General features: G+C 45.5%; 1 protein-coding gene across 2 annotated transcripts; it reads right to left on the bottom strand.

Annotated features, from left to right (window-relative positions):
- Positions 1-56932: 56932 nt before the first annotated feature.
- LOC142209900 (maternal B9.10 protein-like) lies at positions 56933-63927 on the bottom strand. 2 transcript variants are annotated; one of them, XM_075278940.1, is made up of 5 exons: positions 63892-63927; positions 60448-60658; positions 59328-59465; positions 58764-58965; positions 56933-57399 (listed from the first exon to the last, which is right to left on the bottom strand). In XM_075278940.1, exons 2-5 carry the CDS (start codon positions 60618-60620, stop codon positions 57202-57204), a joined length of 711 nt encoding a protein of 236 aa, XP_075135041.1. In that variant the 5' UTR covers positions 60621-60658; positions 63892-63927; the 3' UTR covers positions 56933-57201. The 2 variants fall into 2 exon arrangements, with proteins under 2 accessions (XP_075135041.1, XP_075135042.1); XM_075278941.1 differs by lacking the exon at positions 63892-63927 and having other exon boundaries at positions 60448-60721.
- Between the last annotated feature and the right edge of the window lie 8162 nt (positions 63928-72089).

Here is a 72089-nt window from a genome sequence, read left to right as displayed (position 1 = left end):
GCTACAGCGCCCCATAACAACATCAACCACGGCGCCCCCATAACAATACCAGCTACAGCGCCCCCATAATATTCCATGAGGTCATTATTAGTCACACCCCGGTGCAGTTTTTGGTTATTTTCCAGTGCGGTGACTATATACACCCGGGTAACTTTCCATCCCCAGTAGCGCTGGCAGTGATAATATAGAGACGCGTTCACACTTGGCGCTGCCAGTCCCGGCTCTTATCTCACCGCCCGCACCTACAAAGCCTCATTCATAGCCGAGCGGGCACGGAAACCTAGAAGTGGCCAATTAGTCATCCCAGAGCGGGCAATCAATGGCAGCCATTCATCCAGAGCGCTCGCTGGGGCAACCGCATGTTTCTGGGAGCGTGAACATTCCCACGTCCTACAAGTCCCCATTGTGTATAGAATGCAAGAACGGCAGTGAAGACTGACACTTAAATCATGCCGTACAAAAGACAGGTGAAAGGATGCATGTACAAACAGATCTAAGTGCCAGTCAGGGTCTGTGTAAAGCAGGGTGACAACTCCTATGGCAATGATGACCGTTCTATTGTCCTATATGCACAAATATAATGCGAGAACTACAGTGAAGACTGACACTTAACTTGCACCATAGAAAAGATGGGGTAAAGGATGCATGCATATACAGATCTATATGTCAGCAGGAGTCTATATAAAACTGGGTGACACCTCTTATCCTGAACCATGAATAGAATGCCAGAACTGCAGTGAAGACTGACACTGAAATTGGGTTGTAGAAAAAATATACGCAAAAAGAATGCGCATACAGACAAATCATCAACAGCAGTAATCTATTGGAGTGACACATACATCACCATTTATCCTGACCCATGAACAGAATGCGAGAATTACAGTGAAGACTGACACACAGTAAGATCGGAGGAAGGGAACTGTCCATAAATATGCAGATCTGTATGTCAGTATCCGATAAACCTCTATGTTAATGACGGACGGTAGTGGGTGGAGTCTACACGTGGCATAATAATAACTCATGAATAGAATGCCAGTACTACAGTAAATACTGACACACAGATAAGACAGTAAAGAAGAAGGATCAGAGGGAAGAAGCTATCAATGTCAATCAGGATCTGGTAAAGCAGGGTGGCAAACTCTGGTAATGTCCATGGTAATGGGTTGAAGCCTGTGATGTGATAATCCTGAACCGTGAATAGAATGCCAGAACTGCAGTAAAGACTGACACACAGACAAGAAAGGAGGGAGGAGACTTTGCATAAATAAACAGGTCTATGTGCCAGTCAGGATCTGGTAAAGCTGGGTGACATTTTCTACGGTAATGATGGCCATGCAGCGCTCATCTAGTGCCCTGGTCTATGAATAGAATGCCAGAAACACAGTGAAGACTGAAAATTAATTCATGCAATAGAAAAGATGAGTCACATGATGCATGCGTAGACAGATCTATCTGCCTGCCAGGGTCTGTGAAAAGCTGAGTGATATCCTGTACGGCAATGATGAGTAATATCAGCCACACAACTCTTATTTATTGGAGTGACACATATAACGCTGTGTATAGTCATCTGTGAATAGAATGCAAGAACTACAGTGAAGACTGACACACAGGCAAGAGAGTAAACAAGGATCAGAGGGAGGAAACTGTTTATAAATGTACTGTCAGGGTCTGGAAAAGCTGGGTGACTTACTATACAGTAACGATGCTCATTTGTGGGGTGAAGCCCACGAACAGAATGCTAGAACTTCAGTGAAAACCGACACAGACTAGAGAGTAAATAAGAAGGATAAGAAAGAGGAAGCTTTAAATAAATCTAAATAAAACTGGAAAAGCTGGGTGATGATCTCTATGGCAATGATGGCCAATGAGTAGAATGCCAAAACTACAGTGGAGACTGACACACGGACTAGAGAGCAAACAAAAGGAATCGGAGGGAGGAAGCTGTGCATAAATAAGCAGGTCTGATGGCCATTAGTGGGGTGGAGCTTCTAGCCATGAGAATCCTGACCCATGAATAGAATGGCAGAACGGCAGTGAAGACTGACACAATGACAAGGCAGTAAACAAGCAGGATCAGAGGGAGGAAGCGGTGCAGATCTGTAGGTCAGAATCTTTGTCCATGAATAGAATTCCAAAACTACAGTGAATACTGACACACACACAGACAAGTTGGCAGGTGAGAAGGGTAAGCGGGGTTAGAGTCAGTCCAGGTCAGGTAATGAGGATATATATAGCAGCGTCACAATGTGTCAGCGTCTTATCTCCTGTCTACCGCAGATATGACACCTTAGAGCGATAACTCGCTGTCTCCACATCTCCTTGTCCCTGACTTTGGCCCGTGTTCACACTGAAGCTTTGATGTTCTATTTGCCACTCTATTATAAGACTTCTTATCGATCCCCTTGTGTTTGCTCAGTTTTTATTGGACGTCTTTGTAGAATGTTATGTGTTTTGTTACATTGTATCCTTCTTGTGTTTTGTTACATTGTATCCTTCCAAAGAACCTATAAACAAGCCCCGCCCCTTGTCTCGCCCCCTGACCTTATTACTACAAAAAGAAGAGGAAATGGAAAAAAAAATAGAGAGGAAAGAGGAAGGGTCACCTGTAGAGGGCGACGTACTGACACCGCTACCTGCTGGCCTTAAAGGGGCGGCTAAAGAATCTACCAGGGGGCGGGCCCCAGCAAATGACAATAGAAATAGTAGGTGTGTCCAGGTAACTTTTCTGACCAATAACGTACAGTTATTCGCTATAACGCCCTGTGATGTCACAGCAGTTTTCTGAAACTTAGTTGTGATGTCACAGTAACTTACCTAATACACCGTGATGTCACAGTAACCTACCTAATAGCCCTGTGATGTCACAGTAACTTACCTAATACACCCTGTGATGTCACAGTAACTTACCTAATAGCCCTGTGATGTCACAGTAACTTACCTAATACACCCTGTGATGTCACAGTAACCTACCTAATAGCCCTGTGATGTCACAGTAACTTACCTCATAGCCCTGTGATGTCATAGCAGTTTTCTCAAACTTAGTTGTGATGTCACAGTAACTTACTGGACTCTTGTGACATCACAGCAGGTTAGCCGATTCAATCCAGTAGTGACGGTTGGGTAAATCACATGACAGTATCTTACTCAGGGGTGGAGACTAAGAACAGAGGACAGCCCCTGAGTAAGATCTGTAGGGGGCAGTACTATGTTTTCTGGTTGTCCTTTTGCTGACTGTGGGGCGGCCATAATCCAGATCAGTCGGGTCTCTCCAGACTCATGAGACGGATAGCAGTGTGGCCCCTGTGGTCAGACCTTAACAGAAATCTTGGCCCCCTGTATGGAGAGACTACCATCTAATACACCTGCACACCCGGACGAGCGGGGGCGGGGTTATTGCATTTCATTTAGGTTCTGAGAATTGTATATTTTGTTACTATTTACGTTATTTGGATTCTTACAGTCAGTGCTCCAGGGAGCGAATAGTTAACTCCCTCTCTGCAGTTCTGCTGCCCTCTGCTGGTCTTACTTGGTAATGACACACTAATAGTCGTCTCCAGTACCAGGACCTGATGCCGATGTCCCCCCTCCTGTTGTGCACCCCGATAGACTATGTGAGAAAACAAGACGACAGACTGTCCTGAAATATAAGGGTCAGCCCGTAACCTTCCCATCCCCCCAAATGTCAGCGCGTCACCCCCTTACCATGACCTGTAATTTCATATCACAGGAGAGGACAGGGTTAAAAAAAAAAGTAGAAAGAGTTAGATTTGGACAACTCAAAAACAGTGCGTATTACTAGAGGTGAGGGGCGCCGGGCAGTTTGGACCCCTATCAAAGAGATCTAGAAGTAAAAGCTCATGTTCTAGAAGAGCAGCCCATAAAATCTAATGGATTGTGATGGGAAATGGCGCCCCATGGTGGCCTATGGTGGGCCGTACACCCAATACACCAGTCAGATGGGCTATCGGGGCTGACTAGTCACCGTATACCCAGGAGAGAGGCCAAACCAGGGTCTGACCCCCAAACCCCTCTGAACATACCCAAACATACTGCAGTGTTGGAGAAGATCGACCCCGATATTGTAGGGCGACCGGGGCGCAGCTGGATTTTTGGGAGTTCATAGTGGACGGGTGTATTAGGGTCACCGACTATTAGACACCTGCAGAAGAAAAGCCTTGGCCAGCGCTGTATCTAAAGGTCTACGTATCTCAGCCACTTAGCCCACCGTATCTCTGACCGTGTCCGGGGGCTTCACCCTGCTGTGGACAAGGACAAGGCGGGCCAGGGCTGAAAACTCGGCATGTCATAGAATAATGGCATTCCTATACGGTGAAAGCTTATTATATAGTATGCAAATTGTATGTAAATTATTAATAAATAAAGTTAATCACGTTTATCCTAAATAAAAATATCCAAAATGTATCCAATGAAAATATCATCAGTATAATCCTGTGATAATGGCTGATACCAGAGGACAACAGAGAGCAAGTCCTGCCAGGATGACGGACTGACACTCGGGGTACAGGATAAGGCCAGGCTGCAAGGGTTAATATTGACCATCACTGTTGTGGTAGTCGGGGCGGCTCCTAGAAGTCACTGAACTATTAACCTGTGAATGGCCGCAGTTATCTGCCTGATCTGTCTTTACTGTCTCATAGATTTGCCTGCCTTGTCATGTAGGCTCAGTGTGCAGAGAGGGTATAGAGGGTGTATACAGTACTTGTAGTGGGTGTATATAGTACTTGTAGAGGGTGTATACAGTACTTGTAGAGGGTGTATATAGTACTTGTAGAGGGTGTATACAGTACTTGTAGAAGGTGTATACTTGTAGAGGGTGTATACAGTACTTGTAGAGGGTGTATACTTGCAGAGGGTATAGAGGGTGTATAATTGTAGAGGGTGTAGAGCAGGGGTAGAGAACCTTTGGCTCCCCAGCTGCTGTGAAACTACATCTCCCATCATGCTCCATTCACTTTCATGGGAGTTCCAAGAACAGAAGAGCAAGTATGCATGCTGGGAGTTGTAGTTTTGCAACAGCTGGAAAGCCGTACATTCCCTACCCCTGATGTAGAGGGTGTATACTCGTAGAGGGTGTATACTTGTAGTGGGTGTATACAGTACTTGTAGAGGGTGTAGAGCCGCCCTTTGTTCCTCCTCTCGCCCACCCCCAGACCTCCCCCAGAAGTGCAGCCTCCATTTTGCCTCCTTGTTGTTGTCCGGGCTCCAGGATGAGCATCTTTGCGAAGCGTCGCCTGGCCATAGAGATCTTGGAGCACATCATCGATCTGGAGGAGAAGAAGGGGGAGAAGCGTCGCAGGAGTTGTTGGTGCAAACAATGTGTGGACCCGAGAGAGAGCGCGTCCGAGAGCGGACCCGCAGCGGAGGTCAAGGAGAGCAAAGTCGACGACTTTCGGAATTATTTACAGATGTCGGAGGAATCTTTCAAAAATTTGCTGTCTGCCGTGAAGCCATTGATTGAAAAGAAGGACACGGTGATGCGGGCGTCCATTCCTGCCGAGCAACGCCTCGCCGCCACGCTGCGCTTCCTCGCTACGGGGAAGTCTCTGCAGGATCTGAAGTCGACCACCGCCATCTCCGTCCCGGCCTTAAGTTCAATCATTCCGGAAACATGCGAGGCCATCGTCGGAGCCCTCAGAGAGGAGTATTTGCGGGTGCGTAGGGGGCACGAGATGTCTGATTAACCCCTTATTGTCTCAGCCAGTTTTGCACCTTCTTTTGCTTTTTGCTTTTCCGGCCATGTTGCTCTATAAGGGCTTGTTTATTGCGGGACAGGTTGTAATTTTCAATGTCATTATTCTGGGGTGCATGTAATGAATTGAGGAAACCGCTAATTTTTTCTTTCTACTGTGTCCACCGCGTGACCTGAGAACCGGATCCTGTAGGGTGACAACGAATTTATAGAATTTTTCTGTCTTCCTACTAGTTTCAGAGACGACTAACTTTTTTATTTTTCTGTCTGCGCTTTTTGAGGGATTACTTTTTTTAAGAATTTGTGACTTACTTTAATGTTTTTATGATGTTCTCAGTCTGTGGGCGAAAGGGCGCAATAACTTTATAGCTCAAATAATTGCAGGGTTGCAGAATGTTTGTTACATAAGGGGTGCAGTCAGGGTGTTTTTGTACTTTGTTTAAACTTATTTCTTCTGGGGTTCTTTTTTGGTTGAACCTTTTGTTTTTCACACTGGTTTCAACTTGGGGGTCATATGATCACATCCAGGACCCGTATCCACCTCCTCCCTCCTCCTCTCCCTGTTCTATGGGGTCTGATTTGGGGATCACATGATCTGATCACAACCAGGACCCGTATCCACCTCCTCTCCCTGTTATATGGGGACTGACTTGGGGTCATGTGATTATATCCAGGACCCGTATCCACCTCCTTCCCTCCTGGTTCTCTGGGGTCTGACTTGGGGTCACATGATCACATCCAGGACCCGTATTCACCTCCTCCCGCCTCTTCTTGTCCCATGGGGTCTGACTTTACTATATAATATAATAAATATTCTTACCAGCCTCCATAGTAGAGGGGACCACTACCTGTGAACCAGAGAGAGAAGGGAGGAGTCGGATTGACTTGGGTGTCGGGTACTGGTTCCGACCACGTGACCCAGACTGGTAAGAACCCACCAGGTAAAAAAAATTGATATGCCCACATTGCCATTTTTAAAACTCCCTAAATTAAAGGGGTTGTCCAATTATTTTTCTATTGATGACCCTGATTAACCCCTTAATATTTCATTAACCCTATGTGTTTTGGTCCCACTAGTGGATGTTACTGATCTCTTTATAATACACCACCATATCCCTGTCATTGTAACACTAGCGGACATCCTATTAGGCCCTGCCTCTGGCATGCACTAATAGGAATACCAATGGGACAACCATGGAGGACATTATTAGGCCCACACCTGTCCTATCATCAGCCTCATGTGATCACATTGTGGAGTCAAACCACGACCCGCAGCATCTAAGGGGTTGGATGGCCAGGATCGGCATTCTCTCCAGTCCCATCCATGGCTGTCTATTACAGCTGGGTCCCGCTGCAGATAGTCAGGGGCCTGTACCACTAGAGTGCTCTATATAGGAGTAGGACATTGGGACACCTGCGGTACATTTAGACATGTAGTCCACTCAAGAGCTAAGCGGGCACCATACACGTGAGGTTGTCCAAAACATGGCGCCTGTGATCAGCGACCTCTATGTTAACCCTTCAGATACCATAGTTGGATGTGACCGTGGCATCTAAGGGGTTAAGAAGCTTTTCACTTAATACTCTTGCACGGCGAGATTGTGGGACTTGCTGCACCTTTGAGGCGCCATTGTCATGTGACTATTGTGGCACAGCTCAGTGGTAATACAGGGATTTCACCATAGACTGCAGTGCAATTCACTCTATAGGATCAGAGGTGACTAAAGTATATATCCAACCAAATTGTGTCCCTCCCAAAGCAAAAAAATAAATAAAATATAACTTTTATTGGTATATTAAAATTTTCTTAAAATACTGTGTTGTTCCCTATAAAAGAGAGCACCAATCCAAGAAGAACTCCACACTAGTGCTAACTGGTCAAGTATATCAATATTCGTTTCCACACTAAACCATATGAAGCACTAAGGGGTTAAAGACTGCAGTGCAGGTGTATTGAAGTCTATGGTACAAGGTTGCAGGGTCGTTTCCATTAATGACCTGAAATTACCGAATTACTTTAATTACCTTACTGCAAATTTCCAGCTAAAAAAAACCTTCAAAAGTTTCCATCAGGGTGTTTTTGACCTCTGGGGTCATAAATGTTACTTTGTTACTTTTTCTTATCGTCCTAATAGAGTTTGTTGCTTATTTTTTGTTACAGTTTCCGAAGAATCCGCAGGAGTGGAAGGAAGTCGCTGATGATTTCGAGTGGCTGTGGCAATTTCCAAACTGCGGCGGTGCCGTGGGCGGGAAACACGTGCGGATCTCGAAACCGCCAAACTCTGGGTCGAATTATTACAATTACAAAGGTTTCTGCAGTATAATCCTCGTGGCCCTGGTCAACGCCAACTACGAATTCCTCATGGTCGATGTGGGAAAGCGCGGTCAAGCCTCGGACGACGGAGTTCTAGAACAAACTAGATTTTACAATTCGCTAGAAAGCGATGACCTGAATTTGCCCAAAAATGAGGACACGAAGCAAAACCTCAATTTTGTCTTTCTTGGGGACGAGGCCTTCCCGTTGCACCGACATCTCATCAAACCCTTCCCATCGAGGCAGCTGAGCAAGGAGAGGAAAATCTTCAATTACCGTCTGTCCCGGGCCCGACAAGTGGCGGAAAACGCTTTTGGTGTCATGGGCCACCGATTCCGCATTTTCCATACGGCCATCAACCTGCTTCCGGAAAAAATTGACAAGGTTGTGTTGGCCTGTTGCGTCCTCCATAATTACTTGCTGCGCCATGACTCCCAGTCGTACTGTCCGCCGAGTATGATGGACGCCGAGGATATCAAGAGCCACGAAATGACCTACGGGGAGTGGCGCTCCGAGTCGGAAGGGGTCGGGTCTCTTCAGCCCGTTTACAATCGTTGCGTGTTCGATGGCGCCGTCCATTGCCGAGAACAGTATAAAGAGTATTTTAATGGCGCCGGCGCCGTCTTGTGGCAGGACGCCATGATGGAACTCGTGAACTGAATTGCGACTTGGGAAAGTTTTTGCCGCACTTTGCACATATTTAAGTGAACTCTCGTTGTCCATGGAATAAATGTCTAATATTTGTAGAATAATATTTTAGAAACTGCTTTTTATTGTTGTATCGGCCTCCTCAAAAACATCCTCCTCTGGCCTCCTGGGAGACATCATGCGCCCCGAGGTCATTACCGAGACCTATGATAGGTCCTTAGCGGTCACATGGGGTGCGCCAATGTCATGACATTTACATGTGACCACTAGGACCCAACCACAGGTCTCTGCAGTGACTCTGAAGGGCATCAAATAACCCAGGAGGCCAGAAGAGGACCAAGAGGGAACACGGAGGCCACAAGGGTGCCCAGAAGAGGGCAGGGAGGGTGACTGAGTATTTGGTAAGTGTTGTATTTTAGTTAATGCAATTCTATAAGCAGGACTTTTCTCTCTGAGTTTTTCAAGCGGACCCCATTATAGTCTCTGAGGTCTGCGGGTCTCCACGACTGAACACTTTGTAAGGCAATTGGGTATTTTGTTTTTCGGGTCCCCAAGTGCAAATGCAGGTGAGAAACAAATGTAGACTGACAAATGTCTGGAAAGGGCAAAAGGGAAATATCTTTTTATCTATTTACAAACAAATTAGTATCTAGTCCACCATTTATCTAAGAACTGTCTATACAAAATCATAAACAAGGGGGGAACTGCAGACCCCAATATCAGATAAAGGATGGGGGGGGTAGGGGGTCTGTGGTGTTTCCCTTGTTTACATTTTTGTCTAGAACAACAGATATTACAGAGAGAGAGAGATAGATAGATAGATAGATAGATAGATAGATAGATAGATAGATAGATAGATAGACAGACATGAATGTGATAGATGACTTAGATAAAATTGGTTACAGTTCTCCAGACATGTCAGATTATTCTTATGGAAAGTGAGAAGACACTTGGAGGAATCTTCCATTGTGAGATGTTTGGGGTTAGATTCTCTCTGGTGACTGGACTTGTGTTATATAAATGATATTTCCCCTCTAATAGAAACAATAGTGGGGGAGACAATCACTGGGAACAACCAAGACCCCCCATCAGGAATATTCTGTATGTCAGCTTCACCTATTGAATAGACTTGTGTTATGTACATGGTGGAGGAGACAATCCCGGCAGGTTGTCCACTTCTTATCTGGCTTTTGTTCTCCGAATATCTGATCTTCTCCAGACATGTCAGACTATTCTGATGATAAGTGAAAAGACACTTGGAGGAAACTTCCATTGTGAGATGGATACAAAGTATCCGATGTGTTACTCCGAGTTACAAATTATCTATACGCCAAAAAGAGACAAATAGATAGATAGTGGCCCCAATGTTGTTCATAGCAAAAAATTGGGGCTCAGCAGAACCTGTAATTTTTGGGGTACACCTCCCACAACTATAACACTCTGGGGTGTATAATTATCAGACCCCGGGAGACGTGACAAACACCAGCAGTGGTCCTCTCCTCTCCTGCGCTCAACTGCGGTCACAGACGTGGGTTACACCGGTCTCATTGTGCCCAACAAATACACTTGCCCTGGACCAACTGCAAATCTTACTGAACCTCTCTCCTGCACTTCCTCTTCTTCCCTCAAGAGGGCGCCAGTATGGATGCATGGAGGGGCCCCCTGGAGGGCAGAAGGGAACTAGGGGTGAGGGTGAGCCGGAATGGGGATCAGTCAGGAAATGGGGCCTGTTATCTGCTGGGATTACTCCACCGGTCAGGGCCTGACTAAATATCAGCAGCGGGGCTTCCTAAAGTCGGGGGCCCTGCGGCAGATGCAGCAATAATCATACACTGACATCTGGGGGTCCTGGTATAGAGGGGCCCCATTATAAGCCTGGGCCTGGGGTCTCTGGGTAACTTGTTCTGCCCCTGTGATGTCATTACGATATAGACGTTGGCTCTTCCAGTATAGAAAACCGACCAGGGAGCAGTGACCCGAATTCTCTAGAGGGGCCCCCGATATGGAATAAACCTTTGTACCACTCAGGGGCCACAATAACACAATGTGAATGGCAGTGCGGCCCCTGTAAACATGGAGACGACATATTGGAGAATAGTTTTGATTTTAAGAATTTTATTCACAAAATTTTACAATGTACAGAAGATCCGAGAGCCCAAACCCCCATATTTACAATGACCTCCTCCCTATAGATACTCCCCTTCCCCATATATACAATACCCCCCCCCCCCCCCATCATATATAATGTCCATGTGTCGCTCTTTGGGCTTCTTAGAGGTTTCGTTTCCCGATGTAAATACAACAAAGTCTTTCTCAGTTTTCTTTGATCCCTTTTGGTCACATCCAATTTCTAGTCTTTGCCTGAGTGCGGCCATTGTGCCTGTGGAGAGAAGAGAGGACGTGTTATATCTCTGGATTCGAGCCCAGGACTCCAGCGCTGCAAGGCTTTAGTACTAACCCCTGAGCCCCCTATAATAACTCCAATAACTGGACCCCCCAGGATATATTCAGCCCCCTCCTCATACACATCAGTCCCTGGTCACTATATGGGACTATATTATAGGATTTGGAGCTTCAACCCAAAATCCCAATAAGGAGAAGTCGGAATCTCTATAACATTGAGTTAGTCGTTCCCCTGTTGTCCCCAGAACAGATAGGACTAAGATTCGGGGACTCTTACCTTTTCCTGTTTCTCCTGTTTCTTGGTCTTAGCTCCGCCTGGTCCTGGAGGTCACCGATGGTGTTCTGACCTAATGTTGTAAAGTCCAATCCCATCTTAAGCTTCTGGTCTTTTCTGGTGAGTCCCATCTCATAGTCGGCCTGTGACAATTCTGTATATGTAAGCAGGGCCTGGGTGCCCCCCAAAGAACATCTATGTGGAAGGTGCTGGAGACCATCAGATGAGTAGGGGTCTTTCCACAGTCGGACCACCACACACCAGTTTCCAGTCCAGAAGCCAAAGCTGTTGGGGACCTTGATAGGACCTTCCACCACGGTGCAGAAGAGTTCTAAGGAGGCGATGATGTCCTCCACTGGGGTACGAGAGTCTCGGATGGATATGGTCACTTCTCTCTCTTCATTTTGAGGAGAATATTTGGACCAGTAGGTTTTGGATCGGTTCTTCCTGGTGACAACTGCAGAAGATCTTTGATTTCGAAGGACTCTAAACTCTGCCATCATTACAGCTGGAGGAGATGGAGCAGGAACGTCCAACACGGCCTTCACCAAGAGTGTATGGACAATGAGACAATCCCTGCTTTATAACAGGGTCAGTGGTCTCCTGGAATGGTCTCCCCCCACCATTTACATTAAATTACATTAGTCTCCTGTGGATCTGCCCCCACTATTGTGTATATCAGGTGGTGGAATATCATTTACATAACACAAGTCTATTCACTAGATCTCGTCTACACCCAAGACAGGCAACAGAAACTTCCATCCAATTATTTCAATGACATTTTGGTTTCTACCCAAATTACTACAATGTCTGGAAAACTTCCTATCTTCTATCCATCCGGCCATCTTGTCATATCTGTCTAGGTTGTATCTTTATATCTTATGTCTATCTATAGATCCAGTGGTATAACTACCAGGATAGAAGGGGTGGCCGCTGCGCTTTTTTTCTTTTCTTAATGGGGCGTTACTGGCCAGAGTCTTGGTCTCCAATTATTATACTCTGGGGTCTAAAAAGATAATAATTGTTCATGGGAGTCCACAGTGGGCATAATACTGTGTATAGAGGCCACTATGGGGACATAATACTGTGTGCAGGAGCCACTATGGGACATAATACTGTGTGCAGGGTCACTATGGGGACATAATACTGTGTGCAGGAGCCACTATGGGACATAATACTGTGTGCAGGAGCCACTATGGGACATAATACTGTGTGCAGGGGCCACTATGGGACATAATACTGTGTGCAGGGGCCACTATGGGATATAATACTGTGTGCAGGGGCCACTATGGGGTATAATACTGTGTGCAGGGACCACTATGGGGTATAATACTGTGTGCAGGGACCACTATGGGACATAATACTGTGTGCAGGGGCCACTATGGGGTATAATACTGTGTGCAGGGACCACTATGGGACATAATACTGTGTGCAGGGGCCACTATGGGGACATAATACTGTGTGCAGGGGTCACTATGGGGGATAATACTGTGTGCAGGGGCCACTATGGGGTATAATACTGTGTGCAGGGGTCACTATGGGGGATAATGCTGTGTGCAGGAGACACTATGGGGGATAATACTGTGTGCAGGGGCCACTATGGGGACATAATACTGTGTGCAGGAGACACTATGGGGGATAATACTGTGTGCAGGGGTCACTATGGGGGATAATACTGTGTGCAGGGGTCACTATGGGGGATAATGCTGTGTGCAGGGGCCACTATGGGGGATAATACTGTGTGCAGGAGTCACTAAGGGACATAATACTGTGTGCAGGGGCCACTATGGGGGATAACACTGTGTGCAGGGGACACTATGGGGGATAATACTGTGTGCAGGGGCCACTATGAGGGATAATACTGTGTGCAGGGGCCACTATGGGGGATAATACTGTGTGCAGGGGCCACTATGGGGGATAATACTGTGTGCAGGGGTCACTATGGGACATAATACTGTGTGCAGGGGCCACTATGGGACATAATACTGTGTGCAGGGGCCACTATGGGACATAATACTGTGTGCAGGGGCCACTATGGGGGATAACACTGTGTGCAGGGGACACTATGGGACATAATACTGTGCGCAGGGGCCACTATGGGACATAATACTGTGTGCAGGGGCCACTATGGGACATAATACTGTGTGCAGGGGCCACTATGGGACATAATACTGTGTGCAGGGGCCACTATGGGGGATAACACTGTGTGCAGGGGACACTATGGGACATAATACTGTGCGCAGGGGCCACTATGGGACATAATACTGTGTGCAGGGGCCACTATGGGACATAATACTGTGTGCAGGGGCCACTATGGGACATAATACTGTGTGCACGGGCCACTATGGGACATAGTACTGTGTGCAGGGGCCACTATGGGGGATAATACTGTGTGCAGGGGCCACTATGGGGGATAATACTGTGTGCAGGGGCCACTATGTGGGATAATACTGTGTGCAGGGGCCACTATGGGACATAATACTGTGTGCAGGGGCCACTATGTGGGATAATACTGTGTGCAGGGGCCACTATGGGGCATAATACTGTGTGCAGGGGCCACTATGGGACATACTACTGTGTGCAGGGGCCACTATGGGGGATAATACTGTGTGCAGGGGCCACTATGGGACATAATACTGTGTACAGGGGCCACTATGGGGCATAAAACTGTGTGCAGGGGCCACTATGGGGGATAATACTGTGTGCAGGGGCCACTATGGGGGATAATACTGTGTGCAGGGGCCACTATGGGGGATAATACTGTGTGCAGGGGCCACTATGGGGGATAATACTGTGTGCAGGGGCCACTATGGAACATAATACTGTGTGCAGGGGCCACTATGGGACATAATACTGTGCGCAGGGGTCACTATGGGGGATAATGCTGTGTGCAGGGGACACTATGGGGGATAATACTGTGTGCAGGGGCCACTATGAGGGATAATACTGTGTGCAGGGGCCACTATGGGACATAATACTGTGTGCAGGGGCCACTATGGGGGATAACACTGTGTGCAGGGGACACTATGGGACATAATACTGTGCGCAGGGGCCACTATGGGACATAATACTGTGTGCAGGGGCCACTATGGGGGATAATACTGTGTGCAGGGGCCACTATGGGACATAATACTGTGTGCACGGGCCACTATGGGACATAATACTGTGTGCAGGGGCCACTATGGGGGATAATACTGTGTGCAGGGGCCACTATGGGGGATAATACTGTGTGCAGGGGCCACTATGTGGGATAATACTGTGTGCAGGGGCCACTATGGGACATAATACTGTGTGCAGGGGCCACTATGGGGGATAATACTGTGTGCAGGGGCCACTATGGGGGATAATACTGTGTGCAGGGACCACTATGGGGGATAATACTGTGTGCAGGGGCCACTATGGGGCATAATACTGTGTGCAGGGGCCACTATGGGACATAATACTGTGTGCAGGGGCCACTATGGGGGATAATACTGTGTGCAGGAGCCACTATGGGGGATAATACTGTGTGCAGGGGCCACTATGGGACATAATACTGTGTGCAGGGGCCACTATGGAGGATAATACTGTGTGCAGGGGCCACTATGGGGGATAATACTGTGTGCAGGGGCCACTATGGGGGATAATACTGTGTGCAGGGGCCGCTATGGGGGATAATGCTATGTGCAGGGGCCACTATGGAACATAATACTGTGTGCAGGGGCCACTATGGGGTCAGGCCATCGGTATCTATCTATCTATCTATCTATCTATCTATCTATTAGATATGAGATACATGTCAGATTATTCTTATGGAAAGTGAGAAGACACTTGGAGGAATCTTCCATTGTGAGATGTTTGGGGTTAGATTCTCTCTGGTGACTGGACTTGTGTTATATAAATGATATTTCCCCTCTAATAGAAACAATAGTAGGGGAGACAATCACTGGGAACAACCAAGACCCCCCATCAGGAATATTCTGTATGTCAGCTTCACCTATTGAATAGACTTGTGTTATGTACATGGTGGAGGAGACAATCCCGGCAGGTTGTCCACTTCTTATCTGGCTTTTGTTCTCCGAATATCTGATCTTCTCCAGACATGTCAGACTATTCTGATGATAAGTGAGAAGACACTTGGAGGAAACTTCCATTATGAGATGGATACAAAGTAGCCGATGTGTTACTTTAAGTTACAAATTATCTATGCGCGAAAAAGAGACAGATAGATAGATAGTGGCCCCAATGTTGTTCATAGCAAGAATTCGGGGCTCAGCAGAACCTGTAATTTTTGGGGTCCACCTCCCACAACTATAACACTCTGGGGTGTATAATTATCAGACCCCGGAAGAGGTGACAAACACCAGCAGTGGTCCTCTCCTCTCCTGCGCTCAACTGCGGTCACAGACGTGGGTTACACCGGTCTCATTGTGCCCAACAAATACACTTGCCCTGGGCCAACTGCCAATCTTACTGAACCTCTCTCCTGCACTTCCTCTTCTTTCCTCAAGAGGGCATCAGCGCAGGTGCATGGAGGGGCCCCCTGGAGGGCAGAAGGGAACTAGAGGTGAGGGTGAGCCGGAACGGGGATCAGTCAGGAAATGGGGCCTGTTATCTGCTGGGATTACTCCACCCGGTCAGGGCCTGACTAAATATCAGCAGCGGGGCTTCCTAAAGTCGGGGGCCCTGCGGCAGATGCAGCAATAATCATACACTGACATCTGGGGGTCCTGGTATAGAGGGGCCCCATTATAAGCCTGGCCCTGGGGTCTCTGGGTAACTTGTTCTGCCCCTGTGATGTCATTAGGATATAGACGTTCCAGTATAGAAAACCAACCAGGGAGCAGTGACCCGAATTCTCTAGAGGGGCCCCCGATATGGAATAAACCTTTGTACCACTCAGGGGCCACAATAACACAATGTGAATGGCAGTGTGGCCCCTGTAAAGATGGAGACGACATATTGGAGAATAGTTTTGATTTTAAGAATTTTATTCACAAAATTTTACAATGTACAGAAGATCCGAGAGCCCAAACCCCCATATTTACAATGACCTCCTCCCTATAGATACTCCCCTTCCCCATATATACAATACCCTCCCCATATATAGAATGCTCCCCCCCCATATATATAGTCCCCTCCCCCATATATAATGTCCATGTGTCGCTCTTTGGGCTTCTTAGAGGTTTCGTTTCCCGATGTAAATACAACAAAGTCTTTCTCAGTTTTCTTTGATCCCTTTTGGTCACATCCAATTTCTAGTCTTTGCCTGAGTGCGGCCATTGTGCCTGTGGAGAGAAGAGAGGACGTGTTATATCTCTGGATTCGAGCCCAGGACTCCAGCGCTGCAAGGCTTTAGTACTAACCCCTGAGCCCCCTATAATAACTCCAATAACTGGACCCCCCAGGATATATTCAGCCCCCTCCTCATACACATCAGTCCCTGGTCACTATATGGGACTATATTATAGGATTTGGAGCTTCAACCCAAAATCCCAATAAGGAGAAGTCAGAATCTTTATAACATTGAGTTAGTCGTCCCCCTGTTGTCCCCAGAACAGATAGGACTAAGATTCGGGGACTCTTACCTTTTCCTGTTTCTCCTGTTTCTTGGTCTTGGCTCCGCCTGGTCCTGGAGGTCACCAATGGTGTTCTGACCTAATGTTGTAAAGTCCAAGCCCATCTTAAGCTTCTGGTCTTTTCTGGTGAGTCCCATCTCATAGTCGGCCTGTGACAATTCTGCATATGTAAGCAGGGCCTGGGTGCCCCCCAAAGTACATCTATGTGGAAGGTGCTGGAGACCATCAGATGAGTAGGGGTCTTTCCACAGTCGGACCCCCACACACCAGTTTCCAGTCCAGAAGCCAAAGCTGTTGGGGACCTTGATAGGACCTTCCACCACGGTGCAGAAGAGTTCTAAGGAGGCGATGATGTCCTCCACTGGGGTACGAGAGTCTCGGATGGATATGGTCACTTCTCTCTCTTCATTTTGAGGAGAATATTTGGACCAGTAGGTTTTGGATCGGTTCTTCCTGGTGACAACTGCAGAAGATCTTTGATTTCGAAGGACTCTAAACTCTGCCATCATTACAGCTGGAGGAGATGGAGCAGGAACGTCCAACACGGCCTTCACCAAGAGTGTATGGACAATGAGACAATCCCTGCTTTATAACAGGGTCAGTGGTCTCCTGGAATGGTCTCCCCCCACCATTTACATTAAATTACATTAGTCTCCTGTGGATCTGCCCCCACTATTGTGTATATCAGGTGGTGGAATATCATTTACATAACACAAGTCTATTCACTAGATCTCGTCTACACCCAAGACAGGCAACAGAAACTTCCATCCAATTATTTCAATGACATTTTGGTTTCTACCCAAATTACTACAATGTCTGGAAAACTTCCTATCTTCTATCCATCCGGCCATCTTGTCATATCTGTCTAGGTTGTATCTTTATATCTTATGTCTATCTATAGATCCAGTGGTATAACTACCAGGATAGAAGGGGTGGCCGCTGCGCTTTTTTTCTTTTCTTAATGGGGCGTTACTGGCCAGAGTCTTGGTCTCCAATTATTATACTCTGGGGTCTAAAAAGATAATAATTGTTCATGGGAGTCCACAGTGGGCATAATACTGTGTATAGAGGCCACTATGGGGACATAATACTGTGTGCAGGAGCCACTATGGGACATAATACTGTGTGCAGGGGCCACTATGGGATATAATACTGTGTGCAGGGGCCACTATGGGGTATAATACTGTGTGCAGGGACCACTATGGGGTATAATACTGTGTGCAGGGACCACTATGGGACATAATACTGTGTGCAGGGGCCACTATGGGGTATAATACTGTGTGCAGGGACCACTATGGGACATAATACTGTGTGCAGGGGCCACTATGGGGACATAATACTGTGTGCAGGGGTCACTATGGGGGATAATACTGTGTGCAGGGGCCACTATGGGGTATAATACTGTGTGCAGGGGTCACTATGGGGGATAATGCTGTGTGCAGGAGACACTATGGGGGATAATACTGTGTGCAGGGGCCACTATGGGGACATAATACTGTGTGCAGGAGACACTATGGGGGATAATACTGTGTGCAGGGGTCACTATGGGGGATAATACTGTGTGCAGGGGTCACTATGGGGGATAATACTGTGTGCAGGGGACACTATGGGGGATAATACTGTGTGCAGGGGCCACTATGAGGGATAATACTGTGTGCAGGGGCCACTATGGGGGATAATACTGTGTGCAGGGGCCACTATGGGGGATAACACTGTGTGCAGGGGTCACTATGGGGGATAATACTGTGTGCAGGGGTCACTATGGGGGATAATACTGTGTGCAGGAGTCACTAAGGGACATAATACTGTGTGCAGGGGCCACTATGGGGGATAACACTGTGTGCAGGGGACACTATGGGGGATAATACTGTGTGCAGGGGCCACTATGAGGGATAATACTGTGTGCAGGGGCCACTATGGGGGATAATACTGTGTGCAGGGGCCACTATGGGGGATAACACTGTGTGCAGGGGTCACTATGGGGGATAATACTGTGTGCAGGGGTCACTATGGGACATAATACTGTGTGCAGGGGCCACTATGGGACATAATACTGTGTGCAGGGGCCACTATGGGGGATAATACTGTGTGCAGGGGCCACTATGGGGGATAACACTGTGTGCAGGGGACACTATGGGACATAATACTGTGTGCAGGGGCCACTATGGGGGATAACACTGTGTGCAGGGGACACTATGGGACATAATACTGTGTGCAGGGGCCACTATGGGGGATAACAGTGTGTGCAGGGGACACTATGGGACATAATACTGTGCGCAGGGGCCACTATGGGACATAATACTGTGTGCAGGGGCCACTATGGGACATAATACTGTGTGCAGGGGCCACTATGGGACATAATACTGTGTGCACGGGCCACTATGGGACATAATACTGTGTGCAGGGGCCACTATGGGGGATAATACTGTGTGCAGGGGCCACTATGGGGGATAATACTGTGTGCAGGGGCCACTATGTGGGATAATACTGTGTGCAGGGGCCACTATGGGACATAATACTGTGTGCAGGGGCCACTATGTGGGATAATACTGTGTGCAGGGGCCACTATGGGGCATAATACTGTGTGCAGGGGCCACTATGGGACATAATACTGTGTGCAGGGGCCACTATGGGGGATAATACTGTGTGCAGGGGCCACTATGGGGGATAATACTGTGTTCAGGGGCCACTATGAGACATAATACTGTGTGCAGGGGCCACTATGGGGGATAATACTGTGTGCAGGAGCCACTATGGAGGATAATACTGTGTGCAGGGGCCACTATGGGACATAATACTGTGTGCAGGGGCCACTATGGGGCATAAAACTGTGTGCAGGGGCCACTATGGGGGATAATACTGTGTGCAGGGGCCACTATGGGGGATAATACTGTGTGCAGGGGCCACTATGGGACATAATACTGTGTGCAGGGGCCACTATGGAGGATAATACTGTGTGCAGGGGCCACTATGGGACATAATACTGTGTGCAGGGGCCACTATGGGGCATAAAACTGTGTGCAGGGGCCACTATGGGGGATAATACTGTGTGCAGGGGCCACTATGGGGAATAATACTGTGTGCAGGGGCCACTATGGGGGATAATACTGTGTGCAGGGGCCACTATGGGGGATAATACTGTGTGCAGGGGCCACTATGGGGGATAATACTGTGTGCAGGGGCCACTATGGGGGATAATACTGTGTGCAGGGGCCGCTATGGGGGATAATACTATGTGCAGGGGCCACTATGGAACATAATACTGTGTGCAGGGGCCACTATGGGGTCAGGCCATCGGTATCTATCTATCTATCTATCTATCTATTAGATATGAGATACATGTCAGATTATTCTTATGGAAAGTGAGAAGACACTTGGAGGAATCTTCCATTGTGAGATGTTTGGGGTTAGATTCTCTCTGGTGACTGGACTTGTGTTATATAAATGATATTTCCCCTCTAATAGAAACAATAGTGGGGGAGACAATCACTGGGAACAACCAAGACCCCCATCAGGAATATTCTGTATGTCAGCTTCACCTATTGAATAGACTTGTGTTATGTACATGGTGGAGGAGACAATCCCGGCAGGTTGTCCACTTCTTATCTGGCTTTTGTTCTCGAATATCTGATCTTCTCCAGACATGTCAGACTATTCTGATGATAAGTGAGAAGACACTTGGAGGAAACTTCCATTATGAGATGGATACAAAGTATCCGATGTGTTACTTTAAGTTACAAATTATCTATGCGCGAAAAAGAGACAGATAGATAGATAGTGGCCCCAATGTTGTTCATAGCAAGAATTCGGGGCTCAGCAGAACCTGTAATTTTTGGGGTCCACCTCCCACAACTATAACACTCTGGGGTGTATAATTATCAGACCCCGGAAGAGGTGACAAACACCAGCAGTGGTCGTCTCCTCTCCTGCGCTCCACTGCGGTCACAGACGTGGGTTACACCGGTCTCATTGTGCCCAACAAATACACTTGCCCTGGGCCAACTGCCAATCTTACTGAACCTCTCTCCTGCACTTCCTCTTCTTTCCTCAAGAGGGCATCAGCGCAGGTGCATGGAGGGGCCCCCTGGAGGGCAGAAGGGAACTAGAGGTGAGGGTGAGCCGGAACGGGGATCAGTCAGGAAATGGGGCCTGTTATCTGCTGGGATTACTCCACCCGGTCAGGGCCTGACTAAATATCAGCAGCGGGGCTTCCTAAAGTCGGGGGCCCTGCGGCAGATGCAGCAATAATCATACACTGACATCTGGGGGTCCTGGTATAGAGGGGCCCCATTATAAGCCTGGCCCTGGGGTCTCTGGGTAACTTGTTCTGCCCCTGTGATGTCATTAGGATATAGACGTTCCAGTATAGAAAACCAACCAGGGAGCAGTGACCCGAATTCTCTAGAGGGGCCCCCGATATGGAATAAACCTTTGTACCACAACAACACAATGTGAATGAGATTGTGGCCCCTGTAAAGATGGAGACGACATATTGGAGAATAGTTTTGTTTTTAAGAATTTTATTCACAAAATTTTACAATGTACAGAAGATCCGAGAGCCCAAACCCCCATATATACCATGCTCCCCCCATTATATACAATGCCCCCCCCCAATATATATAATATCCCCCCCCCATATATAATATCCCCTCCCCCATATATATAGTCCCCTCCCCCATATATAATGTCCATGGGGTCATCGCTCTTTGGGCTTCTTAGAGGTTTCGTTTCCCGATGTAAATACAACAAAGTCTTTCTCGGTTTTCTTTGATCCCTTTTGGTCACATCCAATTTCTAGTCTTTGCCTGAGTGCGGCCATTGTGTCTGTGGAGAGAAGAGAGGACGTGTTATATCTCTGGATTCGAGCCCAGGACTCCAGCGCTGCAAGGCTTTAGTACTAACCCCTGAGCCCCCTATAATAACTCCAATAACTGGACCCCCCAGGATATATTCAGCCCCCTCCTCATACACATCAGTCCCTGATCACTATATGGGACTATATTATAGGATTTGGAGCTTCAACCCAAAATCCCAATAAGGAGAAGTCGGAATCTTTATAACACTGAGTTAGTCGCCCCCCTGTTGTCCCCAGAACAGATAGGACTAAGATTCGGGGACTCTTACCTTTTCCTGTTTCTCCTGTTTCTTGGTCTTGGCTCCGCCTGGTCCTGGAGGTCACCGATGGTGTTCTGACCTAATGTTGTAAAGTCCAAGCCAATCTTAACCTTCTGGTCTTTTCTGGTAAGTCCCATCTCATAGTCGGCCTGTGACAATTCTGCATATGTAAGCAGGGCCTGGGTGCCCCCCAAAGTACATCTATGTGGAAGGTGCTGGAGACCATCAGATGAGTAGGGGTCTTTCCACAGTCGCACCACCACACACCAGTTTCCAGTCCAGAAGCCAAAGCTGTTGGGGACCTTGATAGGACCTTCCACCACGGTGCAGAAGAGTTCTAAGGAGGCGATGATGTCCTCCACTGGGGTACGAGAGTCTCGGATGGATATGGTCACTTCTCTCTCTTCATTTTGAGAAGACTATTTGGACCAGTAGGTTTTGGATCGGTTCTTCCTGGTGACAACTGCAGAAGATCTTTCGAAGTGACCCCTGCACACCGTATTATGCTCCATAGTGACTTTTGTCTGACCAAGATTCCCAATGGCCTTGGAATCTGGACAGGGGTCATTGTCAGGTTATGGAAAGCTCCATCCTCATCTGATGTCTCCTTCACTGACCAAATAGATGCACCTTGGGGAACTCCGAAATACTGATCAGTTACTGAGACAGACCTCATGTGGATGCTGAGATGGACCTCAACCAGAACGTCTGCAAGGACTAGAAGAGATCTTCTTACCTGAACAGCACAATAATAGGACATGAATCAGAGGAGACATCTGTGACCTCCTGGACCATCATGTGTGACAATCCCCATCACATATAGACCACTAATCCCTCTATACTAGGCCCAGGCAGCCCACCACCTCCATATGGGGATGACCTCCATGATGTTGTCCTGCATTGCACAGACTTCTATCCTAACAAACCTCAGATCAAGTAAAGGGGTTTTCTGGCCGATTGAGACCCGGACCCCACACAGATCAGCTGTACTAGAAGCTCCCAGGCATAAGTCCAGGGTAACCATTATTGGGGGGGGGGGGTGACTTATAAAGGAGGATCTATTATTACAGAAAGCTCCAGGCTGAGATCTGGGGGCTGTTTGTGGGGTCCTTACACTGTAGAGCTGCAGATCCAGCAGGGGGCAGCCATGAGCATGAAGAGTTCAGAGAGAGAGATCAGTCAGTACAACATCGCCCCCTGCAGGTAGTGGAGATACAATACAGGCTGCAGCCCCTGTCCTAGACCTTTAACCCCTTAGTGACAGAACGTATTATAGAGCCACAACCTTCTCTCCATAGTACCAGGTCTTCATTGGGGACCTGGAATCTATTAGACCATTTTATTTAGGGGGTGTCTATAATAAATCCAGTGATTCCACCATTGTGGGGCTACTGGTTGGTTATTTATGACATTTTCTGTATAAATATCTTCCCTATATCCTACATGTCACATCTTCTAGATCTACAAGACAACCAAGGACTTTCCTCTAGATAAGTTGATCTTGGTTGGGTCTGAGCAGATCCCTGGATATTGTTACAGGGGATCTTCCATTGGGCCATGTTTTGGGTGTAGACTAGATCTAGTGATAGACTTGTGCTATGTAGATGACCTTACACCACCTGATATACACAACAATGGGAGTAGATCCACAGGGGTCCACCAAGATCTCCACATGATGAATTCTTCCTCTGGGTGGGGTCTTTACCTTTGGAATAAACCTGTTATGTAAATGGTGGGGGGAAGACCATTCCAGGAGACCACTGACACTGGGATTGTCACATTGTCCATACACTCTTGGTGAAGACCCTGTTGGACGTTCCTGCTCCATCTTCTCCAGCTGTAATGATGGCAGAGTGTAGTGGCCTTCAAAACGAAAGATCTTCTCCAGTTGTCCCAAGTAAGAAACGATCCAAAACCTTCTGGTCCGAATGTTCTTATCAAAATGAAGAGAGAGAAGTGACCATATCCATCCGAGACTCTCGTACACCAGTGGAGGACATCATTGAATCCTTAGAGGACTTCTGCACCGTGGTGGAAGGTCCTATCAAGGTCCCCAACAGCTTTGGCTTCTGGACTGGAAACTGGTGTGTGGTGGTCCGACTGTGGAAAGACCCCTACTCATCTGATGGTCTCCAGCACCTTCCACATAGATGTACTTTGGGGGGCACCCAGGCCCTGCTTACATATACAGAATTGTCACAGGCCGACTATGAGATGGGACTCACCAGAAAAGACCGGAAGGTTAAGATGGGCTTGGACTTTACAACATTAGGTCAGAACATCACCGGTGACCTCCAGGACCAGGCGGAGCCAAGAAGACCAAGAAACAGAAGAAAGAGGAAAAGGTAAGAGTCCCCGAATCTTAGTCCTACTGATAGGAATATATATATATATATATATATATATATATATATATATATATAATATTGCGGAGCACAAGTATAGGAGGAGGGGGCACCAGAGCCATCATCTATACCCCGTCCTATCTTATACAATCCGCACTATGAGATATAACACGTCCTCTCTTCTCTCCACAGACACAATGGCCGCACTCAGGCAAATACTGGCAACAAAGTCTCTAAGAAGTCCAAACAGTGATGACCACAGGGATATTATATATGTGGGGGACATTATATATGTGGGGGACATTATATATGTGTGTGTGGGGGGGGCATTATATATGTGGGAGTGGGGGTTGGGCTCTCGGATCTTCTGTACGTTCTGAAACTTTTTGAATAAAATAAAATCCTTAAAAACAAAAATTTTCTCCAATGCAGGGGCTACAATCTCATTCACATTTTTCTATCTCCTATCTATCTATCTATCTAGCTATCTATCTATCTATCTATCTATCTATCTATCTATCTATCTATCTCCTATTTATCTATCTATCTCCTATTTATCTATCTATCTATCTATCTATCTATCTCCTATCTATCTATCTATCTATCTATCTATCTATCTATCTTTCTCCTATCTATCTATCTATCTATCTATCTATCTCCTATCTATCTATCTATCTATCTATCTATCTCTTATCTATCTATCTCCTATCTATCTATCTATCTATCTATCTCTTATCTATCTATCTATCTCCTATCTATCTATCTATCTATCTATCTATCTATCTATCTCCTATCTATCTATCTATCTATCTCCTATCTATCTATCTATCTATCTATCTATCTATCTATCTATCTGTCTATCTATCTATCTGTCTAGGAAATGGAAAAAATGGCAGCACTCCAATATTTAGAAAAAGTGTGGCTTTATTCCAGGCAGCGACGTTTCGGTTCTTATCTGAACCTTTTTCAAGCAAAGAAGTGAGGAAAACCACCAGTGTAAATAACAAGCACATCATATGGTGCATAATTACAATTAATTAGTTAGCATGTGGAAACAATGTATCACATCATCAAAACACAATAGGTGGAGTGAAAGATATAGTGTAACAAAGTGTTATAAATATATGATGATCTAGTAACATCAGATCAATATAAGTGACACATATATATAAAAGATCACACCATATATAAAATATAAATATGAGGAGGAGGAACATCCACTTACTTTCACTAGTATCATGGGCGTTTATTCATACATTGCAGTGTCCAAAAGTGACTACTGTGCAAAATCAGAAAAAAACAGAAAAAACATGCCTTCCCAGGCTGAATATATCAATCATAGTATATCCCTGCACGCACAGAGGAAACTAAAGTCATGTGCGGCATACCAAAAGCTGGTATCCACCCAGACTACCCAGTGCACTTGTGTAAACCTGCATGTTAAAAAACAAGCAGCAGACACAGCGCATTTACATAATCAGGTGTTACTATAGCCACAAAAAGAAATAAAAAACTATAAAAAACAAAAAACAAAAAAAAAATAAAAAAAACAATTTTTATTTTTTTTTTTAAGTAAAAAAATAAAATAAATGAAGAAGTAAATAAATCAAAAATAATTTAATCCAAACCATAAAGTATAAACATAAATAATAATATGGCCCAAAATGAAAGAAATATTTTAAAAAAAAAAAAAAAAAAAAAAAAAAAATTTTTAGCTATACTCCAATTGAAGGATAAATTATGGCAGACCTACATCAGCGTCGCGCAAACGACCCAGATATATTACCGCCCAAGAGGTCAACCAGACTGAAAAAGAGGACCGAGGGTATACCAATATCTATCTATCTATCTATCTATCTATCTATCTATCTATCTCCTATCTATCTATCTCCTATCTATCTATCTATCTATCTATCTATCTACCAATCTATCTATCTATCTATCTCCTATCTATCTATCTATCTATCTATCTATCTATCTGTCTGTCTGTCTGTCTGTCTATCTATCTATCTATCTATCTATCTATCTATCTATCTCCTATCTATCTATCTATCTATCTCCTATCTATCTATCTATCTATCTATCTATCTATCTATCTCCTATCTATCTATCGATCGATCTATCTATCTCCTATCTATCTATCTATCATCTATCTATCTATCTCCTATCTATTATATATCTATCTGTCCCCTATCTCTATCTATTTTTCTATCTCCTATCTATCTATCTATCTATCTATCTATCTATCTATCTATCTATCTATCTATCTATCTATCTCCTATCTATCTATCTATCTATCTATCTATCTATCTATCTATCTCCTATCTATCTATCTATCTATCTATCTATCTATCTATCTCCTATCTATCTATTTGATATGAGATATATAGAAATAATTTTGATAGATGACTTAGACATACCTTCCAACCATCCTTATTTCCGCGGGACATTCACGGAATGTGGGAATGTGGGTCGGCGGGAGGTATGCTATCTCCTATCTATTTATCCATCTTCTATCTATCTATCTCCTATCTATCTATCTATCTATCTATCTATCTATCTATCTATCATCTATCTATCTATCTATCTATCTATCTCCTATCTATTATATATCTATCTATCTCCTATCTCTATCTATTTTTCTATCTCCTATCTATCTATCTATCTATCTATCTATCTATCTATCTATCTCCTATCTATCTATCTATCTATCTATCTATCTCCTATCTATCTATCTATCTATCTATCTATCTATCTATCTCCTATCTATCTATCTATCTATCTATCTATCTATCTATCTATCTCCTATCTATCTATCTCCTATCTATCTATCTATCTATCTATCTATCTATCTCCTATCTATCTATCTATCTATCTATCTATCTATCTATCTCCTATCTATCTATCTATCTATCTATCTATCTATCTATCTATCTATCTATCTCCTATCTATTTATCCATCTTCTATCTATCTATCTATCTATCTCCTATCTATCTATCTATCTATCTATCTATCTATCTATCTATCTATCTATCTCCTATCTATCTATCTATCTATCTATCTATCTCCTATCTATCTATCTCCTATCTATCTATCTATCTATCTATCTATCTATCTATCTATCTCCTATCTATCTATCTATCTATCTATCTATCTATCTATCTATCTCCTATCTATCTATCTATCTATCTATCTATCTATCTATCTATCTATCTCCTATCTATCTATCTATCTATCTATCTATCTATCTATCTCCTATCTATCTATTTGATATGAGATATATAGAAATGAATTTGATAGATGACTTAGACATACCTTCCAACTATCCTTATTTCCGCGGGACATTCACGGATTTGGTGTCCCGGTCGGTGGGAGGTATGCTCCGGTTTCAACTCATCCAAAGAGTTGAATACATAGACGATAAAAGCAGGAGCTGTCACAGATCAGCTCCTGCCTTACCGCTGCCCTCCGGCTCCTGCATCTGAGTGAGTGAGACTGCAGAGAGAGCGGCGGGGGAGCGTTGGAGGTGAGTATAAGTGTTTTTTTGTGTTAAACATTGAGGGGAACATAATGTAGGAGGCCATGAAACTGAGGCCAGAGGTGGGGGGCCATGAAACTGGGGGCAGATGAAGGGGGGGGGGGAATGGCATGACACTGGGGCAGATGAAGAGGGGGGGGACAGCAGAGATGGGGGGACATGAAACTGGGGACAGATATGGAGGGGGGACAAGAAAGTGGGGGAGAGATGGAGGGGGGACATATAATTTACAGGTGACTGTAGGAGGATTATACTGTATGGGGGCACATGAAAAATGAATGAGAATGGGCGGAGTCAACATAAAAATGGGTGGGGCTAAATTAGTGGCGGCGCATGCCACACGTTTTGCCCGCTTTCAGTTTTTCAAACGTTGGGAGGTATGCTTAGATATAACCGGTTACAGTTCTCTGGACATGTCAGACTATTCTGATGGAAAGTGAGAAGACACTTGGAGGAAACTTCCATTGTGAGATGGATACAAAGTAGCCGATGTGTTACTCCAGGTTACAAACTATCTATGCGCCAAACAAATATACAAAACTAACCCGGGTGAATAAATATCCGGCATTATTCTGCAGCACAGACACTTCCAGACTTTCCTCTAGATAATTAGATCTTGGTGGGCTCAGAGCAGATACCTGGATATTGATACAAGGAATCTTCCAATGTCTTGGGTGTAGACGAGATCTAGTGAATAGACTTGTGTTATGTAAATGATATTCCACCACCTGATATACACAATAGTGGGGGCAGATCCACAGGAGACTAATGTAATTTAATGTAAATGGTGGGGGGAGACCATTCCAGGAGACCACTGACCCTGTTATAAAGCAGGGATTGTCTCATTGTCCATACACTCTTGGTGAAGGCCGTGTTGGACGTTCCTGCTCCATCTCCTCCAGCTGTAATGATGGCAGAGTTTAGAGTCTTTCGAAATCAAAGATCTTCTGCAGTTGTCACCAGGAAGAACCGATCCAAAACCTACTGGTCCAAATATTCTTCTCAAAATGAAGAGAGAGAAGTGACCATATCCATCCGAGACTCTCGTACCCCAGTGGAGGACATCATCGCCTCCTTAGAACTCTTCTGCACCGTGGTGGAAGGTCCTATCAAAGTCCCCAACAGCTTTGGCTTCTGGACTGGAAACTGGTGTGTGGTGGTGCGACTGTGGAAAGACCCCTACTCATCTGATGGTCTCCAGCACCTTCCACATAGATGTACTTTGGGGGGCACCCAGGCCCTGCTTACATATACAGAATTGTCACAGGCCGACTATGAGATGGGACTCACCAGAAAAGACCAGAAGCTTAAGATGGGATTGGACTTTACAACATTAGGTCAGAACACCATCGGTGACCTCCAGGACCAGGCGGAGCTAAGACCAAGAAACAGGAGAAACAGGAAAAGGTAAGAGTCCCCGAATCTTAGTCCTATCTGTTCTGGGGACAACAGGGGAACGACTAACTCAATGTTATAAAGATTCCGACTTCTCCTTATTGGGATTTTGGGTTGAAGCTCCAAATCCTATAATATAGTCCCATATAGTGACCAGGGACTGATGTGTATGAGGAGGGGGCTGAATATATCCTGGGGGGTCCAGTTATTGGAGTTATTATAGGGGGCTCAGGAGTTAGTACTAAAGCCTTGCAGCGCTGGAGTCCTGGGCTCGAATCCAGAGATATAACACGTCCTCTCTTCTCTCCACAGACACAATGGCCGCACTCAGGCAAAGACTAGAAATTGGATGTGACCAAAAGGGATCAAAGAAAACCGAGAAAGACTTTGTTGTATTTACATCGGGAAACGAAACCTCTAAGAAGCCCAAAGAGCGATGACCCCATGGACATTATATATGGGGGAGGGGACTATATATATGGGGGGGGGAGCATTGTATATATGGGGGAGGGCATTATATATATGGGGGTTTGGGCTCTCAGATCTTCTGTACATTGTGAAATTTTTTGAATAAATTTTTTAAAACAAAACTATTCTCCAATATGTCGTCTCCATCTTTACAGGGGCCACAATCTCATTCACATTGTGTTGTTGTGGTACAAAGGTTTATTCCCATATCGGGGGCCCCTCTGGGGAATTCGGGTCACGGCACCCTGGTCGGTTTTCTATACTGGAAGAGCCAACGTCTATATCGTAATGACATCACAGGGGCAGAACAAGTTACCCAGAGACCCCAGGGCCAGGCTTATAATGGGGCCCCTCTATACCAGGACCCCCAGATGTCAGTGTATGATTATTGCTGCATCTGCCGCAGGGCCCCCGACTTTAGGAAGCCCCGCTGCTGATATTTTAATCAGGCCATGACCGGGTGGAGTAATCCCAGCAGGTAACGTTCCCCATTTCCTTATTGATCCCCGTTCTGTCTCACCCTCACCTCTAGTTCCCTTCTGCCCTCCAGGGGGCCCCTCCATGCATCCATACTGGCGCCCTCTAGGGGGAAGAAGAGGAAGTGCAGGAGAGAGGTTCAGTAAGATTTGCAGTTGGTCCAGGGCAAGTGTATTTGTTGGGCACAATGAGACCGGTGTAACCCACGTCTGTGACCGCAGTGGAGCGCAGGAGAGGAGACGACCACTGCTGGTGTTTGTCACCTCTCCCGGGGTCTGATAATTATACACCCCAGAGTGTTATAGTTGTGGGAGGTGTACCCCAAAAATTACAGGTTCTGCTGAGCCCAAAATTTTTGCAATGAACAACGTTGGGGCCACATTGAGATGTAATACTATGTGTATGGGCTAGGAAAGGGGGTGCTATATATATATATATATATATATATATATATATATATATACAGTAAACCCCCCCCCCCGCCACACGCACACACACACACCCCCAGACATCTATCTAACTCTTATCTATCTATCTATCTATCTCTCTATTAGATATGAGATGCATAGACATGAATGTGATAGATGACTTAGATGTAACCGGTTACATTTCTCCGGACATGTCAGATTATTCTTATGGAAAGTGAGAAGACACTTGGAGGAATCTTCCATTGTGAGATGTTTGGGGTTAGATTCTCTCTGGTGACTGGACTTGTGTTATATAAATGATATTTCCCCTCTAATAGAAACAATAGTGGGGGAGACAATCACTGGGAACAACCAAGACCCCCATCAGGAATATTCTGTATGTCAGCTTCACCTATTGAATAGACTTGTGTTATGTACATGGTGGAGGAGACAATCCCGGCAGGTTGTCCACTTCTTATCTGACTTTTGTTCTCCTCCTAATATCTGATCTTCTCCAGACATGTCAGACTATTCTGATGGTAAGTGAGAAGACCCTTGGAGGAAACTTCTATTGTGAGATGTTTTGGCCGTAGACTGGATCTAGGGACTGGACTTGTGTTATGTAAATGGTGGAGGAGACAATTCCTGTAGATCAGGCTTTTGTACTGAGGTGTGTTGATACCCACATGTCCTACACAAGAATGACGAGACCCCCAAACCACACACTCCATGCCCACACTCAATGGCCGTGGATTCTGGACAGGGAACTGGTCTGTCTATATCTATAATCTAGATAAGATCCTGAGTTACAGATTGATCCATCAATACCCCCTCGGTCCAGGAAGCTGAGATATAGGGTCCTGTTAGCTGCAGCAATCTGTAGGGGCACAGATACCTTCAGCAGAAGCAAAGGATGGATTGTGCCATTTCTGAGGGGACGGGGGTGTACTAGTGCCCCAGGATGGGGACTGACCATAGAGTTGTATAATAATCGCAGGCCTGAGGCACCGAAAGTCAAGTGTAGATGAGACCCGGACACCTCGCTCCCCCCACCCGCATACAGAGGAGATGGAGACCTGGACATTGTTAGAGGTAGACCTATGAATAACCATGAAGTCCTCAGACAATGGCGATAATGTGCGAATATGGGGAGGGGGTAGGTGTGACACCATACTGAGCTGTACACAATATCAGGAGGATTTTACATCAGGACCCCCCAGGGAGAATCATAGGGGGGAAATAAAAGTGACCTGCAGGGGGCGCCCTATGGTCACCAGATGGAGCATAAACAATCTCCTCCCTACAGGGCCCCGCACCACTGCCTGATGGCCACAGGGCTACAAACACTAAGACATGACACCAATATTGTAGGTTTAATCGTCCTCAAGCTACAAATACGTGACTTACCACTGGGGGGCAGTAGGAGGGGAAGATTATAGTGTGGGGGCATATAATGTGCAAGTGACTGTAGGGGGATTATACGGTGTGGTGTAAGACTGTCACCAACAATCACAAGAAGGTCCTGAAGACTCCCCTATTCATGAAGGCCTCCAGCCCCCCCATAACACTGCGGTCACCATATCCCCATCTGTACAGTCCCCCCCACCCCCCGCCCCTCATAGACTGTAAGCCCTCGCAGGCCGGGCCCTCCACCCCCCTGTGCCAGTCAGTCATTGATAGTATTATATCTATTTGTATAAATTGTGTGCTGTACCCTGAAATGTACAGAGCACCATGGGATTAATATAATAATGTACAGAGCACCATGGGATTCATATAATAATGTACAGAGCACCATGAGATTAATATAATAATGTACAGAACACCATGGGATTAATATAATAATGTACACAGCACCATGGGATTAATATAATAATGTACAGAACACCATGGGATTAATATAATAATGTACACAGCACCATGGGATTCATATAATAATGTACAGAGCACCATGAGATTAATATAATAATGTACAGAACACCATGAGATTAATATAATAATGTACAGAGCACCATGGGATTAATATAATAATGTACAGAACACCATGGGATTAATATAATAATGTACACAGCACCATGGGATTAATATAATAATGTACAGAGCACCATGGGATTAATATAATAATGTACAGAACACCATGAGATTAATATAATAATGTACAGCACCATGGGATTAATATAATACTGTACAGAGCACCATGGGATTAATATAATAATGTACAGAGCACCATGGGATTAATATAATAATGTACAGAGCACCATGGGATTAATATAATAATGTACAGCACCATGGGATTAATATAATAATGTACAGCACCATGGGATTAATATAATAATGTACAGCACCATGGAATTAATATAATAATGTACAGAGCACCATGGAATTAATATAATAATGTACAGAGCACCATGGGATTAATATAATAATGTACAGAGCACCATGGGATTAATATGATAATGTACAGAGCACCATGGAATTAACAGAGTTTGTGGGTTCATCCGATAATTCCTCCAGTATGTGCAAGGCAATTTGCTCTTCCTCAGTTGAAAAAAGGGGAGTAGATGTGGTATTGTCAAAAAAAAATTTTGAAAATTAATTTTCTTGCAAAAAGATGAAGGTCTTTGGTGGCTACAAACGGATCAAACCTGGAAGACAGAGAGAAACTTAAACCTAGTCTTAAAACTTCTTGTTGAGATACTGTGAGTGTATGATCTGACAAATTTATAATTTGCAACTGATTTTGTCCCTTACTTACCGCATTCGGCGCGTAGGCTGTATTATTCCTCTTCCCGGATGTCCCCTCCATATGGTGCGGTTTTCTTTTAGATTGTCTTGTGATTCGTCTGTCTCGAAAGTTAGATTTACGAGATGAATTGGTTCTTGCTGAATAATGGGAGGAGACTGAGGAGGATTTACTCCCCATTGGTTTTGAATTGTATTTCCACTTACTGTATATACTCTATTATTTTGGAAGTCAAGAGTGTCACGCTGGTATTTCTTACTCTTTGTTTCACGTATGTGTTTTTCAGATTGGTTAATGGCTTCATCCATATCCTTTTTAAAACCTTCAAATTCAATGGTGGAGAGTTTTTTTTCTTTAAATCACGCTCTAGGTTGTCTATTTCAGCATTTAAATCCTCTAACATCTTTGTGTTATAATCAATTAATAATTCCATCAGAGCCTTACTTGCTGCATTGCAGATAGCCTCCCATTTATCGGAAAAATCCGGATTCATATTGTTGAAAGAGGGAAAAATCCGTATGCGCAGGCCTCTTGGTATTAACTGTTTGCTGATGTCATTTTCAAGGAATGATTTAGTCCACCAAAATTTGAGTTGTTTCACTTGTTGATGTTTAACTCTTTCCCGCCGATGGCATTTTTTGATTTTCGTTTTTCGTTTTTGACTCCCCTCCCTCTAAACCCCATAACTTTTTTATTTCTCCGCTCCCAAAGCCATATGAGGTCTTAATTTTTGCAAGACAAATTTTTCTTCCTGATGCCACCATTATTTATTCTATATAATGTACTGGGAAGCAGGGGAAAAATTCAGAATGGGGTGGGTTTGAAGAAAAAATGCATTTCTGCGACTTTCTTACGGGCTTTGGTTTTACGGCGTTCACTGTGCAGCCAAAATGACATTTCCCCTATATTCTGTGTTTCGGTACGGTTCCAGGGATACCAAATTTATATGGTTTTATTTACATTTTGACCCCTAAAAAAAATTCCAAAACTGTGTTAAAAAATTTTTTTTCTAAAAGTCGCCATATTCCAACGGCCGTAACTTTTGTATACATCCGTGTACGGGGATGTATAGGGCGTCTTTTTTTGCGGGGCCGGGTGTACTTTTTATTTCTACCATTTTCGGGAAATGTTATTGCTTTGATCACTTTTTATTCAAATTTTTATCAGAATCAAAACAGTGAAAAAACGGTGGTTTGGCACTTTCAACTATTTTTCCCGCTACGGCGTTTACTGAACAGGAAAAATATTTTTATAGATTTGTAGAGCGGGTGATTTCGGACGCGGGGATACCTAACATGTATGTGTTTCACAGTTTTTAACTACTTTTATATGTGTTCTAGGGAAAGGGGGGTGATTTGAACTTTTAATACTTTTTATATTCTTTTTTACTTTTTTTTTTTTTTTTTTTGCATTTATTAGACCCCCTAGGGGTGTTGAACCCCAGGGGGACTGATCACTAATGCAATGCATTACAATGCTAATGCATTGCAATGCATTGCAAAAAATCATCCTCTCTTTTGCAGGCTGCATAGACCAGCCTGCAAAACAGAGGATTTGCAGACAAGCCTGGGAGCCTGTACAAGGCTCCCAGCTGTCATGGCAATGGGACGTTGGCCCTGGAGCATGCTCCAGGAGCCGGCGATCCCGGGAAAAATGGCGGCGCCCATGCGCCGCCGGGAAAATGGCGCCTCTGGCGCCTTTGACCGCGGCGCCGAAGGGGTTAATGCCTCCGATCGGTCCGGGGACCGATCGGAGGCATTAGAGCCGGTTGTCTACTGCTTAAAGCAGTAGACACCCAGCGGCTATGGCGGCCGCCATAGTTAGAGACCCGACATGTGCCGTACTATTACAGCGCATGTCGGGAAGGGGTTAAATAATTGCTTAATTTCTCTAATCGAGCGTTGGTCTGCCGTTTCAGATGGTGTACTATTATCCCCAAATACAGATTCTAGTTGGATGTGCCAAGACGCTTCCCTGGCCCTAAAATCCATCCTAATAAATGGAAAATCAAATCCTTATGAAGAGAAATGTAATGGTCAATATACACAAAAAACTAGGGCAAAAAAGGGGCAGAACTATATGAATATTCTACTGTGCCTGAATCAGGCGAACTGCCATAAACCTCTCAAAAATTGTGAAAAAATGTTGTACTTTATTAAATTTAACGCATTAAAAATACACAATAATAAATGTAGAGGGGATAGTACAAACCATATAATACCTGGAGGTGGCTTCGTCATCTTGTGGTCGTATAATGTGGTCATCTTATACGCAGACACCTGATTTCGTGTGGACCGCGTCTATTTATTGAGGTCATAGCCACGTCCTCATACACAACAGATTTACATAATTAGCATAGTTTTGTTATATTGTGATGCAATCATATTCCATTGTATATAAACATGTCAACAAAATACATTGTGTCTGGACATTCTAATATTAGAGATATGGACATGTTTATTGTTACCATCTAGCGTAATGACGCCGCTGATCCAGGTCGCTGATCTTTTTAACTGTTATCACTCTCTAATTTTGTGACATGATACATTTTGTATTTTGGATATATTGAGAATTAGTATTATAAAAGTATTTTATAAAAAAAAAACAAAAACGCTTTATCAACAGTTTCATAAATGGTTTTTAATAGAAAAATCTTTTTACATTTCACTTAAGCACTTTTTCATTTCGTCACTGCGCACTTGTCATCACTCTTTACACCTTTTTTTTTTTTTGTCACATGCCTAGCTACAACACTTTATTATTATTGCCCTATGTGCACCTTGATTCTTTGTACTTATTCACACTTAGCGTTTTCGCTAGTACTTGTGTATATATATATACTTGAGATACAACAATCCAGGCTTGTGTCTCAGTAAGCTTCGCTACAACACTTCATTATTCCACATGTCTTCACCAGCTTTTTCCAATCCTATCAGCTGCCTCCATTTGCTTATCAAGCATGACCCTATATATTCTCCATACAAACCTCATGGCCACATCATCTTTTTTCCCCCCCCTGACAAAGCCACGGTATTGACGAAACACGCGTCGGGGGGGCGTTCATGTACATGAAACATACATAGGTAAATATAACCCTGGATGATCTTAATAATATTTATGTGTATATACTCTATGTAAACCAGGTTTAAACTAATGAAGTGCTGTTCAGGCGCACAGATACACCATGACATCTGATATATATATATATATATATATATATATATATATATATATGTATATATGTATATATGTAACATGAGTTATACCTACAGCCTTTGATGCAGTATTACAGCGTAACCTCCATGTTTTATATGGATTGTACTATCCCCTGTACATTTATTATTGTGTATTTTTAATATGTTAAATTTAATAAAGTACAACATTTTTTCACAATTTTTGAGGTTTATGGCAGTTCGCCTGATTCAGGCACAGTAGAAATATTAATATAATAATGTACAGAGCAGCATGGGATTAATATAATAATGTACAGCACCATGGGATTAATATAATAATGTACAGAGCACCATGGGAGGAATATAATAATGTACAGAGCACCATGGGAGGAATATAATAATGTACAGAGCACCATGGGAGGAATATAATAATGTACAGCGCACCATGGGAGGAATATAATAATGTACAGAGCACCATGGGAGGAATATAATAATGTACAGCAGCATGGGGTTAATGGTGCGCTATAAATAAACAATAACAATTAATCTAACGTTCTTCTCTGTCTGACCTCAGGTGTATCCAGATAGAGTACAGCAGTGTGGTGGATGACTCCGTATTACAGGCCTGTGTCCAGAGCGGCCTGCGCTGCTCCCAATTGTATTTTCCCAAACACATGTCTGTTTGGATTGACCCGGAGGAGGTGAGCTGCAGGTAAGTCGCTCCTCTATCATAGTATTACATCCTTTCATCCAAATTGTATTGTACCATGGGATTAATATAATAATGTACAGAGCACCATGGGATTAATATAATAATGTACAGAACATCATGGGAGTAATATAATAATGTACAGAGCACCATGGGAGTAATATAATGATGTACAGAGCACCATGGGAGTAATATAATGATGTACAGCACCATGGGATTAATATAATAATGTACAGAGCACCATGGGAGTAATATAATAATGTACAGCACCATGGGATTAATATAATAATGTACAAAGCACCATGGGATTAATATAATAATGTACAGAGCACCATGGGAGGAATATAATAATGTACAGAGCACCATGGGAGGAATATAATAATGTACAGAGCACCATGGGAGGAATATAATAATGTACAGAGCACCATGGGAGGAATATAATAATGTACAGAGCACCATGGGAGGAATATAATAATGTACAGAGCACCATGGGAGGAATGTAATAATGTACAGAGCACCATGGGAGGAATGTAATAATGTACAGCACCATGGGAGGAATGTAATAATGTACAGCACCATGAGATTAATATAATAATGTACAGCACCATGAGATTAATATAATAATGTACAGAGCACCATGGGAGGAATATAATAATGTACAGAGCACCATGGGAGGAATATAATAATGTACAGAGCACCATGGGAGGAATATAATAATGTACAGAGCACCATGGGATTAATATAATAATGTACAGAGCACCATGGGATTAATATAATAATGTACAGAGCACCATGGGATTAATATAATAATGTACAGAGCACCATGGGAGGAATGTAATAATGTAGACAGGACAGGTAAGAAGTCACACGGGAGAAGACCATACGGGGGAGTTAAAGTCCATTACGTCTCCCCCATATGGACTGTCAGATCTAGCACATGGGTAGAACCGCCATCCTCCAATACACACAAGGGTGTAGACACTATGGCAGACACGACACAAAAAGATAAAAAATATATCAGCCCAAATCACACAATGCCCCATCACAGTATATAATATATATACACACAGAGTTGGGGACTGTTCTCTAGATAAGTCAATCTTGGTTGGGTCGGAGCAGATCCCTGGATATTGTCACAGGGGATCTTCCATTGGGCCATGTTTTGGGTGTAGACTAGATCTAGTGATAGACTTGTGTTGTGTAAATGACCTCACACCACCTGATATACACAATAGTGGGGGCAGATCCACAGGGGTCCACCAAGATCTCCACATGATGAATTCTTCCTCTGGGTGGGGTCTTTACCTTTGGAATCAACTTGTTAAGTAAATGGTGGGGGGGAAACCATTCCAGGAGACCACTGACCCTCCCCAGTCGAAACTGGTAGGAGGCAGGGCCTCATTGTTCAGACACTCTTGGTAAAGACCATTTTGGACTCTTCTGCTTTATCTCCTCCAGTTGTCATAATGAAGAAACGCTCACGATCTGAATCCTACTACTCCAAATATTCCAGTGAAAGTGACGAGAGAGAAGTGACCATATCAGTTCGAGAGTCTCGTACCCCAGTAGAGGACATCATCGCCTCCTTAGAAGACTACTGCACCGTGTTGTCAGGTCCTACCAAGGTCCCCAACTGCTTTGGCTTCTGGACTGGAAACTGGTCTGTGGTGGTCCGACTGTGGAAAGACCCCTACTCATCTGATGGTCTCCAGCATCTTCCACATAGATGTACTTTGGGGGGCACCCAGGCTCTACTCACATATGCAGACATGTCATTGATGGATAATACAGTGGACCTCCAGGAACAAGCAGAGCCAAGAAGACACAGAAGAAGGAACAGGTAAGAGGACCCCCGACCACCAGTCACCTCTGATGTCTCCAAATCTTAGTCCTATCTGTTCTGGGAACAACAGGGGGACAACTAACTCAATGTTATAAAGATTCCGACTTCTCCTTATTGGGATTTTTGGTGGAAGCTCCAAATCCTATAATATAGTCCCATATAGTGATCAGGGACTGATGTGTATGAGGAGGGGACTGAAGACATCCTGGGGGTCCCACCGGATCCTTAATCTATACACACTCTGAGATATAACACGTCCTCACTTCTCTCCATAGATACAGTGGCCGAATTCAGGTGTTCGAGGGGACACTCAGGCGAGACTCCCAGGCAAATTTTGAAAATTGGATGTGATCAAAAATTATTAGAGGAAAAGTGATAAAGACTTTGTTATAATTGTATCAGGAAACAAAACCCCTGAGCAACCCCAAAACAGTGATGAGCACATGGACATTATAGATGGGGGGGGGGGGGGGGGGGAGGGGAGTTTCGGGCTCTCGCATGTTTTTACTTTCCAAATATAATAAAAAATTTTAAATCAAAAATCTTCCCCAGTATGACGTCTCCATCTCTACAGAGGCCACAATCTCATTCACATTGCTTTATTGTGGCCCTTGAGTGGTACAAAGGCATACCTCCCATCCATCCCAGATTCCGCGGGACATTCACGGATTCGGTGTCCTGTCCCGGTCGGCGGGAGGTATGAGTTGAATACATAGGCAATTAAAGCAGAAGCTCCCGCATGTGTAGGCGCGATGTGATGACGTCACATGGCACCGACAACTATGTGAGTGAGACCAGGGTCGGACTGGCCCACCGGGGAATCCCCTGGTAGGCCCTGAGCCTTGACTATCAGTGCTCATTTCCCCAATGCAGAAGCATTGGTCAGGGGCCCGATCAGCATTTTCAGTGGCCGGGTCGGGCCCCTGAACCAATGCATTTGCATTGGGGAAATGAGCACTGCTAGTGGAAGGGGCTGGATCTGTAACCTCGGGGGCCCAGGCTGCCGGCAGCACTGTCATCATTAAAGGTGGCCGGCTGCCGGCACTTTCCCAGGGCCCTGACACACACAGAGGGGCCTCCTGCCAGTGCTATACTTACATAGGGAGGACTGAAGGCTGCAGCAGATATCCCTGCAAGCTGATGAAGACTGGGACTTTCCCCTCCCCCTCCCAGCAGTGAGTCATCGCTCACATCGTACTGTGAGGGGACAGGGAGAAGTCTGCTGCTGCTGCCATCAGATCATCACCTTTCTACTTCACAAATGTGAGAATATTTTTTTAATTCTTTGGTAAAATGTAATATTTAATATGTATATGTGTACATGTGTTTAACCCTTAAGTCCTATCATGGTGTCTATCATACACCACTACCATACACATATCATTATGATAGACACCATGATAGTACTTAAGGGTTAAAGCATGTGTCTTGTATACTGTGTGAGGACTGTATGTTTGTATACAGGTATGTGTGTGTATACACAGTATGCTAAAATAATGTATATGTGTGAGTGTATGTATATAGGTGATTATATATAGTACTAGAGGGAGGACCCGGCTTCGCACGGGTATATTACATGTTATGTTTGTGTAGTGGCCCCATAAGAATTGTCCAGTTTTGCACTTGTGTATTTTGTATGTGGTTTGTGTGTATGTCCATAAGCGTCATGTGATTATGTGTATCTCATTTTGGATATCAGTGAAAAACCTGTGATCAGTTGTTATGGATACCTGGAGTAAAGCTGTATCTAATCCTTCCCCATGCAGTACTGTGTTTAGACGCAAGTATCTAATCCTTGTTGGTGTGGTACTGTGTGCAGATGTGTGTATCTAATCCTCCCCCGTGTGGCATTGTGTGAAGAGGCACGTATCTAATCCTCCGGTAAATGAAACTGTGTGCAGACGTGCATATATAATCTTACGGCATGTGGTACTATGTGCAGACGCGTGTATCTAATCCTCTGGCGTGTGGTACTGTGTGCAGAAAGGTGTATCTAATCCCTGGTGTGAGGTACTGTGTGCAGATATGCGTATCTAATCCTCCCCCGTGTGGTACTGTGTGCTGAGACGCGTATCTAATTATCTGGCATGTGGTACGGTGTGCAGATGCATGTATCTAATCCTCCCCTGTGTGGTATTGTGTGAAGAGGCGCGTATCTAATCCTTCGACATGTGGAACTATGTGTAGACATGCGTATCTAATCCTACTGCATGTGGTACTGTGTGCAGACGCATGTATCTAATCCTATGGCATGTACAACTTTGTGCAGATGCGCGTATCTAATCCTCCCCCGTGTGGTACTGTGTGCAGACGCGCGTATCTAATCCTCCCCTGTGTGATACTGTGTGCTAAGACGCGTATCTAATTCTCTGGCTTGTGGTACTGTGTGCTGAGGCATGTATCTAATCCTATGGCATGTACAACTTTGTGCAGATGCGCGTATCTAATCCTCTGGAGTGTGGAACTATGTGTAGACGTGCGTATCTAATCCTACGGCATGTGGTACTGTGTGCAGACGCGTGTATCTAATCCTATGGCGTGTACAACTGTGTGAAGACACGTGTATCTAATCCCCCGGCATGTGGTACTGTGTGCAGACGCGCGTATCTAATCCTATGGCATGTGGTACTGTGTGTAGACGCGCGTATCTAATCCTCCCCTGTGTGATACTGTGTGCTAAGACGCGTATCTAATTCTCTGGCTTGTGGTACTGTGTGCTGAGGCATGTATCTAATCCTCCCCCGTGTGGTACTGTGTGCGCACACACACGTATATAATCCTCCCTTGTGTGGTATTGTGTGAAGAGGCGCATATCTAATCCTTCGGCGTGTGGAACTATGCGTAGACGCGCGTATCTAATCCTACTGCATGTGGTACTGTGTGCAGACACATGTATCTAATCCTATGGCATGTACAACTGTGTGCAGATGCGCGTATCTAATCCTCTGGAGTGTGGAACTATGTGTAGACGCGTGTATCTAATCCTACGGTATGTGGTACTCTGTGCAGACGCGTGTATCTAATCCTATGGCGTGTACAAATGTGTGCAGATGCGCGTATCTAATCCTCTGGAGTGTGGAACTGTGTGTAGACGCCTGTATCTAATCCTTCAGTGTGTGGAACCATGTGCAGAAGTACATATTTAATCCTCTGGTTTGTGGGACTGTGTGCAGACCCGTGTATCTAATCCTCTGGCGTGTGATACTGTGTGCTGATCTGTGTATCTAATCCTCTGATGCGTGTATCTCAGTTTGGATATCAGTGTTGTATTGTGCATGTGGAGTGACCGTGTGTATTGCAGTTGGAATATGAGTGAAAGTCTTGCAGGTTTGTATTGGCTAAGGGGGGGGGGCACTGTTTGGAATGCTGTATCTCAGCAACGGTGCGTCCGAGCGATTTGGAGTCTCGTCTTAAACCTTCCCGGATACCTGAAGTATCTCTGTACCAAATTTGGTGAAGATCGGTCCAGTCGTTTGGTTCGCATTAGAGAACAGACAGACAGACAGAAATTCATTTTTATAATATAGGGAGATTTATATATATCTTCTCTCTATTATAAAAATGAATTTCTGTCTGTCTGTCTGTTCTCTAATGCGAACCAAACGACTGGACCGATCTTCACCAAATTTGGTACAGAGATACTTCAGGTATCCGGGAAGGTTTAAGACGAGACTCCAACTCGCTCGGACGTACCGTTGCTGAGATACAGCATTCCAAACACAGTGCCCCCCCCCCCCCCTTTAGCCAATACAAACCTGCAAGTCTTTCACTCATATTCCAGCTGCAATACACACGGTCACTCCACATGCACAATACAACACTGATATCCAAACTGAGATACACGCATCAGAGGATTAGATACACAGATCAGCACACAATATCACACGCCAGAGGATTAGATACACAGATCAGCACACAGTCCCACACACCAGAGGATTAAATACGCGCTTCTGCACACAGTTCCATATACTGAAGGATTTGATACGTGCGTCTGCACACGGTTCCACATGCCGAAGGATTGGATACACGCGTCTGCACACGGTTCCACACACCAGAGCATAAGATATGCACATCTGCACACAGTACCACATGCCGTAGGATTAGATACGCGCCTCACCACACAGGGGAGGATTAGATACATGCCTCTGCACACAGTACCACAAGCCAGAGAATTACATACACGTCTCAGCACACAGTACCACACGGGGGAGGATTAGATACGTGCATTTGCACACAGTACCACATGCCAGAGGATTAGATACGCGCATCTGCACACAGTACCACATGCTGTAGGATTAGATACACGTGTCTACACACAGTTCCACACGCTGTAGGATTAGATACATGCCTCTTCACACAATACCACACAGGGGAGGATTAGATACATGTGTCTGTATACAGTACCACAAGCCAGAGAATTAGATATGCGTCTCAGCACACAGTACCACACAGGGAAGAATTAGATACGTGCATCTGCACACAGTACCACACGCCAAAGGATTAGATACGCACGTCTACACACAGTTCCACACGCTGTAGGATTAGATATGCGACTCTTCACACAATACCACACGGAAGGATTAGATACGTGTATCTGCATACAGTACCACACTTCGGAGGATTAGATACATGCCTCTGCACACAGTACCACAAGCCAGAGAATTAGATACGTCTCTGCACACAGTACCACATGCCGTAGGATTAGATACGCGCATCTACACACAGTTCCACTCGCCGTAGGATTAGATACGCACCTCATCACACAATACCACACAGGGGAGGATTAGATAAGCACGTCTGCACACAGTACCACACACCAGAGGATTAGATAAGCACGTCTGCACACAGTACCATATGCCGTAGGATTAAATATGCGCGTCTGCTTACAGTTCCACATGTCAGACGATTAGATACGCACATCTTCACACAGTTGTACACTCCATAGGATTAGATACATGCGTCTGCATACAGTACCACATGCTGTAGGATTAGATACGTGCGTCTACACACAGTTCCACACGCCATAGGATTAGATACGCGCCTCTTCACACAATAGCACACAGGGGAGGATTAGATACGTGCGTCTGAACACAGTACCACACTTTGGAGGATTAGATACATGCCTCTGCACACAGTACCACAAGCCAGAGAATTAGATACGCATCTCAGCACACAGTACCACACGGGGGAGGATTAGATATGTGCATCTGCACACAGTACCTCACGCCAGAGGATTAGATACACCTGTCTGCACACAGTACCACACGCCAGAGGATTAGATACGCGCATCTGCACATAGTACCACATGCCAGAGGATTAGATATGCACGTCTGCACACAGTTTCACTTACTGGAGGATTAGATACGTGCCTCTTCACACAATGCCACACGGGGGAGGATTAGATACACACATCTGCACACAGTACCACACGCCGGAGGATTACATATGTACATAGATACTTGCGTCTAAACACAGTACTACACGGGGAAGGATTAGATACAGCTTTACTCCAGGTATCCATAACAACTGATCACAGGTTTTTCACTGATAAAAATGAGATACACATAATCACATGACGCTTATGGACATACACACAAACCACATACAAAATACACCAGTGCAAAATTGGACATTTATTATGAGGCCACTACACAAACATAAAATGTAATATACCCGTGCGAAGCCGGGTCCTCCCTCTAGTGTGTGTGTGTGTGTGTGTGTGTGTGTGTGTATACAGTCCTATGAAAAAGTTTGGGCACCCCTATTAATCTTAATCATTTTTAGTTCTAAATATTTTGGTATTTGCAGCAGCCATTTCAGTTTGATATATCTAATAACTGATGGACACAGTAATATCTCAGGATTGAAATGAGGTTTATTGTACTAACAGAAAATGTGCAATATGCATTAAACCAAAATTTGACCGGTGCAAAAGTCTGGGCACCTCAACAGAAAAGTGACATTAATATTTAGTGGATCCTCCTTTTGCAAAGATAACAGCCTCTAGTCGCTTCCTGTAGCTTTTAATCAGTTCCTGGATGAAGGTATTTTGGACAAACAATTCAAGTTAAGTTAGATGGTCGCCGAGCATGGACAGCCCGCTTCAAATCATCCCACAGATGTTCAATGATATTCAGGTCTGGGGACTGGGATGGCCATTCCAGAACATTGTAATTGTTTCTCTGCATGAATGCCTGAGGATTTGGAGCGGTGTTTTGGATCATTGTCTTGCTGAAATATCCATCCCCGGCGTAACTTCAACTTCGTCACTGATTCTTGAACATTATTCTCAAGAATCTGCTGATACTGAGTGGAATCCATGCGACTCTGAACTTTAACAAGATTCCCGGTGCCGGCATTGGCCACACAGCCCCAAAGCATGATGGAACCTCCACCAAATTTTACAGTGGGTAGCATGTGTTTTTCTTGGAATGCTGTTTCTTTTTGGACGCCATGCATAACGCCTTTTTTTTATAACCAAACAACTCAATTTTTGTTTCCAAAATGAAGCTGCCTTGTCCAAATGTGCTTTTTCATACCTCAGGCAACTCTATTTGTGGCGTACGTGCAGAAACAGCTTCTTTCTCATCACTCTCCCATACAGCTTCTATTTGTGCAAAGTGCGCTGTATTGTTGACCGATGCACAGTGACACCATCTGCAGCAAGATGATGCTGCAGCTCTTTGGAGGTGGTCTGTGGATTGTCCTTGACTGTTCTCACCATTCTTCTTCTCTGCCTTTCTGATATTTTTCTTGGCCTGCCACTTCTGGGCTTAACAAGAACTGTCCCTGTGGTCTTCCATTTCCTTACTATGTTCCTCACAGTGGAAACTGACAGGTTAAATCTCTGAGACAACTTTTTGTATCCTTCCCCTGAACAACTATGTTGAACAATCTTTGTTTTCAGATCATTTGAGAGTTGTTTTGAGTAGCCCATGATGCCACTCTTCAGAGGAGATTCAAATAGGAGATCAACTTGCAATTGGCCACCTTAAATACCTTTTCTTATGATTGGATACATCTGGCTATGAAGTTCAAAGCTCACTGAGGTTACAAAACCAATTTTGTGCTTCAGTAAGTCAGTAAAAAGTAGCTAGGGGAATTCAAATCAATAAAATGATAAGGGTGCCCATACTTTTGCACCGGTCAAATTTTGGTTTAATGCATATTGCACATTTTCTGTTAGTACAATAAACCTCATTTCAATCCTGAAATATTACTGTGTCCATCAGTTATTAGATATATCAAACTGAAATGGCTGTTGCAAACACCAAAATATTTAGAACAAAAAATGATTAAGATTAATAGGGGTGCCCAAACTCTTTCATAGGACTGTAGATAGATAGATAGATATATGAATGTATATGTGCTATAATAATGTATATGAGTGAGTGTATGGCTATATATAGTGTTCATATAAGTATATTTGACTTATATATGTTATACTAGCATGTGCTCGCTACTATTTTGTCTGCGGGTTGGTCGCGGCGCTGAGCCGCTTATATGTAGCGAACTCATTGTGGCTATGATCTGCTGCACTCCTTACGCCATTGGGCCCCCTCCCTATTTATGGCTTGCCCCCCGCCCCCCCCCCCCCCCATTCCCCGCACACCAGGTCCCTTCCCCCACGCACGCGCTACTGCGTCCATGCGCCTTTCCCCCCTGTACGTCTGCCTGCGCCCATTCCCCGCCTTCCCTTGCGGTGCCGCCCCACAGGTTCCCCCCATGCTCAGGTTCCTCCCCCCCAAACATCCAAACCCACAAATTTTCACATTTATAATATTATTAGGATTTTATATATATATACACACATGTGAGAGTATATATGAATGTATGAGTGTCTAAGTAACTGTTGCAGTTTTTGGAAATCGCAGCACTTATACCTACAGAAACACCGGCAGTGTCCCTATAGGTATAATGGAAGCAGAAAGTCCTCAGAGCAAACCTCTGTGGAGTTTCTGTAAAAAGTGCTGCAGGAAAACTGATGTGTTGCCGGCGGAGGGGTTTCACACATCGCTTTTTGGCTGCGGGACGCTGTGCTAGGCCTTATCCTTATAGTGTGGTGTACAGTATATTGAGATGTTAAAGAGGAGCTCTCACCACCTGGGGCACATGCAGCTTTATACACTGCTAGAGAGCTGACAGTGCGCTGAATTCAGCGCACTGTCGGCATTCAAGCAGTGTATTAATCCGCCTGTACCCCAAATGGTGAAAGGTCCTCTTTAAGGATTAGGCACAACAGTGAGACGCAGTGTTTTTCATTGCACTTTTGTCCCCAGCACCCCATTGTCCCCATTGGTGTCCGTTCGGTCTCATGGCCTTATTTCTGGAAATCCTGTATCTAATTAGTCTTAGTGATCATATGAGGTGCAGGACTCCCAGCAAGGAGGCGCCAGCACGAGACTATCACAGTACAGGATAATACACACAGCGATGTCACAGTACAGGATAATACACACAGCGATGTCACAGTACAGGGATAATACACACAGTGATGTCACAGTACAGGGATAATACACACAGCGATGTCACAGTACAGGATAATACACACAGCGATGTCACAGTACAGGGATAATACACACAGCGATGTCACAGTACAGAGCTAATACACACAGCGATGTCACAGTACAGAGCTAATACACACAGCGATGTCACAGTACAGAGCTAATACACACAGCGATGTCACAGTACAGAGCTAATACACACAGCGATGTCACAGTACAGAGCTAATACACACAGCGATGTCACAGCACAGAGCTAATACACACAGCGATGTCACAGCACAGGGATAGTTACCACTAGTTGCCCCCTTAGCTGTTGGGCCCCATTACAGCCCCCCTGGTAGATAATCCTATAAGGGGCCTCCGATCTATAGGTTACACATAACGGTATCTCTGGTGTCCATGCGACAAGTTACAGATGAATCTTCTGGATTATGGTCGTCCTTCTGTAGGACCGGTGATATTAGGGCATCTATTAGACATGGATTGTGCCCCGCACAGGGGAGGTCACGGGCAGCCAATATGCCCATCCCAATGTGGTGGTCAAAGGATCACAGAAAACTGGGGACATCATCTGGGGCCCTATATAGAAGTGGGGCCCGTGTAGGACTAGAGAAGATGATTGTCTGCAGATATCTTACAGTGTATGGCCCTTTAATAATCTAGACAAGATCCTGATTTACAAATATAAGATGTCTACTGTCCTGGACACGTGACGGGTCTTATAGAAAGGACGCTGAGATATCGGGTTTTGTTATGAGGAGTCTTTACCTCTCGGCCCCAGCAGGGGGCAGTCATGGCCATGAGATGACCCTGCATCAAAAGACCAAGAAGATGATGAGACCCCTCCCCACCACTGATATAAATCTGTGTTTTAAGAATATCTGTTATGGATGCCATGGTCCCTATCGATCTCGACATCTGGGGTGGTGAAGCCACCAGATTCTGAGTATTTTTCAACTCCATCAACACATCCTGGAGCTGTGTGAAACCCAAAGACAAGGCGCAGGCGCAGCCCCTGTGTCCGCAGCCCCTGTGCCCGCAGAATTACAGGGCTGAGCGTTAACTATACGCTCAGTGTGACACAATAGGGCAGTGATGAGGAACCTTTTAGAGACCGAGTGCCCAAACTGCAACCCAAAACCCACTAATTTATCACAAAGTGTCAACACGGCAATTTAACCTTAATAATGTGCGGATCCACAATTGCACACAATTACAGACCTGCAAAATATGGTCATACAAATGAGGTTTTATAGAGCTTTCTGCTCCACTGTCACCCCCACACAGTTCAATCTGCTTCAAAGTGGCCGCCACACAGTATAATCTGCTGCACAGTGGTCCCCACACAGTACAATCTGCTCCACAGTGGCTCCCACACAGTATAATCTGCTCCACAGTGACCCCCACACAGTATAATCTGCTGCACAGTGACCCCCACACAGTATAATCTGCTGCACAGTGGCCCCCACACAGTATAATCTGCTCCACAGTGGCCCCCACACAGTATAATCTGCTCCACAGTGGCCCCCACACAATCCAATTTGCTTCAAAGTGACCCCTACACAGTACAATCAGCTCCACAGTGGCCCACACACAGTACAATTTGCTCCAGAGTGGCCCCCACACAGTATAATCTGCTCCACAGTGGCTCCCACACAGTATAATCTGCTCCACAGTGGCCCCCACACAGTATAATCTGCTGCACAGTGACCCCCACACAGTATAATCTGCTGCACAGTGGCCCCCACACAGTATAATCTGCTCAACGGTGGCTCCTACACAGTATAATGTGCTGCACAGTGACCCCTACACAGTATAATCTGCTGCACAGTGACCCCCACACAGTATAATCTGCTGCACAGTGACCCCCACACAGTATAATCTGCTGCACAGTGGCTCCTACACAGTATAATCTGCTCAACAGTGGCCCCTACACAGTATAATGTGCTGCACAGTGACCCCTACACAGTATAATGTGCTGCACAGTGACCCCTACACAGTATAATGTGCTGCACAGTGACCCCCACACAGTATAATCTGCTGCACAGTGGTCCCCACACAGTATAATCTGCTCCACAGTGACCCCCACACAGTACAATCAGCTCCACAGTGGCCCACACACAGTACAATTTGCTCCAGAGTGGCCACCACACAGTATAATCTGCTCCATAGTGCCCTCCACACAGTACAATGTGCTCCACAGTGGCTCCTACACAGTATAATCTGCTCCACAGTGGCCCCCACACAGTATAATCTGCTCCACAGTGACCCCCACACAGTATAATCTGCTCCACAGTGGCCCCCACACAATCCAATTTGCTTCAAAGTAACCCACACACAGTACAATCAGCTCCACAGTGGCCCACACACAGTACAATTTGCTCCAGAGTGGCCCCCACACAGTATCATCTGCTCCATGAACCGGTGCCGAAAGAGAGGGCTCTGAGTGCCACCTATGGCACCTGTGCCATAGGTTCATGATCACAGCAATAGGGTGCAGAGCAGGAAGGGGTTAATAGATGCTCCTCCCCCGATTTCGGCACACTTAAAATTTTCTGGAGTAAATATAAGTCAACTAGACTCCCTAATGGCAAGTGGGTGAAGTCACTAAGCAAGAGGCAAGGGGGTGTGACTCAGAGCTCTGTATCACACCCCTGACTCGAATTAAGGACTTGCACCTCTCATCTTTGGTGGCACAAATCAGGGACCACTGTGAGGGGGTGGGGTGTAGAACTGCCCCAGGATGGAGCACAGATTTGCTTAATAATCGCAGGCCTGAGGCACCAAAGGTCAGGTGTAGATGAGACCCAGACACCTCACTCCCCCACCCGCATACACTGATTGACCAAGTCTCCATCTCCTCCTGAGGACATTGTTAGAGGTAGACCTATGAAGTCCTCAGACAATGGCGATAATGTGCGAATATGGGGAGGGGGTAGGTGTGACACCATACTGAGCCATAGACAATATCAGGAGGATTTTACATCAGGACCCCCCAGGGAGATTCATAGGGGGGAAATAAAAGTGACCTGCAGGGGGCGCCCAATGGTCACCAGATGGAGCATAAACAATCTCCTCCCTACACGGCCCCGCACCACTGCCAAGGCTACGAACCCTCTAAGACACCAATATTGTAGGGTTTGTGACTCTTGTGAGTGGGGTACGTGGGGTGGCGGATGAAGAAATGGCCGAACCATCCCATGAGATAGATTACATTTATTGGAAAGGAGAAACAAAGTAACAAACTAACGCGTTTCGAGGTGAGAACCCAACCAAACCTTCTGGCTCTCAGATGTATCTAAGCTAGGCAGACAAGTTTCGGTTTTATTTATACGTAGCCCAAATATTGGGATTTGGACCAAATACTTACCCCATATGTTAGCAGGTTGTCTTTGTATATTAGACATCACGGAGCTCCTTGAAGGAGCCATTTTTTCTATTGGCTTTTTTATACTGGGATGGGAGCGCCATCTTGTCCGAGCTTCTCCTCTGCCCAGTTTACAGCATTTACTGATATGCTTTACAGCAGTCTCATGGCCAGATTGGAGGTGACCCATTGGGGTCTATGGGAGAGTTTTCTAGACCATTTGTGTGGGGGGAGGGGCAGGGGGAGGAGCTGAGCTGTGACATCATCTATTGTCAGTAGTGATGTAATGAGGAGTGTGAGCTATAGGTGTGATAGTCTGTTGTGATCTGGTTTCTCTCGTTTGTGATGTAAATGAGGTAACTGCTGAAATTAGAATAAAACCCCCTATAGAATTAGCAGGCCCTGATCTCAGGGTTTGTGCCATGGGTAGGCCCTGTAAGCCAACCGATCCCAACCCCTTCCTGGGTTAGCTCTTAGGCGAGGGTGGGTCTGAGGCAACAGAGAAGATCCATCGGTGGGTAGGGTACAATCGGTGAGGTCTCATCTAGGAGGGGTCTCACTTGGGTTGCCTCGTGGAGATCCATTGCAACCATTTTGGACTGCCTTTCATCTTTGAGATGGATCCCATGGATGTACCACAAAGCCATAGCCACAGACTCCCTTCTCTCCATAGATTGTAGTGACCCCTCCCCATTAAGACAAGGGATCCCAAAAATCCAGAAGCAACTGCTCCATGGTGGAAGATTTTAGGATCCAAGCACGTGACCTTAGAGAGTCCATCCTGAATACTCATCATGATGGATCCATTAATCCCAAAAGACTGCCATCTTGACCCGAGATGATCCTGGGTTATTAGGACATACGACATGGCTGTGGGCAGGTTTGGGTTTCATTGCCCAACGTTAGGGAAGGTCTTCTCCAAGATGTATGGAAGACTGCTAGTATGGAAAACTGAAGATCCAAGGTCTAGGTAATGGTGGTCTTTTGGAGGAGTCATTGTATATCTACAAAGAGAAAGGTCTGTTTGGGACTCCAAATCCATGAAGACCTGTGGGTGGTTCAGTGTCTCAAGTCATCCTGACAGGTTCCCTTTAAGTATAGTGTATGTCCTTAAATTCCCAAGGCCAACATGCATGGTGAGACACGGTCCTGGACATGACTAGGGACAAGTTACACAATTCATGACTTAGACACTTTGTTTTAGGTGGGAACTCCGGGTTAGGTTCTGGTTGGGGCCACAACTATGGTGGTCCCTTGTTGAGCGGTTTGTCCCAGATGCCAAATTTGAACCCCTTTCTCTCCGTAGATATAACTTGACGTTTCAGGGCACCAATTTGAAATTTTGTAAATAGGCCCAAAATTCTGCCCCCATCTACCTTGTAAGATTTCCTCGGGGTGGGGGGAGCTTAGAGGCCCCTCAGGTTCCAGGACCCAGCCACAACCACAGATAGCATATTGATCCTCCATAAGTGACGTAACCCCCTTTAAGGTGAAGACATCGCCATCTACAGGCAAGTAAACCCATGAAGTGCGACATTCAGCAGGTGTTCACATTGGGCAACGAGAAGCCCAAACATGGATGGCCACGTGGACATGTTATATATGAGAGATGTGACTGACTCTTGGACCTTATGTATATTTTAACAAAAATTTTTGCTTTTCAATAAAAAAAAAAAGTTTAAAACAAAAATATTCTCCAATATTTCATTGTCAACTTCTCCAGACAAAGCGGTTCCCAACGCCGGCCAACTACACCCAAGCATTCTTTTTTGGGGGGCAACCTTCAAGTTCTTCTGGAACCTTCAGGAGTCTTCCAATAAAAGGGGCGACCTCCCAAAGTCCCAGAAGAGTGGGCAGTTCTTGGTCTAGAACGGTACCAGGCCCAAGCCGGTCACATCACACAAGAGGGCTATGGCCGGAACATTGGCATTACAGTTGGGCGACCTCATCAGATATCCGTGAGCATCGGTCCCAACTGGAAGTGCCATCATGCTACTTGGGAGGTCTCCTCAGACCACACTGTATAATAGGTGGAGGCCCAGGGGAGGAGACAAACATAAACCCTTCTACTCACCTCCCCTGGGCCTCCACTGTTTTGTGGATGGTGAACATCCAATAGGTTTTGAGTTCAACTTGAACCCGAAACTTTTGGGAAATTCTGCTCGAATATGTTCCATCTGAATTGGTTTGTCCATCCCCCATAGGCACGACCACAGGAGTGATGAGGGTGGTTTCACAAATGGGGCTTGGCCTCTTCCAAAAATTTCCACTGTACTCTTTGTGAGCCCCTATTCTGGACATCTCCTGCTACATGTAGGCAAGTATGTACCCCAAGGATTTTAGTCACCTTTCCATGCACCTGTCCTTACTGCCTCCAGGGTGCGCTGTAGCCAATGCTAAAGAACTCCAGGGTGCTGTACATAATGTCCCAAGGCAGCAGAGGGCGGCCAGGTGATAAGAAAACAATAGGTAGCTGCCATGTGTTACCTAAAATGTCTTGGCAGGTCACCTTATCCCTCAGTCCCAGCAGGGGGCAGCCATGAGCATGAAGAGTCCAAAGATCACAGATCAATCAGTACAAAACAGCCCCCTGCAGGCAGGAGAGATACAATACAGGCTGCAGTCCCTGACCCAGGATTTTAACCCCTTAGTGACATTTCCACCCTTTGTGTGCCATTGGACGTAACTTCTTATTTTCATGTAGTTGTAGGAGATCTCAGATTTTGCAGGATGAGGCGCATTTTATTGGCACCATTTCGGGTACATATAACTATTAGCAGTAAAAAATAAATAAATTCCCAGGTAATTTCAGCATTGAGTGTTTTTGGGTCACTGCATTTCAAGAACCCCAAGTTTAAAATTTTTCTATTAATGGAGCCGTGCAAGGGCTTGTTTTTTGCAGGATAACTTCGTTAGCTTGCACATAAATCCATTTATCTATTACATAGATTTATTATAGATAATGCTTTGGTGTATTGGGGGGGGGGGGGCATTCTAGTTGTACCTCCTCCCCTGCAGCATATTTAAGTATTGCTTGGATAGGTCATCAATCCTAGATCAGCGGGGGTCCAGCCCCTTTTGTTTCTTATATGGCCTTGGTTTCATGGGGGTCACATGACCAGCTCGCAGCTCATTCCATTTGATGTGAATTGGGCCGAGCTGCAATACCAAGCACGGCCACTGTACGGCGCTGCTGCACTCTCGTGAAGAAGCCACAGCGCACTCCTAAATGCTGCGGTGCATTATGGGAGCTTTGATGACATTTCTACAGATGGTCACGTATCGGACAGCAGGGAGGAGCTAAACCATGAACCTGCTTCAAAGGACAAATCGGTAGACTTGTGAAAGCAGCTTTGGGTGTGACTGGAGACGTAGACAACGAAATAAGTGCTTGGTGCAAGTGACCTCTCCGCAAGGTTATAGAGTCCTCCAATATGTCAATCCAGTGGCCCATAGCCATATTGCAACAGGCCCCTCCCACCAGTACACGCCCCCGCTTAAGTCTCACAGTAAACAGAGGCAGCCATTTTAATTTTTTTTTTTTTTTGTTAGTAGAATTTTATTCAATAAATACATTTATAAGAAAAACATTTGTTAAAACATCTGTAGAAAAAACATAACACTTAAAAATGGAAAGCAACAGGTTAATAAAAGGTGCAACAAAGCAGCAATTACAAAATCGGTTCCTAAAACTACATTAAATAAAACACCGATTCTACCAGCGTAGGCCATCACAGGGCCCCGGGCTACTACAATATAAACTATAGGCTAATAGCAAAGACTCAGACTGGCGCAGTAGCCGCAACCTGTGCGACACTGCAACTCCCAGTGGGCGGGGACACCACAACTCCCAGCATGTCCGGACAGCTCCAGGCTGTGGAGGCCTGCGGGGGAGGGGTTGTCGTTTCGGCCCAGGTGGAGAGCGCCAGCTTAGCTGACCCATTAAGCAGCATATAAAATACAAGTTGATAATTTACAGTATAAGGCTTATAGGGGGGAGGGGAGGAGACATGCACCGCTCAGTTATAATTAATAAATAGTCACACCCACATGGCAGGGGGGCCCAATGGGCATCATGAGTTACCGTGTTGTGCTTACCAGCCAGGAAGAAATTTTTTTTTTTTTTTTAATTTTTTGTTCATTCGAAAAAAAAAAAAAAAAGTGCAAAGTGGGCTCTGATTGGTCGCTTGGAAACAACAAAACCAACCAATGAGGCCCCTACGTCCTCAATAGAGGACATTTTAAGAAATGTCAGATCTGATAGGCTTCAGATCTTTTTTGGGATTTTCACTTCTGGAGGTGAAGGAAGAAACTGGCGCGACAACACCGATAACGGGACCCGACACTCATAACGGGCCAACACATGGCGCCCACAGGGGCCGTCCTCTAAGACCCTGACGAGAAGAAAAAAATAAATAAAAAGCATAGAAGGGGAGAGGGGCACATGTGGCCGACACAGGACCTTCATGTAGTAAATGTAGAGGGAGCGTCCCTGGAGTGCTCTGCTAGAGCTGAGGTATAGGACACACCCTCCCTGCCCACCAATGAGAGGAGGGGCAGAAAGCCCAGAGGCGGAGCTTATTACAGCACAAGGATCCTGCCTGCGACAGTGATGAGCTACTGCCAGGAGGAGGAGGAGGAGAGCTATGTACAGCAAAGTGAAAATGAAAGTAAAAAAGAAAGAGGTACATGTTGGGGTTACTATTCCTATTAGTGTCAGACATTTGGGGTTATTTATTTTTTTGGGAATATATGTGCCTTGCATCAATAGCAATTAACCCCATCATGTCCTTCACCCTCATATTAACCCCCGTGTACCTGACATTAGGGTTAGTAATATGTGAGACATGTATAAGGCGGTAATAAAGGACCTTAACGATGAAGATAATTATTACCTACATGTCTCTCACCTATCAGTAACCATTAGGTAACGCACACAGGGGTTATTGTGAGGGACATGATGGGGTTAAGTGCTATTAATATGGGGCACATGACCAGACTGTCTATCCACAACTGAGGCTAGAAGTACGGACCTTTCGCGGAAATTTTTGTCAAATTGAAGAGCTGCAAAGTATGGAGCAGGTCCTATACCCGTCCTATATCTCTCCTATACCCGTCCCACATTTGTGCCCTGTCAATTCATTTTGAATGTACAAGTCAGTGAAAACCACATCCGTGACGTAATGCTGATCCTAAGGGGCCGCCATTAGTGTGCAGTAGGCCTAAGGCTGATCCTAAGGGGCCACCATTAGTGTGCAGTAGGCCTAAGGCCGATCCTAAGGGGCCTCGGGATCCGCAGCACCAGACATTTGCTCTGGTGACCTGGATCGGGGCAGCCTTAACAAGGCTATGGCGTCACTACTTCATGCCCCATGAGCCGGACCTGCGGGCAGGGAGAGACCTCAGCGCCAGGACTCAGTTGGGGAGAGGCGAGTAAAAGCTTTATTATTTCATGGGAAATATTAGGACACTATTACTAAAGCTAAGGGGCTACTTACAAAGGAGAATCTATTAATCTAGGGGAGCTATTACACCCCCCATTCCCCCCCCCCCATTATTAATAATGGTTCCTTCTTATAAATAGCCCCCCCATTTATATATACACTATATACAGAGGACCTATTATTTATAAAAGTCTAGGGGAACTATTCTATATTATACTATTATTATTATATAACTATTAGTAGGGGGGATTGATTTATAGGGGGCTCTGTAATAACTCATTAGGAGATGGAGGGTTATTACTGGGGTAAAAAAAGGGGGTTAGTACTTCACTATTTTAAAATGGGGGCTTTAGATAGAGGAAGGGGGGGGAACTAGAGGAAAGGGAGGGGGGGGAATAGAGGAAAGGGAGGGGGGGGGAGGAATAGAGGAAAGGGAGGGGGGGGGAGGAATAGAGGAAAGGGAGGGGGGGGAGGAATAGAGGAAAGGGAGGGGGGGGGGAGGAATAGAGGAAAGGGAGGGGGGGGAGGAATAGAGGAAAGGGAGGGGGGGGAGGAATAGAGGAAAGGGAGGGGGGGGGGTGTCAGGGGGAATTTAAAAAAAAAAAAAAAAAAAAAAAAAAAAAAATTCGGCCGGAAAAACCCCTGTGTTTGATATATTCTGTTTCCCCGAGTCTTCACACAATAGCTTCAGGTCCGTGAGGTTCAGTCAAGGTCATCTTCAAGTAGTTGAGGTTGAAATGTGTTCCGGCCGATAGATAAGTCTCACTAAGCTACGGTGACAATTGAGGCCTTTTTGGGTTTCCATTTCTTCCCCCATTTCTGGGGTTTGACGTTGTGATTGTATTTCGGCACCATGTAGTAGAAGGTCATAGGTGGATAGGGTGGAAGGTAGCCCATAGCAGGTCCAGGGAAGGGGTAGAAGAGCGAGGAGGTCGGAGCCGGGTTGTAGTAATACTGGGCACCCTGTCAGGGGAGAAGAGAGAAGCGGTCAGGACTGCGATACCAAAATTATATAAGTGGAGGCCTGAGGAGCCGGTGACTACCATGGTGAGAGGAATCATGGTGGCCACGTTGGTTGTCACCCAAGTAAGAGAAATAACTCGGCAATGACTGATTGGAATTAGGACATAAGATGACAAGAATTTTTGGGATTTTTAGATTGTAATGTTCTCCATGGATAAGTGGGAGGATGACTCTGCATCGACACGAGGCGTCCACAATCCTTCAGAATGACTCGTGATAGACTCATGCCACCCTATGCCATGACCTCACCACTTCCCAACAATGACAGGCACTGCCACCATTATCTGGTCCTGTCATACCATAGAGGGGTGACCCCAATTCTCAGCCTTCCCCTTGCACTACTTAAGGGGATTCTACCACAAAGTTTGTTTGTTTTTTTTACTACGTTGGAATAGCCTTAAGAAAGGCTATTCATCTCCTACCTTGCTCAGTCACCTCCGGCCCACAGAAATATCGTTTACTGGTATGCAAATGAGTTCTCTTGCAGCAATGGGGGCGGGCCCCAGCGCTCAAACGGCAATGGAGGTGTCCCAACTGCTGCCAGAAAACTCTCCAGCGACGCCTCCTTCAGCTGAATCCTCCCCTTCTCTCGTCGTCCTCTGTCTGGGTCAACTCCAACGCCTGCGCAGTCTGTTCTGCCAGTGAGATACAAGTAGAGCCGACAGCGCATGCCAGCTGGCGGTCATTTTTTCGCGGCCGCAATTGCACGCACACACAGTACGCTCCTCTAATTCAACGCCGAACACAGCCCTCTGAAGCCTGGATGACTTCACTTGCGCGTCAGAAGGCTGTACAGACCATACTGAGCACGCTCTGTTCGGTGTAGAATTAGAGGAGCGTAATGCGCGTGCGCGCAATTGCGGCCTTGAAAAAATGACTCCCGGCCGGCATGCGCAGTCGGCTCTATTTGTGTCTCACATGCAGAGCCGACTGCGCAGGCGTCAGTTGACCCAGACGGAAGACGACGAGAGAAGGGGAGGATGCAGCTGAAGATGAAGTCGCCGCTGGAGAGAGTTCTCTGGCAGCAGTGGGGACGCCCCCATTGCTGTTTGAGCACTGTGGCCCGCCCCCATTGCTGCGAGAGAACTTATTTGCATACACGGTAATTCTACGGAACGGCAGGCCGGAGGCGACTGAGCAAGGTAGGAGATGAATAGCCTTTAAGGCTATTCCGACGTGGTAAAAAAAAAAAAAAAAAAAAAAAAAAAGCTGTTTTAGTGGTAGAATCCCTTTCAGATAACCCCCCCGCCTCCGTACCCCAGGTCGTAGCCCCTCACACTTAGGCCGATATCCCGCACCCTTACCATTTTCTGAGTCGAGAGCAATGAGACTTTCTTTTTGCTCTTGACATTGTCTTCTTCGTCGCTGGAGCCCCCTGAAGGAGACAGGCTCAGGTCTGAGGCTTCGGAGCAGTAGTCTGACGTGTCCTCTTCTGCTTCCTCCGAGGTGGTCTTTTTGGGATCTTCGGGAGGCTTCACAATGAAGGGGTGACAGCTCTCGCCAATCCTGAGGACAGAGGAAGACTCTGCATGAGGACCTGCCTTTAGTGTGCTGGTGGGACCTTAATGGGGCCAGGCTTATAAAGATGTGCCCACAAGTGGGTGTGGGGGGTTCCAGAGCACATCGGGGTGTCATTCATTAGGACTGTACAGACTTCTAGTCCGCTAATAAAATTCTACATTATAATAATTTTTGCATCATCGTTCTTTCTAGAGTATCAGAATTTCTGGACGACTTTACTTTCTTAATGATCAGACCTTCTGACTTGTGAGGTTTTTGAATTTCAGAGGTTTTGGATTGTCAAGTCTTCTGGATCATCAGACAATTTGGATGAAATGATGTAATACTATGATAGAGGAGCGACTTACCTGCAGCTCACCTCCTCTGGGTCAATCCAAACAGACAGGTGTTTGGGAAAATACAATTGTGAGCAGCGCAGGCCGCTCTGGACACAGGCCTGTAATACGGAGTCATCCACCACACTGCTGTACTCTATCTGGATACACCTGAGGTCAGACACAGAAGAACGTTATTAATATTATATTAATCCCATGGTGCTCTGTACATTATTATATTAATCCCATGGTGTTCTGTACATTATTATATTAATCCCATGGTGCTCTGTACATTATTATATTAATCCCATGGTGCTCTGTACATTATTATATTAATCGCATGGTGCTCTGTACATTATTATATTAATCGCATGGTGCTCTGTACATTACATTACTATATTAATCCCATGGTGCTCTGTACATTATTATATTAATCTCATGGTGCTCTGTACATTATTATATTACTTCCATGGTGCTCTGTACATTATTATATTAATCCCATGGTGCTCTGTACATTATTATATTAATCCTATGGTGCTCTGTACATTATTATATTAATCCCATGGTGCTGTACATTATTATATTAATCCCATGGTGCTCTGTACATTATTATATTAATCCCATGGTGCTCTGTACATTATTATATTAATCCCATGGTGCTGTACATTTGGGGGTTACATACAGTACACAAGATATACAGACCAATATAATACTAAATGACTGACTGGCATAAAGGAGAGGTGAAGGTAGTGAATAGCCGTTTGGGGCTGTCACCCTCTCCTCAGTATTACCTCCTACTCTTTTCTATCTGGAAACTTCTGCTGTATAATTTGCATCAGCCTCCCCCCCTGTGACACCTCCTCGTCCTCTGATCTGTTAGGGAAGTCTAGAAAGTTCTATGAAGCGATTTCTGACCCCCCACCCCGATGTGTAGACACAGAGGTCAGGCCTGGTTCAGATCAGCGTTCGGGTTTCCATTCGGGGAGTCTGTATGGGGACCCCCCAAACGGAAACATGCACGCATTAAAAAACCCGAACGCTGATGTGAACCGGGCCTAGGAGTCCAGCAGATATTGGCTGGACGTTACAGAAACCACCAACCATGACAACGTCTGACATCCTGGTTCCCACCCCCATGGAGGTCCGCTCTTACCTGTAGGCTTGGCCTTTCTCTGGACAGTCAGGGTACCAGTGGCCTACAAACCTGTCGCACAAGATGGAGACCAGCATGGTGGTAAATCGTTCCACCTCGTCACTGCTGAGTTTTTGGGACCGGTTCAGCAGTCCTACGATGTACGTTGCCCCGAGCTGTATTTCGTCATACATGGTTTCTTTCGATCGGCTGATGTTCTGTTCTAGAAGAACTGAGACACCAAAATGTTAGACACATCGAGCCAGGTCCGGCAGATTTAATCCAACCCACACCCCGATCCGGCAGACATCTTGGATTATGTACCCCAAGTGGTCACAGGAAAGGTTCCCCTACCTCGCCGATAGCCCCAGAGGAGAATAAGCTCCGTCTAGGTCCCTGCTCTTGGTGGAGTCAGCTTTTTGGCTGTCGGCCTGATTTTACTTTCATTTTCAACCAGTATGACCAGTCACAAGTCACTGGGGAGGACTGAGTAATAAGTAACTGGGAAGGGGAAGAAAATTCCCAGAACAATCCCCCCTCCCCCCAATGTGATATGGACTTAAAGGAATTGTCCATGGTGGAAGAGGAAACCAGCAAAGCTTCCTTCATCATTTACCCTCCGGCCTGACAAACCCACGACCTGTCAGTCACGATGACGAGGTGATGATAAGAGTCTGACGCCTGTGCCCGGACATTGAGCTGGCGCAGTATTTACTGACTATTACACCCGGCTGATAAGACAATGCGACATATCAGAAGTGACCGGAACGAGACGTCCTGTGCGAGGAGTTACACAAGGTCATGTACTGGGAGTACTGGGCCGCAACTCAGCAAACGTCATACAAGAGAGACACGTATGGCGGTGTAATAAACACATTATATAGAGACTACAGAGGTGTATTATGAGGTTCTGCAGCAGCTGAGGTGTGCATTATGAGGTTCTGCAGCAGCTGTGATGTGCATTATGAGGTTCTGCAGCAGCTGAGATGTGTATTATGAGGTTCTGCAGCAGCTGAGATGTGTATTATGAGGTTCTGCAGCAGCTGTGATGTGTATTATGAGGTTCTGCAGCAGCTGTGATGTGTATTATGAGGTTCTGCAGCAGCTGAGGTGTATTATGAGGTTCTGCAGCAGCTGAGGTGTTTACTATGAGGTTCTGCAGCAGCTGAGGTGTTTACTATGAGGTTCTGCAGCAGCTGAGGTGTGTATTATGAGGTTCTGCAGCAGCTGAGATGTGTATTATGAGGTTCTGCAGCAGCTGAGGTGTGTATTATGAGGTTCTGCAGCAGCTGTGATGTGTATTATGAGGTTCTGCAGCAGCTATAATGTAATTGAGAATAATAAAAGCGGTGGAGATAAGATTCCCCCTCTCAGGAATGGACTCTGCCTCTTCCGTGTACATAATAACGTCCTCAGATTTCTTCAGTAAGAAGATGATGCAAGGTAGAAGGAAGTGACGGAGACACCTGGACCGAGGCGAGAAGAAACCTCCGAGCAAGAAGGGAGTGTAAAAATAAATTCTACCCAAATTTCCCAATCACATCACAAGACAATGCAAAACTAGACGTCACAGAAACCACGTGTGACCATATCCAGAGGAGACAACCACCAAGTGTGAGCATAACCAGGAGACAACCACCAAGTGTGAGCATAACCAGGAGACAACCACCAAGTGTATGGGGGGGCACTAAGGAGCATTATACTGTGTATGGGGGGGCACTAAGGAGCATTATGCTGTGTATGGGGGGGCACTAAGGAGCATTATGCTGTGTATGGGGGGGGGGGGGGGCACTAAGGAGCATTATTCCAGGCCATGTGCTTTGTAGTGATGTCCAGGGAACCAGGAGACCCCCGTCCTGTAAGACAATGCGGTCACCTCAGCCACGGCTCCCCAAAGTGCTGCCAGTACTGCACCCCCATAATATGAGCCCTCAAGGATCCCCAGGCACTGCGGGGTGTGCGGACCCCAGTACTGGAACCCCATAACATGTCCCCTTAATGGAGCTACAGTAGTAACCAGTACAGCGCCCCCCTATCACATGTAGTATCAGTGAGCTATCACAGCGCCCCCCTATCACATGTGGTATCAGTGAGCTATCACAGCGCCCCCCTATCACATGTGGTATCAGTGAGCTATCACAGCGCCCCCCTATCACATGTGGTATCAGTGAGCTATCACAGCGCTCCCCTATCACATGTAGTATCAATGAGCTATTACAGCGCCCCCTATCACATGTGGTATCAGTGAGCTATCACAGCGCCCCCCTATCACATGTGGTATCAGTGAGCTATCACAGCGCCCCCCTATCACATGTGGTATCAGTGAGTTATCACAGCGCCCCCCTATCACATGTGGTATCAGTGAGCTATCACAGCGCCCCCCTATCACATGTGGTATCAGTGAGCTATCACAGCGCCCCCCTATCACATGTGGTATCAGTGAGCTATCACAGCGCCCCCCTATCACATGTGGTATCAGTGAGCTATCACAGCGCCCCCCTATCACATGTGGCATCAGTGAGCTATCACAGCGCCCCCCTATCACATGTGGCATCAGTGAGCTATCACAGCGCCCCCCTATCACATGTGGCATCAGTGAGCTATCACAACTCCCCCCTATCACATGTGGTATCAGTGAGCTATCACAGCGCCCCCCTATCACATGTGGTCTCGAACTATTACAGCACCCCCCCCCCCCATTACATGTGGTATCAATGGAGCTACAGTAGAACCGTAACCAGTTTAGCGTCCCCAATCACATGTGGTATCAATGAGTTATTACAGCGCCCCCCAATCACATGTGGCATCAATGAGCCATTACAGCGCCCCCCAATCACATGTGGCATCAATGAGCCATTACAGCGCCCCCCTATCACATGTGGCATCAATGAGCCATTACAGCGCCCCCCTATCACATGTGGCATCAATGAGCCATTACAGCGCCCCCCTATCACATGTGGCATCAATGAGCCATTACAGCGCCCCCCTATCACATGTGGCATCAATGAGCCATTACAGCGCCCCCCTATCACATGTGGCATCAATGAGCCATTACAGCGCCCCCCTATCACATGTGGCATCAATGAGCCATTACAGCGCCCCCCTATCACATGTGGCATCAATGAGCCATTACAGCGCCCCCCTATCACATGTGGCATCAATGAGCCATTACAGCGCCCCCCTATCACATGTGGCATCAATGAGCTATTACAGCGCCCCCCTATCACATGTGGCATCAATGAGCTATTACAGCGCCCCCTATCACAGGTCTCCTTGTACCATGTGACCCCCGTAATGTAACATTAACCCCTTATAGAACATGCCCCCCCTTTATATCTATACAATACAATCAGTACAGCAGAAAGCAGTAGAGGACAAGTCACACGTAAAGTGGAAGAGACTCCAAGAACCGAAACCAGCCCAGACATGACTCCGGCCAGTGCCGGCAGCGCTCCCAGTCCTCACCTGTGTCCGCCGCTCGGGGCTCCGCCGTCTATGAGAGTCTGCGCTCACCTGCATGGGCTTATGAGTCAGGGGAGGAAATTCCGCAAGTGACGTCACTCTCCGGGGCGGGGAGAAGAGACAGCTGTTGTAGGCACGCCCCCCCCTACGTCATGCATAGTAATTAGCGGGGGAAGCCGGAACGGAGCACGTGTAAGCCATGTGCAGAGGTAAATATGGTGGTGGTATATAGATGTATATAGATGTATATAGGAGAGTATAAGTGTATATAGCTGTATATAGGAGAGTACAAGTGTATATAGCTGTATATAGGAGAGTATAAGTGTATACAGTATATAGGAGAGTATCAGTGTATATAGCTGTATATAGGAGAGTATAAGTGTATATAGCTGTATATAGGAGAGTATAAGTGTATATAGCTGTATATAAGAGAGTACAAGTGTATACAGTATATAGGAGAGTATCAGTGTATATAGCTGTATATAGGAGAGTATCAGTGTATATAGATGTATATAGGAGAGTATCAGTGTATATAGTATATAGGAGAGTATCAGTGTATATGGTATATAGTATATAGCTGTATATAGGAGAGTATCAGTGTATATAGATGTATATAGGAGAGTATCAGTGTATATAGTATATAGGAGAGTATCAGTGTATATAGTATATAGGAGAGTATCAGTGTATATAGTATATAGGAGAGTATCAGTGTATATAGTATATAGGAGAGTATCAGTGTATATAGTATATAGGAGAGTATCAGTGTATATGGTATATAGTATATAGCTGTATATAGGAGAGTACAAGTGTATACAGTATATAGGAGAGTATAAGTGTATATAGCTGTATATAAGAGAGTACAAGTGTATACAGTATATAGGAGAGTATCAGTGTATATAGTATATAGGAGAGTATCAGTGTATATAGTATATAGGAGAGTATCAGTGTATATAGTATATAGGAGAGTATCAGTGTATATAGTATATAGTATATAGCTGTATATAGGAGAGTATCAGTGTATATAGTATATAGCTGTATATAGGAGAGTACAAGTGTATACAGTATATAGGAGAGTATAAGTGTATATAGCTGTATATAGGAGAGTACAAGTGTATACAGTATATAGGAGAGTATCAGTGTATATAGCTGTATATAGGAGAGTATCAGTGTATATAGTATATAGGAGAGTATCAGTGTATATAGTATATAGGAGAGTATCAGTGTATATAGTATATAGGAGAGTATCAGTGTATATAGTATATAGGAGAGTATCAGTGTATATGGTATATAGTATATAGCTGTATATAGGAGAGTACAAGTGTATATAGCTGTATATAGGAGAGTATCAGTGTATATAGTATATAGGAGAGTATCAGTGTATATAGTATATAGGAGAGTATCAGTGTATATAGTATATAGGAGAGTATCAGTGTATATGGTATATAGTATATAGCTGTATATAGGAGAGTACAAGTGTATATAGCTGTATATAGGAGAGTATCAGTGTATATAGTATATAGGAGAGTATCAGTGTATATAGTATATAGGAGAGTATCAGTGTATATAGTATATAGGAGAGTATCAGTGTATATAGCTGTATATAGGAGAGTATCAGTGTATATAGCTGTATATAGGAGAGTATCAGTGTATATAGTATATAGGAGAGTATCAGTGTATATAGTATATAGGAGAGTATCAGTGTATATAGTATATAGGAGAGTATCAGTGTATATAGTATATAGGAGAGTATCAGTGTATATAGTATATAGGAGAGTATCAGTGTATATAGCTGTATATAGGAGAGTATCAGTGTATATAGCTGTATATAGGAGAGTATCAGTGTATATAGCTGTATATAGGAGAGTATCAGTGTATATAGTATATAGGAGAGTATCAGTGTATATAGTATATAGGAGAGTATCAGTGTATATAGTATATAGGAGAGTATCAGTGTATATAGTATATAGGAGAGTATCAGTGTATATGGTATATAGTATATAGCTGTATATAGGAGAGTACAAGTGTATACAGTATATAGGAGAGTATAAGTGTATATAGCTGTATATAGGAGAGTATCAGTGTATATAGATGTATATAGGAGAGTATCAGTGTATATAGTATATAGGAGAGTATCAGTGTATATAGTATATAGGAGAGTATCAGTGTATATAGTATATAGGAGAGTATCAGTGTATATAGTATATAGGAGAGTATCAGTGTATATGGTATATAGTATATAGCTGTATATAGGAGAGTACAAGTGTATACAGTATATAGGAGAGTATCAGTGTATATAGTATATAGGAGAGTATCAGTGTATATAGTATATAGGAGAGTATCAGTGTATATAGTATATAGGAGAGTATCAGTGTATATAGTATATAGGAGAGTATCAGTGTATATGGTATATAGTATATAGCTGTATATAGGAGAGTACAAGTGTATACAGTATATAGGAGAGTATAAGTGTATATAGCTGTATATAAGAGAGTACAAGTGTATACAGTATATAGGAAAGTATCAGTGTATATAGCTGTATATAGGAGAGTATCAGTGTATATAGTATATAGCTGTATATCTATCCAGGGTGTGAGGAGTCTTTACAGGACCAGGCGGATATTTCCATTCCCCATATAATATATTGTAGACCAGTTTTATTATTCCGCCATGGTCGCTGCCTGGAGCTTGTTTTTAGCGGGATGAGCTGGAGTTTTCATTGTTGTCCTTTTGGGGTGCGGGGGGCTGAGACGCGGCTGATTTTGTTCTTTTTTATGAGAGTCATGTAACCCCTACCTGATGTCAGGGCTTTAAATATGGCCTCCACTCTGGAGCTGACCGGGCCCCCACCCTGACCTGCACATGGTATAATGTCTCCTTTACTTGCCCCCACATGGCTGACGCCCTCATTACTGACCCCCCCAATATAATGCCCCATTTATTGGCCCCCACATTGTATATTACCCCCTTACTGGTCCCCACATAGTATATTACCCCCTTACAGGCCCCCCACAATATACTGCCCCCCATAGTGACGTTAGGCTGCTTCCTACTGAATTGTTTCAGAAGGTGGCCAATATTAACCCCATATCCGCTCCATGGCCCACTGAGTGCCCACTATATACTACGGGCTGCAGGTATATACCACGTCCTGACACTGACCAGCCCCAGGGACACAATATTTGCATATTAAGCTTTGGTATGTAATGCGTAACGCCCCCTGGAGACCAAATTGGATGAATTCGTGGGCAGGGCCGGGGATGGGTAAACGAATATCAGTCAATACCTATTACCCAAAAACAATCAGCGGGGGTCGCCTCTGGGTTGGGTTTTATCAAGTAAGTAATTCCACCCAGCTTTCCAGAACATCCTACGGAATATTCCACAGCACCGTCACGAAGTACAATCTGTCCCGCAAAAAATAAGCCCCCATACGGCTCAGTGAATGGAAAAATAAAAAAGTTACGGCTTACGGCAGGCGAGGAGTTAAAAAAAAAAAAATGAAATTTCAAAAATAGAAAGTGTCCGTGCCTGGAAAGGGTTAATCAGTGAGCCCTCGGGATGTCGCGCACATTTACTATACGGGGTTTTTTCACACTTTTTTTGTTGTTGTTATGAGCGTGACGGAACGTAAAAAGTGAAAGCCGGAGCAGCTGAATGGCGGTGAGTCAGAGGCGTGTTACACAAGGGCGGCACATCCTGTACAGCACGTCATCGGGGTCAGAGCCTCGCACGTATCGCACCGCCGACGCTGCTGAGATCACAACATGCAGAGAGAAGGATAATAACCCTGAGGAATGTTCTAGGAGATGATCCCGACGGAGCGCCAATGGCGGGAAATCGTCAAACTGGTTGTGGAGCAGGAAGTGTTGTGTAATGTGTGACTGTCAGTATACATGACTCACTGATGGTATATAGAGGTCCCGTATACACATACACACTGTCTGGAATCCTGTACTGTACTACACATGGCCGCCGCCGCCGCCACCTCAGAAACACCGATCAGCCATAACATTAAAACCTAGTGTTATATCCGGCCGCCATGACAGTTCAGGCCCTCCGTAGGTGTCCTGTGGTATCTGGCACCGCAGCGTTAGCAGCAGATACGGTAAATCCGATAAATTGTGGGGAGGGGTCTCCATGGATCGGACTTGTTATTCCACATGGAGATCTGGGAATTTATCGTCATCGCCATCTCTGTATCATGGGTCACAGACTGTTCCGGGAACAAAACATTAAACTGCTGGTTACTGCCATTAGGGGGCACCGCGGACATGAAGGGTAGGTGGACATGTCAGGACACAGGGTCTCTAGCCGGACATTGCCCGGACATGTCACTGCCCCCTGGTGTCAGGCCCCTGGTAAGTGACGCACATCCACCCACCGCCATCTACGTGATGTAACGTGATCAAACCAGACGCCTTCTTCTACTGCTACATGGACCAGTTCTGATGCCACATGGTATAATGCCCCCTTAGTGCCCATCCACACAGTATAATGCCCCCTTAATAATGACAGTATAATGCTGCACTACTATCTGTACACCAAATAATGTCCGCACATAGTATAATACCCTTTCAGTTCACTCCCACATTGTATAATGCCCCCATAGTGCCCACCCACACAGTATAATACCCCCTTAATAACGACACAGTGTAGTGCCCCCACTACTGTCTTTACACAATATAATACCCTCATACAATACCAATGCCCTTTCAGTGTGCCCCAATAGTGTCCCCACACTGTATAATACCCCCACAGTGCCCCCACACTGTATAATACCCCCACACGTGTAATGCCTTTTTCATGCACCCCCACACTGTGTAATGCTCCCATACTGTATAATGCCCCCATAGTTCCCCCGCTCTGTATAATGCCCCCATAGTTCCCCCGCTCTGTATAATGCCCCATAGTGCTCCCACACTGTATAATACCCCCATAGTGCTCCCACACTGTATAATGCCCCCATAGTGCTCCCATACTGTATAATGCCCCCATAGTGCTCCCACACTGTATAATGCCCCCATAGTGCCCCCGCATTGTATAATGCCCCATACTGTATAATGCCTCCATAGTGCCCCCGCACTGTATAATGCCCCCATAGTGCTCCCACACTGTATAATGCCCCCATACTGTATAATACCCCCATAGTGCTCCCACACTGTATAATGCCCCCATAGTGCTCCCACACTGTATAATGCCCCCATAGTGCCCCCATACTGTATAATGCCCCCATAGTGCCCCCACACTGTATAATGCCCCCATAGTGCCCCCGCATTGTATAATGCCCCCATATTTGTATAATGTCCCCATAGTGCCCCCATACTGTATAATGCCCTTTCAAAGCACGCTCACACTGTATAATGCCCCCCGCACTGTATAATGCCCCCATAGTGCCCCCACACTGTATAATACCCCCATACTGTATAATGCCCCCATAGAGCCCCCACACTGTATAATGCCCCCACACTGTATAATGCCCCCACACTGTATAATGCCCCCACACTGTATAATGCCCCCATACTGTATAATGCCCCCATACTGTATAATGCCTCCATAGTGCCCCCGCACTGTATAATGCCCCCATAGTGCTCCCACACTGTATAATGCCCCCATACTGTATAATGCCCCCATACTGTATAATGCCTCCATAGTGCCCCCGCACTGTATAATGCCCCCATAGTGCTCCCACACTGTATAATGCCCCATAGTGCCCCCACACTGTATAATGCCCCCGTAGTGCACTATTGGTTCTCTTGCACAGCAGTGCCCCCTTATGGCAGTTTATAACAATGACACCTAACACCCCTCCCCCTTCTCCCTCACTCAGTATGTGCGATCTATAATTCTGGGGTCTTCTTATATTTGGGCCCTCCTGAGGCTCCCGGGCCCGGCTGTGATTTCTGCCCCCATTACTCTGCCCTCAGCACAACATAGTGATGTCATCACGTCTGTGTGAATTGTCCCCAAGACACAGACACTAGAAGCCTTTTCATACTGTGCAGTTTATGGCTCCGTCCTCCATATTGGAATACCGTAGTCAGCTGAGCCCCTTTAGCCCCTCCCACCAGACTCTAGTATTCCCCAGACCATTCATTAACCCCTCCTCCCCCAGCTCCGCCTCCACTACAGCGCCCCCATCTCAGCGGCACCATGCTGCAATAACTGCAATGGCTGCACAGTGTGAGTATACACTAAGTCCGTACAGCTAAATAAGGCCTTGTTCACATCTGAGGTGTAGAATTTCCGTTACGTACGGAGACCGCCATACTACGCCATATCCCTACTGATAGCGGGGTGTCCACTGTTGTGCGGGCTTGTCAAATAAGGCGGAATCAGCCATGAGAGCCAGGCTTAGATGTGAACATAGTCTAATATATATATACAGATCAAATACTGTCATATTGTGCTCAGACAGTAACACCGCCACATCGTGTTGTGGTTTTGTAATGGAAGTTAACACCTCAAATGTCAGTATTGTCTTAGTGTATATTCACACCATGCGGTCATATTGAAATATGTGTATGATCCTTTGACCAAATAATACCGCCATATAGTGCTCAGGTATTACTGTATGGTGGATAGCAACACCTTTCCCTATGGAGTGCACAGCCTGTTACCTAGAGCTGAAATGTCACCATCGCGCCAACAACAGCCGCCACGCTGAAATACAGGTGCAGGGAGAATAACACCGCCATATAGTGCTCAGGTATTACTGCATGGTGGATAGCAACGTCTAGCCATATAGAGCGGCTGGTCACCTAGAGACAAAATGGCACCATAGTGACCAACAACAGCCGCCACGCTGAAATACAGGTGCAGGCAGAATAATACCGCCATATGCCGACCATGTAATAGGCCACTTTATGTTATTCTTTATGAAGCTGGTCAGTGATCTCTCCACATGTTGCAGCTATAGCTATGGCGGACATTTCCGCCAGCCTTGGTTGGTCCGGTGAGTGGATATCAGTCCGGTGCAGTATGTACGGTGTGTCAGTATTCACTACATTATGGCCGTCTATCCCCAGCTGGAGAGTACGATACAAGAGTGATATGTGCTGGAAGGAAATATTACACAAGCGTCAGCCCCGGAGCGATCACTCCTGTGTATACAGCGGGTCACATGTCTGGGCGGTTACTGTGCGCGTCTGTAGGCGGTTTTATTACATGTAGTATTATTATAGAGAAGGTAAAACAGTACAGCGCCCTCTTGTGGCCTGATGGAAATCCCACCAATGTATGGACATGATTGTGTATGGGCCCTAAGAGGACCATAATGAAGGAAGATCTCAGATGTCCTTCAGAAAAACCAATAATGGGGCAAAGGTCCTACTGACATATAAGGTCTCATCACCAAGAACTTCTGATGGTCACCACCTCTGGGATTTGTCGTCATTAGGGTTGAGGGATCGGAGAAGATCGGATCGGGATCGGCTGGAAAGTGATCGAAAATCGGATTTTAAAAATCGATCCTGAAATCTCAAGATCGGCTCAACCCTAGTGGTCATCCTTCATCGAAGGGTTTTATGGGTTCATCCTATATTGATGGAGTCATCCAGCTTTTTGGTGTCAGACCGGTGGAAGTCTCCCGCTTGGCACCGCCACTTATATAGGTCTATGTGGTAGATGGAGGTGGAAGCAGAAGGCGCTACCCTTGGTGTCATGGCGGTGATGTGTTCCTACAGGTCAGCCACCATTCAGGAGACCAGAAATGGCCACATCTGCTAGACCATCTCTGTCCACCTCCACCCATTATTGGTGGCCTGTTCCAATGACCGATCCCCTCCACGTATAGGGATTGTGATCCCGGTTCTCCTGTTACACGAGAGATGAGGAACGTTGGTTGGCGTCTCTGGACACGAGAGGTGATAAAACACGGACATGCGAATCTTCTCACACACGCGGCAAACCACAGCATCTCCTGGCAGGACTACACGAGACGGTCAGCGACTAGGAGTGTGCGTCACTTACCAGAAGGAAGACATTGGGGGAGGTTTTTAGTATTTGAGAAAATTCTCAGTGAATACACCCGATAGTTGTAAAAGTGACTCCTACATGCAGGCAGTCATCAGGTCCTAGGACTACTAGGTGTCTTCTAAGCTGCAATATCAAGTATAACCACTAAACTGCAGATGGCGCTGTGCATCAGGGAAGAGGCCGTAGGGCTTGGCAGTTTGGTCTGGAGCTGGTTTAGGGCCAAAAAA

Source organism: Leptodactylus fuscus, chromosome 6, assembly GCF_031893055.1.
Source record: "Leptodactylus fuscus isolate aLepFus1 chromosome 6, aLepFus1.hap2, whole genome shotgun sequence".
NCBI lineage: Eukaryota > Metazoa > Chordata > Amphibia > Anura > Leptodactylidae > Leptodactylus > Leptodactylus fuscus.
Note: the sequence above shows the minus strand (reverse complement) of the source record. Positions and strands in the feature narration are given on the sequence as shown.

What these genes read in the sequence shown, in the direction of transcription:
- LOC142209900 (XM_075278940.1), bottom strand. Translation starts at nt 60,620, where the DNA reads ATGTATGACGAAATACAGCTCGGGGCAACGTACATCGTAGGACTGCTG. An exon ending in CCAGAGGAGGTGAGCTGCAG is followed by an intron (nt 58,966 to 59,327) that starts GTAAGTCGCTCC and finishes CTCTGTCCTCAG; the next exon opens with GATTGGCGAGAGCTGTCACC. An exon ending in TGCTCTCGACTCAGAAAATG is followed by an intron (nt 57,400 to 58,763) that starts GTAAGGGTGCGG and finishes CTCCCCTGACAG; the next exon opens with GGTGCCCAGTATTACTACAA.